The following is a 70,927-nucleotide window of genomic DNA, read 5'->3' on the forward strand; positions in this document are numbered from 1 at the left end:
GCCTTCCCAGAGCTCAGGCTCTTCATTTTGCACAAGTTAACAAGCTCCAAGACTGCTGCATTTTGTCCACGTCCTGCCCCAGAATTTGAATTTCACGTAAAATGGAATTATTTTAAAGTTAGTTCTTCAATAAATTTAAGAGAACATAAACTATGCGTAAGAAAAATGACTTTTTTTCTCTGGACATCTGCAGTTTAAATCCAGAATCCAGGCTGCTAAGCATGAATCAGACCCATCTGGATTACTTTCACCCTGACAAAGTCCTGGTGAAGCTCCCAGGCCCCTTTTCCCCCAGTCTAAGTATATCTTTCAAGATGCTAACAAGCTGTACTCCTCGCACGCCAGGAGCTTGCGTTTGAACTTCTAGAAAAAGAGATTTCGATCCAGTGAGAGGCCTTACACTCTGGGTAACCCATGGGTGTGGGGGCTTTCTTCACCTCCTTCAGTCTCCAGTTGGTTTGTTCCAGAGTCGTTTAGAAAACCACCGTCCGTCTTTGGTATCCAGAGGTGCTGGTTGTTTAAAAAGTGCACCTACGCTTCAGCAGGTAACACTGTAAATACGCGGTTGTGTTTCAGAAGAAAATAAAGCATTTTGGAAACCCCATTCCCAAACCGATGGCTTGACTATAGAACCAACAGGCAAAGCATCTCGTCGAAGAAAAGTTAGTTCCATCTTCTCCATCATCTGCCATTTTCTTCTCCGCTTCAGGTGGAAACTCCTGGAAGCAGGCGGGCGTTGTTAGGCAGCCTGGGGCGGACAGGATGGGTCCCGGGCCAGCTACCGCGTTCCCAGGGCACGCTCCTCTCAAACGGCAACTTGCACAGAAAATCCAGGACATTTTCTCACTGTAGGAGCTGGAGAGATTCAAAGGACAATACAAAGGACAAGAATATTAAACTTGAGAGAAAACTTAAAAAATCTTTTGGGGGATCATTTTGCTTCATAAATGAAGCAATGGAGGGGCCTCTTGTGGCACGGGGGTTAAGGACCCGGAGATGCCAGCGGCTCGGGTCCCTGCTGCGGCATGGGTTCCATCCCTGATCCCTGGCCTGGGAACATCCCCGTGCCCACGGCACTGGGTCCCGCAGCAGCCTCTGCCTGGAGATTCTGAGTCTCTGTATTTGCCCATAGGCCTCCAGGTCGGAGAGCTGCGCTCTGCCCTGTGGCCTCGCTTCTCTCAGGATCTAGAGACAGTCACTCTGCAGTTTGTTCAAATCGAAAGTTCATAACACGGTTTCAGCCCCACTGAACTTATGCTACGAAATTACCTGAATAACACAATCCAGCATTTGTGTAGTAGATCGGTGGTCAAATAGATTATGGTTGAGCCATGAAGTTTAAGGGGAACATTTGTCATAGAAAATATTCCCAATATGCCGATAATCGCAAAAGAGAGAATTAAGGAGATATGAAAAGCCATCTGGCTGAATATAAAGAAAATACATATAAAATTCAGGTACATTTTTGTGCCAGCTCACATATTTTAATCTGCTTTGTCGATAACTTTACATTAAAAAACAGATTGTAAAAAACATTTGATGTAGGAAGCTATAAAATTGCATGTGTAGCTAATGAGCCAAACTGGCAAGATGCAGTAGGCGCGTGGGTTGTGAGACAGTCCTGTCAAGTGGACTTCTCCTTCCAGCTGACCCGTAATCCAGTGTGTGTGTGTGTGTGTGTGTGAGCACATGCGTGCGCGTGTGTGTGCGTGTGTGTGCATGCGCACACATATGCATGAGTGGGAACTGGCACGCTGATGCTGAGCACGAAGGGCCAGTAACCGAGACGGGTGAGCCGCCACAGCCGTACCAGGAGTTACCATGAAGCTGCGATAATGAAGGCTGCTTGGCATCGGGGCACACACAGTCACCAAGTGAGCTGAGCAGGAACCCTGCCTCGCCCACGCCCTCGGCCTGACACCACCTGTTCTCTAGCTCTGACCCTCTCGTGGCCCCAGGGCCCTTGGGAAGAACTGCTCGGACACTGCAGCTGCCCGGCCACCTGTCTCTCCTGAAGCCTCTGAGGGACGTGATGACAAAGGCCACAGCATCCCCTGGACCCTCAGCATCCAGCACGGTTTCCGGCCCATCGCAGGTTCCAGTAAATCTGTGTGCAAGTGGACTAAATTCAGGGGCCCGCCGGTCAAAGGCCTTCCAGAGCATATAGGTAGTGGTTTATTACAAAACACACACACACACACACACACACACACACACACGGTCAAAACTGGCTTCGCAGCGCTGGGCTGGGAAAGCCGTGCGACATTCGGAGGACAAACCACAGCAGGGCACCTCGGGGCCGAGGGCTGTCCTGGTACCAAGAGTCTCACCGAGGAGGTGCAAGCCCCCAGGGACTCAGCCCCTTTGCTTCAAGGTGACGGCTAAGGGCTCAACCGAGGCTGGAACAGTAGCTGGAGACATGGTTACACAACAGGAGGAACATAGGCTTCGGTTTTGGTTGCTGGATGCGTTTATGGTGATATTTCGAGATTACGTAGTTATAGAAAGCAGCTGGCTAAACATACCCTGTATAAACCACAGCGAGCCGATGAGTTAAAATGAGGAATTCGTTTAATTCAATACAGGAAATGGTAGCTTGGCCTTCAACTTATACGTTCCAAATATTCACTCCTCCTCCACACACAAATGTGAAGCCTAATAAAATGCAGATTGCAGAAGTAAAATCTTTCATACCAGTTTTATTATAAAATACTCTTCCTAAGCCCTTCCTTTATCTGAATATTATTATTTCCTTGTAGAAGGTGGTGGAAGGTATATTGCACAGACTGAAGAAAGTTCCATTTCAGAAAATGAACTCTGATGAAAACAGACATTGCATCGTTGGGATTCCGGAGCCCTGCTGTGTTCTGTAAAAACGCAGAGTGGGTGCTTGCTGCAGCCTCAGCCGTGTACAAAGTGGAGGTGGAGGCAGGACTGACTGGGCGGGTCCCCCAGTGCCTGGGGGCGGGGGGAGGGGGGGGAAGACCCCGAGCCCCCACTCCCTTCCGCAAGGACACTGCACCCTGGGCTCCAGCTCAGCTCCATCCCTGGCGCCCAGCTCCCCGGCTTCGCCCCTTGCATCCTGTCTGCATGTGTGTGTGACGAGGGAAACCCTGAGGCTGTAGGGAGCCAGGCGCGGGGTTAGATCGCAGGTGGCAAAGATCCCTTAAGCTTCGAAGCAGCAGATCCCAGTGGAGCCGGAAGAAGCCCCGTGGCTCTTGTCTCCGCCCGAAAGGGAGGCCGCGCCGTGCGGAGGACCGGAGGACGCACCTCGCGGTCCAGGCGCAGCCCTGGTCGCGGGGGTCCCGGCCCCTTGCTGGGACCGACCCCAGCCGGGAGCCCCATCTCCCACTCGGAGCCTCCTGACGGTCGGCTTTTCGCTCTTGCGTTTCTCTCTCTGCGGGAAATGCCCTGAGAGGAGGGATGCTCCTGACGCCCAGGCTGCCCTCCGTCCCGCCTGACAAGGGTCCGCACGCCCCCGGCCTCGCTGCTCAGGCCAGCGGAGCCCCGTGGGCTCCAGGTTAGAGCCCCGGGATGGGACGACGACCGAGGACGCGGGGTCAGGGGCTCCCGGCTTGGCTACGCCAGGCAGGACGTTTTCCGAAGTGAGTTTTTCCAACACGGCGTCTCTGACACCTGTCCCTCGTCGTGATGCTTATCTCGAGCCCAGCGACAGGCCCCTCATGTCAGCCGCGGTGGGTCTCTGGTCACCGAGGAGGCGGGAGACGCTCCGCTTCTGGGCGGGAGCAGCTGCGGGGGCGGGACTCGGGAGCGGCCGGGGTCCCCGCAGGGTCCGCTGCTGCGGGCAGGAGGCCCTGGGCGCGCACAGACTCCTCGGGGGCACGGCCTTCTCACCGCCCCGCGAGGCGTCCTGGTAAAAACCTCAGCAACAGAACATCGCCTGGGAATCCCTCAGTCCCTGCCCCGCTCTTGAAAAGTACGCAGCGTCAGCTGAATTTCTGCACCGAGAGCGGGGGGAGGGAGTCTTGAGGTTCCGTGTTCTTCACGCACAAACCCAGGACGCCGTCGTCACCGCAGATGCTCCGGTGGTCCCTCCATCAGCCCCTTCTCCTGGCCCTCGGCCAGCGAAGCACCGGAAGAGGGGCCCAGGGGTGTTCAGGTTCCCGGTAGTGTTTCGAAACTGCAGGTTTCCCTTTTCATTTCACAGGACAACGGCTAAATGGGCTGACCAAAAAGTCACACAGTGTTAAACTGTCCCTGGGAAAGCGGTTTATCACTGCGCGTGTATTCCTAACCTCTGACTTCCTGAAGAAGTTTATACGAAGCGAAACAAGTGTGGGGGACAAAACAGCATTTGGGGAACAGGGTTCTCGTGAGGGTCTCTTTGTGCTGTGGCCCCGGGTCCCCGTGCTGTGCCCAAGGCCCGGTACCTCCTGTGGCAGAGACCTGGGTGGTTCCACCAGGAGGCCAGCTCGCCATCAGGAGGCCAGAGACGGGCACATGGCAGGGCCCCCAGGGAGGATGGGCGGGAGCCTCAGGCCAGTCTCCAGGCCCCGAGGCAGGCTCCTGGGAGAAGTGGCTTCCCTGCCTTTGCCCGACTCCCGAGGAGTCATCCAGGACGTTTCAGAGCCCGGAGTGACCGGTGTATTGACATACAGATGACAAAGCGGTGTTGAAGGCAGTAAAATGCGTCTCGGTGTTTGCAGCTGCTCACGTACAGCCCGCCTGAACCCCCACCTCCCTGCCCAGGACCCTGCAACCCCCTGAGCTCAGGCCGCGAGGCACAGGCCCGCTTGAGTCCCGACTCCACCCTGGGTCCCACACGCGACCCACCAGAGAACATAGGAAAATCGGTCACGGGCCACGCCGAGCACCTGCTTGTGGGGACCAGGGGAAGATCAGCAAACTCGGGGCTCTCGGTTTGGAGCCGGGACACCCGGGCGCGGGCGGCACCTGCCTGCTGCCTCTTCTTGGAGGTGAGGGCTCTGTGTTCAGGGCTGGCAGACAAGCTGCCCAAGCTCACAGCTGCCCCCCCCCCCCCCCGACCCCTGCCCCGGGTGCCCTGGGCTTCGTCCGCCACGTGAGGAGTGGGTTCCGTCAGAATCCAGGAGCCTCACTTTCCACTGGAGTTTTACCTTTTTATTATTTAATTTAATTTAATTTAATTTTTGCTTTTTAGGGCTGCACCCATGGCATATGGAGGTTCCCAGGCTTGAATCGGGGCTGTCGCCGCCAGCCTACACCACAGCCACAGCAACCAAGGCCATCTGTGACCTCCACCACAGCTCGAGCAATGCTGGATCCCCAACCCACTGAGCATAGCCAGGGATCGAACCTGCATCCTCATGGATGCTAGTAAGATTCGTTTCCGCTGAGCCACAACAGGAACTCCACATTTTGCCTTTTTAGAGTTAATAAAACTGTATCATTATAGGTCAAACGTTCCCTCCTCAGCCCGTTACAGCAAGTTCTGGTCTGACTCAGGTATTGCCTGCTTCATGTGCGGCCCCCACCCCCTCCCCAGAAACAAAGGAGACCTCACTCACGGGGGCGCCCGAGGGGGCTGAGCAGAGACCTGGCTCAGACACAGCCCACTGTGCCAAGGACACACGTCAAGCGCAGGTTTAGACGATTCGGGTCTCGCAGGCGGAATTTGGCAGAGTGAGTACGCTTGCCCCGCGGGAGCGACGCTTCTTTATAAAACACTGAACTGATTGAATGAGTGACCTGAATTCTGATGTTGCCCCCAGTATAAATTCAAGGAGACCCCTCTTCCTTGTGCTGCCAAATGCTGGGACTGCTCCTGGGTGGCTTTGGGCTCACCTGCAGCCCTGGAAGTGGTTGTGTTCACGCTGGAACAGTCAGGAATTGGACGTGAAAAACGGAGTCCAGCATCTCACCTTGATAAGAGCTGTTTCTGTCAGAAAAGCAGAGTATCCCAGCCTCAGGAAAATGTCACACAGTTCACAAGGGAAAGCAAAATCTTTACAATCCGAATTCTTTGTCTTTCAAACACTAATTGATGTATTGAAACATTCAGTCGTAGAGGTAAAGCCTCTGCTGGCTCTTCTGGTGAGCAAAGCCCTCGGGGGCTATTCTGTGCTGCCATCATCGCTGTTCATAAAAGAGCCACCCAGTCTAAACTAGACAAAGGAAGCCGCGGGGTGCAGATGGACTCGCACCTGGCAGGAACAAAAGAAGAATTCCGAGGTCAGGCGCCTCCATGCCCCCGAAGCGCTGCCCCACCGAGGCGGCCCTCGGCACATCCATCTCTGTGTCCCCCTGAATCCCTGACCTCGCTTCCTCCCCAAGGCCGCCTCCGTGTCTGGAGAGCAACTCTGCCTGCCACCTGCGCTGCCACCAAGGCTCCGTCACAGCAGGCGGCTCGGCGCCTTCTCTCTCTCACTTCCCCACCCCTGCCATGGGGGCATTGTGTCCCCAAAGGCACGTGGACGTCCCGGCCCTCTGTGCCTCCGAATGTGGCCTTTTAAGACCCGTTAGGATGAGGTCACTGCGGTGGGTCCTGCTGCAGCAGGACGAGGTCCTCGTCAGAGATGCCACCAGAGACATCAGGGAGGCGCCGCTGGGGATGGGATGTGGCGGGGAGGAGACGCGCATCCTGCCCCAAGGAGGGCCTGCCTCGCGGGCACCGGCAGCTGCTGGGCGAGGGGCATGGCCTTTCTCTGCGAGGAGAGGACGCGCTTCTGAGCGGAGCTGCCCGCGCTGCTCACAGGGCGGTGGCCCTGGGACCCTCGCGCCCTTTGTAACCCGGAGCTGCAGCCCTGTTTCCTCATCCATCCTTTGCCTCGTTCCGCACTTTCCTTGGTCTTTGCTCATGTTGTAATGTGCGTGTGTGTTTGGGGGCTTGCTTATTCCTACCCCTGTATAATCTCAGGGGACGGCGTTTGGACACCCCCTGGGCACCTGTGGGAGGGTCCATGGAGGTCGGTGGCAAGATTTCCACCCCACCCGTCATCACAGGCCCTTTTAAAGTCCTGGTCCCTGTGGCAAAGCCAGCGGTAGCACAAAGAGCACACTGCGTTAGGCTGGAAGACGGACAGAAACGGCTGTGCTGTGGGCGTCCAGGTGAGGGTGTCTCAGCCGTTCCCCCCGGGCCATCACTCCTCCAGTGCAAACACAGCCTGTCCCCACCTGCGTGTCAGGAGGCCAGGCGGGGAGAGCAGGTGTGTGCCCCTGCATTTGCCTCTACTCTCAGTTGTAAACCCAAGACAGGCAGTTTCATCCCCAGCCATCCACGGGTGTTCCCTGGGTGCCTTAACGGTGCTTTTCCCCCTCTGCGTTGGCCCTCGGCCCGCTGGTTTCTCATTAGCAGACGGGAGCTCAGTGATGCAGATGAGGAGTCAGAGTTTATACAGCCTGCACGTGCTGCTGCCTCCCGCTCTCTGTCTCTCTCCCAGTTTGGGTTTCTTCTACAGGGCAGAGCAGATGCAAGGCTTCCCAGAACTGTCTGCTCCCACAGCTGTAGCTCTGCCGCATGCTCGGTTCTTACTGACACCACGCTGGCTCCGCTAAGCAGCAGGGACCCCGGGACCTTGGGAGTTTAGTGCTGTGCTCACCCCGGAGAGTGGCCATTTCACCTTGGACACAAGGGACCCTCTATTAAGCAACGTAAAGAGATACTGGAACTGTGTTTTCTAACTTGGGTTTTATTTTAGGATTTGAAAAAAAAATAGCTGAAGCCTAGAGGAGGGGAGTATGTTACTTTACCTAAACTCTGTGGACTCTTGTCTTGGGCGTGTCTGTTTGCATAAATACACCCACATCTGCAGCTGTGTCAGGACACCAGCGCCTGGTCTCATCAGTGGGATAGAATCAGCAAGGGATGCTCTTTATTTCAAAATTCTGCTCACCTCTCCCTGGCAGCTCATCAAAAGGAAGCAGACACAAGCTTGGGAGCTGGGTTTCCGGCTCATTTGTTCTGTATTGTGTTCACTTTTCACATCTAAATCTGTTAGAGACCTAACTGTTTTCCCTTGTATCTTCTTTATAACGTTTTTCTTGAATTGCTATGAAAAGTCAAAGTACTGTGAACCCCATCTTAACAAATTTCTCCCAAATGCACATGAAAACTTTTGACTGGATATCTGTTGAATTAATTACTCATTAGATGCTTAAATATTGACTATGCTTAAAAATGACTACCAGTTTTGGGAAAGGCGAAATCATTGCATGAATAAAGCGAGACAATGTTGCTTTGTTGTGTTTTTATTAAGTCTGTTTCATATTGCTCATGGAAAAAAATTCTTTGCTGAGGCTTGAAAAACCAGACATGCCTGTGGTACATATAAAAGTCTAGTGTTTCCAGTAGGTCGCCCGCTATGGGCACAGAATCAAGACAATCATCCTATGGGGAGTGAGCGTTCCTGCTGCTGCTTCCGTCCCTCCATCTGCCGTCGTGGCTGGCCCTGGGGTCACATGGGGGGAGGCGAGGCCCACTTTGTGCGAGGCAGGCTGTTTCCGGCCACGTCCCTGAGCTCAGCAAGTGGAACGTGGCTCCGGGCACACGTCCCTGGGCCTCCGGGACCCAGCTGGCTCAGACCCGGGTGGGGGTGGGGGGGCGCTCCTCCTGCTGAGGGTGATCAGGTCCCCAGAGGGACCCCGAGCCCTCCCTTCCCGCACTGCCTGTCCTCGGAGGGCGGGCCCAGCCACTCCTTGCTGAGGGGTCTGCAGGGACGGCCGGGAGGCCCAGGGGTCTGCGGTAAATGCCCTCGGATCTGTCCTTAGCACACCGTTCCAACCACAGGTCATCAGAAAGAAGACGTCTGTCACTGTCAGAGGAGGCGCGTGGGTGACAAGGTGCCCAGCCGCCTCCATGGGCCCCGGGTTCCCCGCAGAGTGCAGGTGCTCCTCCGGGTTGGGCTCGGGGATGTGGGCAGCCCCCGCAGCTGGTGCACGAGCCTGAGAAACCTCACGGGGCGGAGGTGCCCCGGCTGTTCCGTGTCCTTGGCGCTGAACCTGACACACGGCGAACATGGGACCTTCTCAGCCCTTTAGAAAGGAGAGCTTTTTTGGAGCAGGTAGCAGCGACGTTGCCGTCAGAGGACAAATCAAGCCTCCTGACCACGTGCACAGGTAATCGGTCATCCAAGTTCTCTCGCTCTGCTGACCCTGGTTTCCAGGCCACAGTCCGCCTGGGGACAGCGGAAGAGCTCCGTTCAAACTGACGTGATCTTCCCCTGAAGACAGGGCCCCGCGTGGGCTCCCTGGCCGTCGGTCCCCCCAGCACACGAGGCGCAGCCCTGGGCCGGCCGGCACTCCGCAAACCTCTCTCATCCTGGCGCTGTCCGCCAGGCACCACCCCAGGCCCGGCCCCCTGCTGGAAAGGGCTTTTTATTTTTTTTCTTTAGGGCCGCACCCACAGCATAGGGAGGTTCCCAGGCTAGGGGTCGAATCCGAGCTGTAGCTGCCGGCCTACACAACAGCCACAGCAACATGGAATCTGAGCCGCATCTGCAACCTACACCACAGTTCATGGCAACACCAGATCCTTAACCCACTGAGTAAGGCCAGGGATCGAACCTGCGTCCTCATCGTTCCTGGTTGGATTCGTCTCCGCTGCGCCAGGATGGGAACTCCAGGAAGGCTCCTTTTCTTCTCTGGTCTCAGCTGGTTGTCTTCCCGAGCCTCTGACCATGGCCGACCCTCTGTGTGGACCCGAGCCGCAGCCCCACAGCCTGACCTGAAGGGTGAGTGCGTGGAGGCTGGCAGAGGCCGGGGCTGGGAGTGGAGGCGGGCCTTTCCCTCCCACGGTCTTGGCTGAAAGTAACCCCCTCTGAAGTTTGGTGGCTTAAAAGCCCCCCCAGCTCCCAATGCTCTATCTCCAGATTTGGGGGCTTGGGGACATCAGCTCACCCCTGCTCTGAACCACAGCAGCGCTTCTGCTGGGAGGTCGGAGGTCAGGTCAGGGCCTGTCCCCCGCAGGGCCTTCCCCAGGCGCCTCCCAGGGCGAGGGGCCTGGCCCCAGGGCAGCTCCCTCCGGGCTGGGCAGGAGCTGGTGGGGAGCTGGTGGCCCAGCAGTACTAAGGTGAGTGCGGGGCAGGCGGGGAGGGGCTCGGCGGGCCGGGCAGTCCCCCACCCGCCTCCACCTGCTCTCCTGTCTAAGGGACGCTGCTTCTGCTGACTTTCAGGTCTGCTCGCTCAGTGCCACGTCCACATTTAATGCAAATCGGCTTTGTCACCCAAACACGTCTTGCATCTGAAGTGATTCCAGTTCCATTGCACCAGAGTGATGCGGAAGAGGAAACTGCCGTTTGTGGTCACATTGAGAGTTCGGTAAAGAAAGTAAGACCCAAGTCCCTCAGGGGCAGAGGAGCAGGGGTGTGACGCGGGGACGCGTGTCTGGAGAGAAGGGAACAGTGTCTGCGCTGAACGTGGGGCCTCGAGGCTTCCCAGGGGCGGCCTTTTCCCCGAGTCCTGAGCTCTGCCATTTCCGACTGAAAGAGAAACGGGCCGAAACCACCGAGCTGCCCCTTCTTCCTCGCACGTGAGGGCAGAGTGGGACCCTCGGTTTCTGTGGCTCCAGGTGTAACGGAGTCTTGATCCAAATCAGGGAAGAAATGCAGGGACAGTGAGTGCGTGTGGCCGCCCCCTGGGCTGTGGGGACCAGACCTTAAGTTTAGGGGGTGACAGTTCCCATGGTCCCCAGCCTGCAGAACTCGGGGTTTTGACACGTGTTGGGTTCGGGCAGAGGAGAGGAGCGAGGCTGAGGACCAGGACGGCGGAGGGGCCGTTTGGACCCGGACCGGTGTCCCCGTGCAGAGGCCGTGTGTCCCCGTGCAGGGCCCGTGTGAGGCCCTCCTTGACACCCTGTGGGAAGAGAGGGCGCTGAGGATAAGGGCGCCTGGCTCGGCCAGCGGATGCCCCCACCACACGGAGCACGCGGCTGAAGAATCGCCCAGGAGCACAAACGCCTTGCAAAGCATCCACCGCCCGAGCAGATGGCGGAAGAGATGCCCCAAAGGAGAAGCCCCCTCGCCCAGCGGAAGGGGCACCTTCCTGAACACGCGGCCGTGGCCGCTGCGCGGGCCTGGAAAAGGCATCGCCGTGTCTGCCAGGATGGGGTCTCCGCACTCAGCTATTCCACCAGAGATGCTTAAAATTAGGGAAAACCAAAGTCTGTTTGAACTCAGTACAAAAATAGCATTTGTGCTGTTTGCAGAGCCCTCCAGCAGATTTAATTATGGGCTCTGCAGTCAGGTGAAGGCCCAACGCTCTTTTTTTTTTTTTTTCCTTTCCCCTTTTGGACTGCTACTTTCCATTCGAAATTTTCCTCTTTCAAGACGTTATATTTATGTCAAGGAGTCCTCAATAAATTATACTCATTTAATTTTATTACGGGCGTGGAGGCCTGAGAGGCATGGCTGCTGATGAAATACAGAGGCGCCGCATTTGAACTGCGCTTCCCAAGAGCAAACCTAGCATTTTTAGAAGCTTGGAGAGGTAATGAACAGAACAAGGGTTTAATTTCAAGCAAGTGGTTGCCCAGATGGAAAGCAGGGACGAGGAGGTGTTTTTCGTGTACTGATGAGAAAGCTAAAACGTTCTTGTTATAGAAAAAAATCAGCAAAGCCACACTTCTAGAAAACTCCTTCTTTTATCATAGAGAAAAATTTTCTCTTACAGGAAAACACATATTTAGATAGGAAGATGTCGACGCGTTTTTACTTTTCATCCTGGGCTGGAACCAGCGGAGCTGAGTGGTTGGTCCACGTCTCCACTGCTGCTTGGTCCACGGACACAGTGGTGTCTCGTGTTGACCTCACGTTACCCCCGTGCTGCGGTTTGCATGCAGCTCCTGCAGGTGGATCCTGACTCCGAGGTCTTGGTGTGGAATTGGAGACCTTCGAAGACGGCCATTGAGGGCCGATTCTTGTGCCAGGGATTTGGGGCCACCCAGGATCTCGGCAGCAATTCTGAGGGACGGCTGGAGCCCAGGGTGGACGACGAGATCCCCACAGACACGTTGTAGGTGTTTTATCCAGAAGGCGGGGCAGGAAACTGCACAACCAGGAGCAGAGTCACAGGGGCTACACGTCCTGAGTGAAAGAGCCGCCCTTCCATGGGCACGAGGAGGCACAGAAAAATTAAGTTCCTGACACTTCCCAGAGGCTGAGAAGGAAACTAGATTAGCAGGCGCGTTTGACCATGTAGAATAAAGGGGCCCAAGCTGAGCGGCTATTGGAGGAAGCGGGGGGAAGTGAACTCGTCTGCACACACACACAATCTTCCAGTGATATTTTTTCTACATCAAAATGTCCTGAAAATATCCAGTCTGTTAACAAGAAATAGTGACTATGACACCCCACCTGTGACCCCCCTCCTGTGACCCCCCCACCCGTGACCCCCCTCCTGTGACCCCCCCCACGCATGACCCCCCCTCCTGTGACCCCCACCGTGACCCCCCACCCGTGACCCCCCTCCTGTGATCCCCCCCACCCGTGACCCCCCTCCTGTGACCCCCCACCCGTGACCCCCCTCCTGTGACCCCCCACCCGTGACCCCCCTCCTGTGATCCCCCCCACCCGTGACCCCCCTCCTGTGACCCCCCTCCTGTGACCCCCCTCCTGTGACCCCCCCACCCGTGACCTCCCTCCTGTGACCCCCCACCCGTGACCCCCCTCCTGTGACCCCCACCTGTGACCCCCCCTCCTGTGACACCCCACCCGTGACCCCCCTCCTGTGACACCCTTCCTGTGACACCCCATCTGTGACCCCCCACCCATAACCCCCCTCCTGTGACCCTCCCACCGTGACCCCCTCCTGTGACGCCCCACCTGTGGCCCCCCCACCCGTGACCTCCCTCCTGTGACCACCCTCCTATGACACCCCACCTGTGACCCCCCTCCTGTGACCACCCTCCTGTGACACCCCATCTGTGACCCCCCCACCCATGACCCCCCTCCTGTGATCCCCCTCCTGTGACCCTCTGGCCCCTTGGCAGTGGGAGGCACTCACTGCTCCCTCTTGCCCACCGGCGGTTGCTTTGTCTTGGCATCTGCTTCGCTCTCAGGGCACCTCCACCTTGGCTTTCAGCGCTGGCTTCTCTCCTGTTTGGCTTCAAGCACTTGAACCAGACTCATGGAAAACAACCTCTCAACCGAAACTGGGCGCCAGCTCCACCTGGATCCCGACTGCGCGGCCCTCTGGCTCAGGTGCGGAAGGCGGCGGCCGCTTGGCAGAGGGGCGGAGGGAAGCCCCAGGGGAAGCCGGCCTCCCTCACACGATCCTGCGGGTCTCACCAAGTCCCCCTCACCCCCGGCACCCCTGCACCCTGAATGAGAATTAGCCCCTTGCATCAGTGTGGACGTGTGGAATAAAGGGATTCCCCCCACCCCAGAGCAGCGGGTGTTGAAAGAGGGGAGATTTGAAACCAGCTGCGTTTTCTGATGTTTGTCTCCCACCGGGCCTGCAGACATGCCTATTTCTGGAACCTTCCTTTTGGTTAGGCTGGCATGTCATTTCTCAACCTGACCTCTTTCTTTATTCAGGCTAAGGGTTCAGAATTATTGGCTGCTGGAGTTGCAGGTGGCTACATGTGCTCAGGAGCATACATAGAATGTTCTGGAAATCCCTCCCGGTGGGCTCGCCCGTGCCCCTAGAACCCTCGACACGTCCTCCTCTCCCTCCTCCGCTGCGACACTTTCTGCTGTTACTACTTTCCTTGAAGACTGTGGTTCTGGTGTTTTTCTTTTCACGGAAACTTAGGAAGACAAGAAAGAGTACCTTGGGGTTTTGCGGCTGTTCCTGAAGTTTCTGGGATGGAGGGAGCTTCAGGCACAGGCCCTGGGACTTCCCTGCAGGGTGACAGGTAGGACTCTGGTGGGCAGCTGAACAGAAGACCCCTTGGCTTGCTCCCTTTTCAAGCAAGACTTTTTATGGCTGAATAATATTCCATCTTATATGTAAATACTGCATTTTCTTTATCTGTTTAGCCTTAGATGGACACTTGGGTTGTTTTCATATCTTGGCTACTGTAAATATTACTGCTGTGCATATGAGGGTGTAGATATCATTTTTTAGTTAGTGTTTTAAATGTCTTTGATATAGTCCCAGAAGTGAAAAGGCTGGATCATACGGTAGTCTTGCTAGTTTTAATTTTTTTGAGGAACCTCCATACTGGTTTCCACAGAGGCTGCAACAAGTTACATCCCCAGCGACAATGCGCGAGGGTTCCCTTCTCTCCGTATCCATGGCAGCCTCTGTCATCTCTGTCGTGATAGGCTGAAAACTGAGTCTTTGGGGAGTGGAACGTAGTGGGCTTCCTAATAAACACCTGAAGATTAAACTGATCGTGACAGAAATCTCTTGCTGCTACTGACGGTGACTGAATAATAAATTTCTCCTCCTGTGTTCCCCCATCGCCCAGTCCAAGAGCCCTACCGGAGTAAGCAGAGCTCAGGGCCGCCCTGGGACCTCTGCCCGAGAGTTTTCCACAGATGAAGTTAGGTTTAAAAAGCATGTCTTTGGAAAATTACACAACATGCACACACCACGATTAATCACCTAAGCTCAAGTGACATTTAATGAACATTCCAGCTTCAAACCACAGAACGGTTATTCTTTTCTGTTATATATAAAATATCCAGGCATTACGGTCATATTCTGGGCTACAAAGCAAATCTCAAAACATAAGAAAATGCTTCAAATTGTACAGAGTCCATTGTCTCACCATAATGGCATTGAGTAGATATCAGTCACAGAAAGATATCTGAAAAATCCCCAAGTATTTGGAAATAATCCAACATACTTTTAAATAATTCATGAGCTGAAGAACTATGAGAGCAGCTAGAACATATTTTCCAGTAAATGGAAATAAAACACAGAATTTCAAAAGCTGTGAGACAATGCTGAAGTGATATTTAGAGGGAAATGTATAATTTTAAATGGTTATAATAAAACCATTGCTTTCCTAAGAAATGGGAAAAATGTAGATCAAAGTAAACTCAAATTAAGTAGAATGAAAGAAAAAAGAATATGGAAAATCAATTCAATAAAAAATAGATAAAAATAGAAAAAAAAATTCAGCAGAACAAAAGACTAGATCTTTGAAAAGGTCAATAAAATCTGTGAAAGTCTAGCCCGGCTGAATAAGAAAAAGACGAGAAGATACTACTTAATAATATGAGGATTGAGGAGTTCCCGTTGTGGCTCAGTGGTTAACGAATCTGACTAGGAACCATGAGGTTGGGGGTTCGATCCCTGGCCTTGCTCAGCGGGTTAAGGATCTGGTGTTGCCGTGAGCTGTGGTGTACGTCGCAGACATGGCTCGGATCCCGCGTTGCTGTGGCTCTGGTGTAGGCCGGCGGCTATGGCTCTGATTTGACCCCTAACCTGGGAACCTCCATATGCCGTGGGAGCGGCCCTAGAAAAGGCAAAAAGACAAAAAAAAAAAAAAATGAGGATTGAAAGATGAGACATTTCTAAGCTCTTACAGATATTAAAAAACAATAAAGACAATTAAGTACTATTTTACACCAACAAATTTGGCAAAATACTTGAGATAAACACATTCCTTGAAAGCCAGTAATTCCCAAAACTGACCTAAGAAGACATAGAAAATGTGCAAGTTCCTTTATACACTTCTTTCAAATTCTGAAAATGTGCCACCGAAAGGGCCACATCCCAGTGCGAGTAATAAGGTAATAAAAGGGGGTCAGACAGATTTTGCAAAGGAAGTAAAACCATCTTTATTTATAAATGGCAAGATCACGCAAATAAAATATTCTGAAGACTCTACAAAAGAGCTACAAGAACTGATAAATGTGTTTAGCCAGGTCACAACACACATGTAGACACACGAAGACCTGTGTACGTATGTCTATCCACTACTGTGAAAACCATGAATTTGAAATGAAAGAGACGTTTATAACAGCACATAAATATGACACAGTTAGGGCCAAACTTAAGAAACTGTGACCCAGGAGTTCCTGTCGTGGCGCAGTGGTTAACGAATCCGACTAGGAACCATGAGGTTGCGGGTTCGGTCCCTGCCCTTGCTCAGTGGGTTAACGATCCGGCGTTGCCGTGAGCTGTGGTGTAGGTTGCAGACGCGGCTCGGATCCCGCGTTGCTGTGGCTCTGGCGTAGGCCGGTGGCTACAGCTCCGATTTGACCCCTAGCCTGGGAACCTCCATATGCCGCGGGAGCGGCCCAAGAAATAGCAACAATAACAACAACAACAACAACAAAAAGACCAAAAAAAAAAAAAAAAGAAACTGTGACCCAGATCCAGACCCTGGCAAGTACACAGGACTGCTGAGAGAAATGAAAGAAGAACCAAATCCACGCTGTTCTTGGATCAAAAGCCCGGACATTGTTGGAGGGTGAACTTTGTCCGCTTCAGCCCAGAGGCTCCAAGCCTAGTCAAAGGTCCGAGAAGACTTTTCTTTAGAAAACAGCAGGTTGATTTCAGAATTTAGATGTAAATACAAAGAATTTTAAGAGTAAAACCACCAGGAAAAAAACCACATCTGTATATCTCCATCTGATTTTGAAACTTTCTCTAAAGGCGGTGTGATCTAGAGAGCAGGGGATTATGAAAAAATGCTCAGCAACCAGATAACCCATGAGAGTCCGAGGAGAAGTGGACACCAATGGCCGGTTGGCGTTTAGCACGTTCCGCGATGTCGCTTGGGACAGACGACAGCCCTTTCAACAAACGTGCTGGGGTAGCTGCTTAATGACATGATGGGACACAGCTCGGCATCCACTTCACACCAGGAATAGAAATAAATTAAAGACGGATTGTCGACCGAAGCATAAAAACCAAAAACTCGGAACTTCTAGGAGGAATCTCAGGAGAACGTATTTGAGATTTTGTGGTTTTTTCTTATATAGCAAACAAAAAGTATGCACAGTAGAAGAAATTTTTCAAAAATTGGATTTTATAAATTAAAAAAAAAAAAGAAAGAAAAAGCGGAGTTCCCATCATGCCGCAGTGGTTAACGAATCCGACTAGGAACCATGAGGTTGTGGGTTCGATCCCTGGCCTCTCTCGATGGGTTCAGGATCCGGTGCTGCCATGAGCTGTGGTGTAGATTGCAGATGTGGCTCAGATCCTGCATTGTTGTGGCTGTGGTATAGGCGGCAGCTGTAGCTCTGATCCAGCCCCTAACCTGGGAGCTTCCATGTGCCCCAGGCGCAGCTCTAAAAAGACAAAACAAACCAACAAAAAAAACAGGCAATGCACATGTTGGGAGAAAAATGTATGACAAAGAACGTGTATCCAGAATATTAAGAGAACACTTATGAGTCAAAAATGGGATGAACAAACCAGTTTTAAAAGCGGCAAAAGATTTGAATAAAAACTTTGGAATAAATTGTTAATAAGCACATGAAAAGAGGCTTAGCATGTACAACCAGCAAAAAAAAAAAAAAAAAAAAAAAAAAAAAAGCCACCCTCGCCGACCTATTGGAACCTCTTAGTCTTAAATTTAAAAGACAAACATCCTTTCAGAATATTGTCAGTGAATCTAGGTATAGACAACGTCAGAAGAGAAAGACAGCAAGCGGGGTAGGAACTCGAGCTGCCCGCTGCCCCCAGCCGCGGGCTGGGCTCGAACACTTCGTTCTCGGGTTCCTCTGTGAAGACGGTCAGCCCCCTTCACAGGTTCAAGATGCAGGTTCAAGCTCAGCTCGTACGACCCCCAGTCCTCGCTTGAGCCCACGTGGTGTCACGGGGTCAGGCGCCCAGGACCCACGCGGCCCTTCCTGGGCTCGGGCAGCAGCTCGCCTGGCACGCGAGAGGGATGGTTGCGAGAGTTAGACGGGCGAAGGGAAGGCAGAGAGCCCTCGGCGGCCCTGGGTTCGTTTGTCTTGCTCTGGAGGAATGCCTTGGAGCCAACATACCTTCGAGCCATGGAAAAGCAATTACCTTCAAAGGAAGTGTGTTTGCTCTCCATCCTTGACGCATGTATTTTGAACTCTGCGTATTTGAGGAAAAATCCACCATCAATTTTAGCCCGAGCTTCTAAACCAGGAGCGAGTCTCGGGAACTGGCGACGTAGCCAGAAAGCCGTCAGGCCTGTTCACGGGGTGGAGTCAAAACCCGCTGCAGCTTCGGATATGTTGACAGAAAGAGCACGTCCCTCTGCTCTGCCCTGGCTGAAGCCCTTCACACAGCGAGTCCCAGAGGCCTCATGGCAGGGGGTGTGCCTCGTTTTCAGGCTGAGGGCTCGCCGGGCAGTCTTTGGGGTCGGATGGAGCCTGAGGTCGTGCTCTTCCCTTCCTCAGAAAGAGTATTTCCGTTTGTAAACGAAAGGCTGACACTGCACAGAAACCTGATGAGGTGGAGCCAAGCGAAGAAGCAGTTACTAAAAACAGCTTCCAGTTCCCTACCTAGAACATCTCCTGCTAAAACGAGAGCAATCGTGCCAAGCGACTGGCAGGTGAACAGGGGAGGGGGCCGTGTCCACCTGAGGCCCCCGGAAAGAGAGCAAGGGCAGCAGAGATGGCTGTGACAGGTCCTTAATCTGTGGCAGGGACAGAAGCAAACCAAGGACTTGCCTGGGTCCGTACTTCTCACTACTTCACGCTGCGCTTTGGAAGCCGCCTTCCCTGCCCGCCGCTGCCACCCTCGCCTGCACCTGCTGCTCCCCTGCCGTCGTGGTGATCAGCTAGTCACACCCTGCCCGCCTCCTCCTTTCCTGCCACACTTGGGGTTAACGAGGTGTGTCTTTGGGATCTCATTGTATGCCTCTACTGTTTTTTTTTTTTTTTTTTTTTTTTTGCTGTCACTCTTCATATTGTGTCTTAGTATTACTACAGGTTTATAAATACCAATCCCGCATTTAACAAAATTGTCTCTGAATTAATGTATTACCACTTGAATATAATGTCAAATCCTTCCAATGGAACTCCCCTCATCTTTTGTGCTACTGTACACCACACATACATACATGCCAGGACAGTTGATGTAGCCTGTGTTAGTTTCAGAGGTTCAGCAAGGCGATGCGGTGTGATAACATATACTCTTCGCCAGATTCTTTTTCATCACAGGTTATTCCAAGGTGTTTAGTCCCCTGTGATGTACTATGCTGTGTATTTTAACTCAGCATATGTGGTGGGTTCTGCAATGCATTTAAAGAATCAGTTAACTTTTAAAGATATTTTGTTAACAAAGTATTCTATACTTATCCACACGTTTATAATTTCTAACATTCCTATAACCCAAATTTTCATTTCCTTTTAGTCTAAAAAATTTCTTTAGCCATTGTACCATGGCGGCAACATGTTATTTCAGTTTTTGATCCTGTGAAAATATCTTCACTCTGCCTTCACTTTGAGGGACATTTTAACTGGACCTAGAAATCTAGCTTGGTCTTTTCCCTTAGACGCCCTTAACGATGCCGTTCCAGGCTTTCCTCTTCTCGTGGTTTCCATTCTCGCTTGTGAAACGGACCCTCATTCTTATCATTACTCCTCTTTAAGAAATGCGTTTTTTAAAACCTACCTAAAAAAAACACCAAACTTCTTTTTAGAGTAAAATTCTCATTTTAGAAGAGTTTTAGATTCACAAAAATGGCCACAACAATAGGAGTTTCCATGTGCCCCCACCCTCGTAACGCCCTGCACGGCCGTGATCCCCGTGTCTCGTCGGATGACTCAGTCTTGACATACTGTTATTCACTAAGTCCATCCCCAGGTGGGATTTCTTTGGCTTTCCCTGGTGTCCTTGTTTTGCTCCTGGACCCCTTGGTGGTCACATGCCACCATGTCCTCGTGCCCCTTAGCTCCCGTGCTGGGACATTTCTACCTCCCTGTTCTGGCGGCCTTGGCCTGCGGGGCGCACTGGTCAGGAGCCTTGCAGGACACGTCTCAGCTGGGGTTTCTTGGGGCTTTTCCTCGCGACTAGACCAGGGTCGGCGGTGTCGGGGAGAGGACCCGAAGCAGGGTGACGCTTCCATCACCACGGGACTGCGCACGCCTCCCCTCTGCTGACGCTGGCCTTGGTCGCCTGGCCGAGGCGGCGCCTGTCAGGGGTCTCCTCTGCGCGCTCGCCTGCTGTGCTCTCTGGAAGGACCCTGCCGTGCGGAGCCCACCACGAAGGCTCGACGGCTCGGGCACCGGCTCCCAGAGGGCAGAGTGCCTGCATCGATTCTGTGGAGTTCTGTGCCTGCGGGAGGCGCCTTTCCCCCAGTTTACACTTACTTTATCACAGATGCTTATTTTGTACTTTGTGATCCAATAGCTTTGTTTTGTTCCTCTAATTTTTCCCGTTTGGGACACTGAATCTCTTTCAGATGCGCCACATGCCTTGAAGAGACCCCGTCTTTGGGCGGTTTCCGACTCGCTTCCTCGCTGTCTGTCCTTGAAGGTGCAGCGATGTCACCTGGGCACCTGCTGCCTTGGTCTTGGAAACGGCTGTTGCTCCACGGGGCCCTGGAATCTCAGCACCCGAGCTTTCCCCACTCGCCCAGCCCCGAGCTGGAGAAACGGCTCACGGTGCCGTCTTGGAAGCCCTGGAGCTGACCTTGAGGTTGTGCTTCTCTCGAGGGTGCTGTACTGCTGCCCGCACAGCCCTGGGTGCCGCCAGGGGTCTCTGAGTCCCCGGCTCCCCGTCTCACGTGCCCTCCTCCACGGGTCTTAGAGGGAGTTTTAAAAAGAGAAAAAACAGAGTGCGCATAGAGGGAGGAAGACCATAAACCAGAATGCCTGCCCGTCTGGTTGGAACGGCTTGGACCAGAGACCGCAGGGCCCCTGCAGCCTGGAAGCTCGTTGCGGGGGGGGGCGCTGGAGCGTGTGGGGTCCCGCTTTTCCTTCGGCTCCGGGGAGAACCGTGCGCTCTCAGCCCAGCATCCTCCCTCTGTGCTTCCCTTTGGGGGTCAGCGCGCAGATCAATGAGAGGGAAGGCGGGGTCGAGGCTCGGGGTCGCCTCTCGTGGGGACAGACTTGGGCAGAGCAGCTCAGAGGCCCGCCTGGGCCCAGCCCTCGGCCCGCGGCCACCAAGCCATCCTGCGGGGAAGATGGGGCCCAAAGAGAAGAGCAGCGTCCCAGAGGGTCGGTCCTACCCAGAGAACCTTCCCCTAATTTTTAAGGAGAGGGTGCAGGGGGAGCTTCTGTACGTGTAAAAGAAAACCATAAAAACTCTGGAGTCCCAGGAAAGGTAAGACAGCAGGCCGTGGTCGTGGACAGCCCGTTCTGTTCTTCTCTTCCCATTTCGGAGCAAAGAGGAGAAAAGGCGGGGATGGGCGAACACCTGCGCCCCAAAGTGCCGTCCGCGGCCGGGAGACCCCCCCCCAGTACCATCGTAAGTTGTATTTGCACCTGCGTTGCCCCAAAGGCGTGCAGGCAGGGAGTGTGTGCAAAGGGACCGTCCCCGAGCCCCCAGTGAGAAGTTCAACACAAGGAGCAGTGGCTCAGATCCCCCCTATTTATTTATTTATTTGGGTCTTTTTGTCTTTTTAGGGCCACACCTGCAGATGTGGAGGTTCCCAGGCCGGGGGTCGAATCAGAGCTACAGCGGCCGGCCTACACCACAGCCATAGCAATGCCGGATCCGAGCCACGTCTGCGACCTACCCCACAGCTCACGCCAGATCCTTAACCCACTGAGAGAGGCCAGGGATCGAACCCGCATCCTCATGGCTCCTAGTCAGGCTCGTTAACCACTGAGCCACAACAGGAACACCTAGATTCCCCCACTTTAAAGCCACTTTATAAAAAGTGGAGGTGTCTGGTCGGTTGTGGAATTACTCAACCCACAGGGGAATCAACGCGCCGCTGACCCATGGGCTCCCCCGAGAAAATCTCAGTATGCGGCCTTTCCCGCTCCGTCTGTTCCCGCTCCAACCGAAAGCTGAAAGATTTGCTCCCACGTCCCCTTCAGCCCGCGGCCTCGGTGCTCGGCAGGGCCGGCTCTTCTCAGCCCGCGGCTCTCACGTCTTTCCCCGGCCGGGGAGCCCTCCGCGCAGACGACGGCGCCGCAGCGACCCACACCCCAGAGCTGAGAACACCTGACCGCACAGGGAGCCCGATGGCCGCAGCGCCTCCAAGCCCCGGCGCCGGCTCGGGACCCAGATGCTGTCGGCAGCCCCCGCCGACCTCAGCGCCGCCCACGGGCCCTCACGTGAGGGGGTCCCGGCTCCCTTTCTCTGCCGTTTGACAGAGCAGTTCTTTCAGACCCAGCCCGGCACCCGCAGGTCTCCGCCGAGGACAGACCCACGGACCAAGCTCCCCGCCTTCTGCCGTCCAGGCCACGTGCTCACCGACTGTGGACCTGCTGTCTGTCTTCCCCGCGTGCGGCTCATCTCACCGCGTGTTCTCTGGACCTCACCTCCTCACCCTTCCTCCCGCTCTGCCCCTCCGTCTCCCCTCTCTCTCTGCTTCTTTGGGTTAATTTGTTGTATATTCGAGAAGGGTGGATTTACAATGGTGTGCTGGTCTCTGCTGTACTGCAAAGTGACTCCGTCACGCACACACTGTTCTTTTTCACACTCTTCCGCTGTGGTTCATCTCCGGAGACTGACTCGAGCTCCCTGGCTCTACAGCAGGGCCTTGTGGTTTCTCCATCCTGTAGAGACACTCGTTTGCCTCCACTGACCCCGGGCTCCCCGTCCTTCCCTCCCCTCCCCTCCCCCTCGACAACCACAAGTCCCTTCTCCACGTCTGGGAGTCTGTCTCTCTGTCGTAGATAAGGTCGTTTGTGTCATACTTTAGATTCCACACATAAGTGATATCACATGGTCCTTGGCTTTCTCCTCCTGACTTACTTCCCTCAGGACCAGAGTCTCGAGGCCCAGGCACGATGCTGCCAGCGGCACTATTTCATTCTGCCCTGCGGCTGTCTCTCAGCTGCTTTAGACGCTCTGCCATGCGAAGCCACATCTACACGTAAACGCCCTCCCCCGCCCCGGGCCCATGCTCGTTAGCGCTTTCCGTCCAGTGACCCCCCCCCATCGAGCTTTTACCTGGGTTTCGACCTTCTCATTTTTCCTCACTTCTTTGCTGTGCTGTTGTTTTTCACTGTAGCAAAACACACAACATACAATTTACACCTTGACTAAGAAGACAGTTCAGAGGCATTAAGTCCCACCACCGCCAGTCCCACCGCCCATCACCGGAGCAGCTGATCTTGCAAAACTGAAACTCTGTCCCCCTGAAAGGGTAACTCCCGGCCCCTCCTCCCAGGCTCTGGCCCCGACCTTCTGTTTTCTGTCTCTGTTATGCTTCCTCCTCCAGGAGCCCACACAAGTGCAGTCACACATCGGTGGTCCTTGGGCGGCCGGCTCCCGTCCCTGAGCGTGGTGGCCTCAGGAGTCATCGTGTGGCTGGGCCAGGACTTGCTGCCTCTCTAAGGCTGAGCTGTGTCCCCTGGGTGCCCAGCACGCTGTATCCGCTCGCCCACTGCGGACGCCTGGGCTGCTCCCCATTTTCGTTACGTGTGAATAGCTGCTGCTGCGAACACGGGGCACCCACGTCGCCTCAAGACGCTGCCTTCAGCTCTCCAGCGCCTGCTCACAAGTGGAATTGCCCGGTCGTGGGGTAATTCCCTTCAATGTTTTGAGAAATTGCCGCGGTGGTTTCCAAGCAGCCGTCCCATTCCACAGCCACCAACACAGCAGACCCCCCCTCGCGGCCTCGCGGCCACTGTGAGCTCGTTTACCGGCGATGTAATCGAAGCTGTTTTGACAGGATGCCGTTCATCACTGAATCCAGTAGATCCTCTTCCATCCCCACTGGGCATAATTTCCCAGGAGTTTTCCCTCATGAATAAATATTTCCAGAGTACCTGTTATGGGCCCGCCACGCTTCTACTTGCTGGGGAGAGAGTAGTGAGTGAGACGGACCCAAAGCCCTCGCTCTCATTGAGGCGTGTGGATTCAAAATCAAACAGCAAGATACCAGACGCGTATGTTTCTTCCAGCGCTGGGAGGGAAGAGCAGGCAGAGACGCGGTGTGGGAATGGCCGAAGCTGAGATACTGGCAGTTTCAGCAACTGAGGCCGGGACGTCACTGAAGGGATGGGGCCGCGTCAGGACAAAGGACCTCTGCACCAGGTCACACACTCGGACGCCGACCCCATGGGACGCAGCCGATCCTGGAGAAAGCTGTTTAGGGCGTTCCCCCAGGGGCCTAGCATTTCAGGACCCGGCACTTCACTTCTGCCGCTCAGGTTCAATCCTGGCCCCGGGTGTCCACATGCCGTGGGCACAGCCAACAATAAAACGTTGTTTGAAACAAACAAGTTGTCAAGAAAGTCACGGTTCAATTATCAGCAGGAAAATAAAGAGGAGAAGAATCTGATTTGCGAAGAGGGGAGATTGTGCATGAATTACACCCGTTAGTTTTGCCCAGGGCAGAAAATTAAAGGGAAGGAGCCTGGCGGGCATGTGGGCACGTAGGGACATGGACCAGGACCCAGAAGAGACACAGGGCTCCAGGTGGGCTCCGTGGGGGACGGGTGGGCCACGCTCGGCTGAACTGCCCTTTGCCCCCCACAATCGAGGTGAATTTCTTTGAAAGTTTTATTGACGCCTTCAAATCACTAGTTTTTGGTTATTTTATTTATATTTCACACATTGAAAGACAACCTATATTAAGAGACTACAGTTACATACTTGAGAATTCTCTGCTGAATTGAAAGGTCATTTAATTGTTTCGAGCTGCGTGGCCGCAGTGACTCAAATAAATGCCATTGAGAAGCAGCAACAGTCATGACACGGTCTTTGTGATTCGTGTGGCTTGTGGGGTTTTGAACCTTTTTCACACTGAGTTAAACACGGAGGGAGTGCCAATTGCAGAATCGCATTCAAGGCACTGATTTCAAGTTTCATTTCATGTCAACAAACATGGGGAGACTTGTTCAAAGAAAAAGATTTCCGAGGATTTCTGATCATTACACATTTCTTACAAAGAGCTTTTTCAAAGACTTGATGGTAACTTAATGAAATACACATGGTGTAACATTTCTTTGCAAATCCAGTGATTGAGGGGAAAAACAGTTTTGTGCAAAATGTATTTGCCAGACCCTTTCAAAAATAGGTTAAGATGTATTTCATTGAAAATGAAAGCCCGCTGCCCTCATCCGTCCCTATCAACGGACAGCACCGCTGCAAAGAGGGAGCCAAGCCCAGATCCGACGCCAAGACCAGATGTGGGTTCTCACCCTGGGACGTTTTTATGGTGTTCCAGAAAGCGAACACCACCCGCCGGTGGCCGTCAAACGGAAGCTTTGCAGCTGACCGGCCCAGGCCTTTGGACTGTGCTCTGGGCATTTTCCAGGAAGGGTTTGCTTCCGGGGTCCAGGCCTGAGGGCCTGCTGGGCGTCCTCTCCAACCAACACGCTTCCCTCCCAGCCTCAGTCTTTCCCTCCCTCTCCCTCCCCCCATGTATTGCCTGTTCCAAATTAAAACTCTGCTTTACCGCATCAACTCCTTACATAAACTTACACAAGCCGCCTGTAAAACGGGAGGACGCCACGTCCTTTCCTGGTTGTGACCGCGGAGCCGTGACACACCCAGTTCAGAAGGCAGCTGCACGAGGTCCCCTGGTCAGAGGCAGGACCCCCAGGGTCTTTGGCGGCACGTCAACACGGCCGTACGTTGGAATCGCTCCCTGTGTCACCACATTTCTCTAATTTAGGGGGCTATTCATATTTTTTCAGTTGCTAAAGAAATCCAACTTGGAGTAGAACAATGAAAAATAGGGTTTATTAGACGAGGACAAAGGGGGATGACGACATTTCCGAAAAATCTCAAGGCGTCCTTCCGGGCACCTGCGGCCTTACAGTCGGCGTCTCCATATTTTGTCTTTGCGTTTCTCTCTCCGTCAGCTTCATGCTCTTGTTTATTTCACAGCTTCCTTCGCACAGTTGGTCACGCAGATGCTCGGAGATCTTGAAGAGCCGGGGACATTGAAAGACTTTGCCGCCGCTGGGGACGCAGACAGGAAACCTGAGGGCCGCCTGGCCTGGCTGTGTCGCCCTGTCTTCCCGGACCAGCCGGCCCGGGGCCGCAGGCCGTGGGGGCTGCGGGGGAAGCACCCCTCCTGCGGGACCCAGATGGTCGGGGAGGAGCTGAGCATCCCGTTACCGAGGAAGAAAGGACAGCAGGTGACTCGAGTTCCCATAGAAGCAAGAGTAATACAAAGCTGCAGTCAATACCTTTGCGGCTGTGACTGTGTGTGTGGGTCTGTGTGTGTGGGTCTGTGTGTGTGTGTGAGTCTGTGTGTGTGAGTCTGTGTGTTTGCGAGTCTGTGTGTGTGAGTCTGTGTGTGTGTGAGTCAGTGTATGTGTGAGTCGGTGTGTGCGTGAGTCTGCGTGTGTGAGTCTGTGTGTGTGTGTGAGTCTGCATGTGTGAGTCTGTGTGTGTGTGAGTCTGTGTGTGTGTCTGTGTGTGTGTCTGTGTGTGTGTGTCTGTGTGTGTGTGTCTGTGAGTCTGTGTGTGTGGGGGCCTGTGTGTGTGTGTGTGAGTCTGTGTGTGTGGGCCTGTGTGTGTGTGAGTCTGTGTGTGTGTGAGTCTGTGTGTGTGAGTCTGTGTGTGAGAGTCTGTGTGTGTGTCTGTGTGTGTGTGTCTGTGTGTGAGAGTCTGTGTGTGTGTGAGTCTGTGTGAGTCTGTGTGTGTGTGTGTGAGAGTGTGTCTGTGTGTGTGAGTCTGTGAGTCTGAGTCTGTGAGTCTGTGTGTGTGTGTGAGTCTGTGTGTGTGTGAATCTGTGTGTGTGTGAGAATCCACGTGCCCATCCCTCTCCAAGGCTTTCCAGGCGTACTAAGTGCTTTTCAAATCACTGAAGTGACTTTTAAAATTAGGGTAAATAAATCCTTGTCGAAATCACGAGGTGGGCTCTACTCACAGCTGAAAACGAGCAAAGAGCAAAGGCGACCCTACCCTGGTTATTCACATGTTTTTGCAACAGAGAGGTAACTCTGGGGCCTCCGGTCCTCAGCCGTAAGCGTTGACTCTCTCCTTGGAGGCTGACGCGCTGCAGGCAGATTCGAGCTGCGGGCTCAAAGGTAAAAACGTCGCCTCCTCCCTCTTCCCCCAGCTCCCTCCTCTCACCCACTTCTGAGACCCAGCAGGGCCCTGGGGGCTCCTGGGCACACAAGACTTTCTGTGCCCCCATTGCTGGTGTCTAGGGACTAAGCCTCAGCCTCCGTGAGCTTCCCCGAACCCCCAAAGGCCAGTTGCTCATCAGGGGAAGGGAGGGGCTGCAGAGACCAGGGAGGAGCCGTCAGGGGACCACAGAGCCGCCGAGGGGCAGGTCCGGGCTCCTCCTCAAGGAATGTAGGTGACAATATCCTTGAGCCTTTCTGCAGAAGTAAAACCCCCACAGATGGAAGAACTCCGGGATGAAGGAGGAGGCGCGCCAGGACCAGTCCTGGGGCCACGAACGCCAGCTTTGAAAGACAAGGCCAGCCTGCCTCCACCCCGATCCTTATCTGCGGCGCTATCTCCCACCCCCCGACCTGCAAAACCACCTCCGAATCCCTTCCGAGGGGGCGCAGTCTTTCAGGCACGAGCCTGCGGTGCCCCCATCTCCCTGGCAAAGCAACAAAGCTCTTTCCTCCTTCACCCCAAATTCTGTCTCTGAATTTCTATTGGGCAACGGCGGACAGAGGCTGCGTTTCGGGAACCCTTACTGACGGGTACCCACCAGGTGCTGAGCAAGACTCCCGGGACTGGCGCTCAGCAAGTGACGTGACACCCAGAGCTCACCCCTAAGAAGCAAGGCGGATGCCGTGCATTCTGAGATGGGAGGGAGGGGCGGAGCACGGTCCCTGGAAGAGTGACACGGCCACAGAGGGCACAACAGAAGCGGGGTGGACTTCCGGGGCCTCGGGCCTCACTCTAGGCACCTGGTACCTCACTGGCTAAAGGACACACCCACGGGGGCCAGGACTGGTCCTGGGCTGACTGTAAATGGCCAGTTCCTGGAAATTGCCCCTTCCCGGAGGAGGTTGCCAGAATAACTCTCCCGGCTACAAAGGGACTCATCCTTCCCCGCCCCCACTGTCCCTTCTGACACCACCCCCCCGCCCCCGCCCCGGCTCTGCCTGGGGGGTGTGTCTCTTTAAATAAACCTGCCGTCTCCTCACCTGCGTGAGTCAAGGGCCCTCCTGCTGCCTGTGCCAGGAACTCGCTCCAGACTGGGGTGCAACCAGCCTGTCCTGCCCGTGTTCCTGCAAAGCGTCTACACCCCGGGATTATTCCTTCCCTGTATCCCTGCAGGCGCTGTTAATCCCCCACTGTTGTTCTCCCCGTGGCTGCTCACAAAGCGTTTTTAGACGGCAGCCTGAGACGGTTTAATTATTATCTTCCATGCTCAGAGTATTTTCAAAATTCAATTTCCTTTTGGTAGAATAGAGTTTTGTTCAGTAACGCTTGCATCAGGCACCGGGGGTGGCGGGGGGGCGATGCCGGGGGTGGGGGGACCCTAGCCCACCTTCTCCACTTTACGTTGTTTCTTCAGCAGCTTCGCTTGCACAGCTGCTCTGACCTAGGCTTACTTGCTGCTCTGAAAGTCCACCTCGTCCAGCAGAAAGGGGTTTCCCCGAGCCCAGGGTCTGGCTCTCTGTCCACCCCTCTCCCCGGCACCCAGCAGGCTCTCAGGGGTACCTTTGCTGAACTGGGCGTAAACAGGACCCAATGTCAGTCTTTGAAGAAGTCTTGCGTCCTTGGGAAGCAGAAGTCTGAATGGTCGCAGGAGCTGCAGAGGCTCTGCCAGCAGAAGGTTCTCCACTCAAAGTGGAGCCAGAGAAGCAGAGACAACGTCAGCTCTTTTCCACCCAGACCAGGCAGGAGAAAGGCCGTAGCCTTGGGGGGCCTCGCACTGAAAGTAGGGTTTCCTGGTAGTCACCCATCACGGAGAAGTCAATTGGAAAACCAGCCTTGGTGGCTTCCATTTCGAACTTAGAAGAAAACAGGAAATTGGCCAAATGGGCTATTTTTAAGCTCCACGTGAATGGACAAGAAGCGATCACTGCTGGGTGCCCTGCCCTGAGGAGGTTCCGGCGTGGGCCGGCCAGCCAGAGGGGACGGAGCGAAGCTCAGCTTGGAGAGGCCTGCCTGGGCCCCGGGGCCAGGGGGCGAGGCCAGCCCGACAACCAGGGACGTCACTGCGGCCAGTCGTCTGCTGGCCGTGGAGTCTGGGCCCCGGGAGAGGGCAGGTGAGCAAAGGGATGAGGCCCTGGGAGAGGGCAGGTGAGCAAAGTGAGAAACGGCAGCTGAGCAAACGCCTAGAGTAAATGGAGAGGCTCCTGCAGCCCCGGGGCCTCGCGCCAGCTGCCGGCACAGGGAGGAGCTGGCGGCTTTTTCCCGTGGGGGTCGTGACCGCCTTCGGGGCTCCCCATGTCCTGCTTCTGAGGAGGCGTCCGCTGCGGAAGTACCTCTGGGGTCAGTCCGTCTCCGCAGGACGACTCCTCCCCTTGGGCCTGGTGTTGGCGGCAGGTGGAAGGGGGGACACGGGAAAGTGCCAACGAGCCGGTGACTGTGAAGAGCTCAGGAGTCCCCGGCCAGGGAAGCCACCACCGCCTCGACAGGACAGCACCAAATCACCCCGGAACTCATGACGCCCCCGGGGAAGCGCCGCTACTTCACGGAGGGTCTCAGATGGCAACGGGTCGGAGACGGAAACAACCTAAAGACACTTTCGAAGCACCATTCTCAGCATGCATACAGGTGGGCCTGCGTGGGGGCCTGCGTGGTTGCCTGAAAGTGTACCTGTGTGTGGGCTTGCATGTTTGCCTGCGTGCCTGACACACGTGTGCATGTGGCCCTTTACACAGTATGCACACACATGTGCATTACACACATACACACACCAAAACAATTCTACCAAAAGCTACATGCCTATACCTGTGTGCTCGTGTGGACACACACGAACACACAAACAAGCCCGTGTAACTTGTTCTAGTGGGTTTGAGATGGAAGTACCTGTCTGCGTGCGACATTCCCTGGCTGTCTGCAGCTGGCAGGTCTCAGGCCTGCGATGCGAGGCTTGGCTGCGGGAAGGGCCTGGCCAACTGGCAGGTTTGGTGACGGCAAAACTGCAGAACGCAGCCACCCGTGGCCCGTCCAGAGCTGCTGGCGGCCGCCGGGCAGGGCGGTGAGAGTGGAGGAGGGAAGCAGCCCCGACGGAGACAGTGATTTTCATCCATGAGCTCACGAAGTCACACGGGGACAATGAGGTCGGGGGCGCCCTCGTGGTGGCGCCGCCTGGAGAATTGAGATCCCGGGTGAATCTTAACAGGACCCAGGCCTCGCCAATGGCGGTGCGGGGCTCCTAGGCCTGAGTGCCAGCCTGTCCAGGGCCCCGGGCCCTCGCTGCTGAATGCAGGTGCCTCCTGGGGACGGGCGGGCTCCCCCTGGTCCCAGAGGGGCCATCGAGTCTGTGTGCTTGTCCACCGAGCTGTGCGTTTGAGATCTGTGTCGACTCCGCCGCAAGGAGGGATATCGCAATCTCCCTGTAAAAGATGATCGGATTTGTCCTCCCCGTTGGACGCGGGCGTTAGGCAAACCATTTCCTTCCGGACCAGGTTCCTGGGCTTCGGCGCAGCGCTGGAGCAGAAGCGACCGTGGCGTGCTGGAGAGATGACCGAGGCCTGGAGAGATGCGTGAGCCCTCTGCATCCTCCCAGAGCCGGGGGACGCGGAAACCTTGTCGCCGACAGGGGCGGGGGGTGGGGGGGGCACCCCCTCTGGTCCTGCCCTGAAAAGGTGAGGACGGCGCACAGCAGAAAAGGGTTCCCAAAGAAAGCTGCAAAGAGGGGCCCCTCTTGGGATCCGGTGGCGGCATCCATCTCGCTCGCGCCTTTGGACTGGCCGCGAGGTCGCCGCACACACACACCGAGGAGAGAAACTGGGAGGCAGCACCCCTGCTGCCTTTTCGCGAGGACAGGAGCCACCTCCTCGAGGCTGCTCACAACTCTGACCCTCAGATCTGCGATCGGGGCGGCTTGCCTGCCAGTTTCCTGAGTCACTGGCACGTGGGCTTCTGCTGCCGCCTGGGTCCAGAGTGGGGACGCAGAGCCCAACACCGAGCTCCTGGATCATGGCCTTGCTCCGTGGACGCCGACACGTCTGAGAACGCGGGATACACAGCACGGGCAGCCGACGACAATTACAGCCGCGTAATCCCCGTTTAAAGCGGGAGCTTGTTCTATTAATGTAAAATTCGCCACTTTGCTAAATTTACCACATTCAGATTCCCAGATTTAATTTTCAAAGCATTAGGCATTACTGTCCATATTTTAAAGATGAGAATATCAAAACTCCTGGTTTAAGTGCTGTAACAAAGGCCGTGCAGCAGCCTGGACCAGGTCTGCACCTTCCAACACAAAGTTCAGGCATGTGTTTACATAACACGACTGTTTTTCGCATCGGCCTATGGAGTATTGTGATTTAAAACAAAACTATGATACTCGAAAATTAATGTTATGGAGTTCCTGCCGTGGCTCAGTGGTTACCGAACTCGACTAGTATCCTTGAGGATGCGGGTTCGATCCCTGGCCTCGCTCAGTGGGTTAAGGATCCGGCGTTGCCGGGAGCTGTGGTGTAGCCTGCAGACGTGGCTCGATTAGACCCCTAGTCTCGGAACCTCCATATGCTGCAGGTGCAGCCCAGAAAAACAAAGAAAAAAAATGTAAAAAGAACATATAACTGTGTGTGTATCACTGAATCACTTTACTGTACACTTGAAAGTAGCACAACACAGAAAAATGAAACCGATTCTCCATACTTTCTTCCCCAAAACAGGCAGAAGGATCCCTTTCTGACGCAGTCTGTGTCATCGGCGTCATGCTTATACCCAAACCAGCTTGAGACTTTCAAGAAAGGAAAACTACAGACCAATATCTCTCAGCCGCCACTGATAGGAGCATGTGAAGCAGCCCCGGGAGACGGCTGGCAGCCCCGTGGATAAAGCTAGAGCATCTGAGCAAGAAGCTGACTGGGTTTCATCCATGGTCGTGGCGCGGCCACTCACCAAGGACACCTCAGAACTTGTGTGGCTTTAGGTCAACTTGCTGCAGAGGTGCTGTGGCTCCCGGGCCGGCTGTCCCCCCGCTACTCTGTCCCAGCGTCCACCTGCTCTTGTGCTCGTTTCATAAAATTGATTTTCTTTCTTTTTCTTTCTTTCTTTCTTTCTTTCTTTCTTTCTTTCTTTCTTTCTTTCTTTCTTTCTTTCTTTCTTTCTTTCTTTCTTTCTTTCCTTCCTTCCTTCCTTCCTTCCTTCCTTCTTTCTTTCTTTCTTTCTTTCTTGTCTTTTATCTTTTTAGGGCTGCACCTGCGGCATATGGAGGTTCCCAGGCCAGGGGCGTAATTGGAACTGCAACTGCAGGCCTACGCCACAGCCACAGCAACACGGGATCCGAGCTGTGTCCGTGACCTATGACCTACCTTGTGGGAACACTGGCTCCTTAACCCTCTGAGTGAGGCCAGGGATCAAATCTGAACCCTCACAGATACTAGTCGGGTTCTTAACCCACTAAGTCACAGCAGGAACCCCCTTTGTAAAAAAAATTCTACCCAGCTCTTCAAAATATGTTTTTTATTTGTTTTTTTTTTAAGCCTTTATGAAATGACGATGACTTTTTTCTTTCTCGGCCACACTCGAGGCATATGGGAATTCCCACTGCAGCTGGAGCTGCCACCTACACCACAGTTTCAGCAACGCCAGATCCTTAACCCATTGCGCCTGGCACAGACAAGGAGGATCATTAACCCACCGGCCACCGTGGGGGCTCCTTCGTGTATTCGTGTTCCGATCAGTTTCCACTGCAGAGTTCCCTGTGTAATACATAGGGTCTTTGTCTACCGAGGTTGTAGGTAGAGGTGTGTAGACGTTAATCCCAAACTCCTAATTAACCTCCCTCGCCTTGGTCACCAGAGTTTGCCGACGACCTCTGAGTCTGTTTCTGTTTTGTACATGAGTTCACTTGTATCATTTTTTAGGTTCCCTCTGCAGCCGATATCCTGTGGTGTCACTTCTTCCTTAAAGGAGTGGTAGAGTTCATGGCAAATCATTTCTCTGCTGGAAAGTTATTAATTATAACTGTCATTAATAAAAAGTTAATAAATTCGGCTTCACGTATTAATTATTAACATTATTATTAAGAATAATAAAGTTCCGTTTCTTTAATGGATTTGGGCGTGTTCGGATCACCTTCCCTTGGAAGCGTTTTGGTTTGTGTCTAAGTGCTGGCTCGTGCCAGCCACGTCGCAGCGCGCTGGGCACAGTGTGGCTCACAGTGTATTCCTCCGCCGCCTTTGCGCGGCGTGAGACGGGGCGCTGACCACGCCGTCACTTCTGACGGCGCTGATTGGTGTTCTTGCTCTTTTCATCTTGGTCGGCCTGGCCCCGAAGGAAGGGCAGCAGCTCACAATGGAGGTGCCCCAGGGGCATCGCAGGCTCGGAATGTCCCGCGTTAAATGCGTCCTCATCCTCCAGGGCTTTGCACCAGCCAGGGCTCCATACCAGCTGCCCGGACCCCCCAAGGGGGACCCAGGTGGGGGGCCGCTTGAGCTGCCGTCGACTCCTCGCCGTCTCTGCCCAGCCTGCAGCTTCCCGAGTCTCACTGATGCGTGGGAAGGTCTTCGCGGTTTAGCCCCGTGCCCCAGCGCCCCCACCGCTTGGGTTTCAGCACGAAGCCACCGGGCTGCCCCGCGCCTTCTCACGAGTCCCTGCGGCCGGGTTGCCCTCCCGAGGACCCAGTGCCCCGACGGTCGGCGCTACGGTCCTTTATTCCTCTTGCCAGTTTCGCGTGATCTTCGGGATAGGGGCACAACCCATGGGCAGGGCAGGAAAGGCCCTTCACGACCCGGTTCCTCCCCCCCGGACTCTGACCCCCCGCCCCCACTTCTCCTTGCCACACGCGCTCGTCCCGTCGCGTCTGCACGTGGTTCTTTAACATCTGATGCCTGGCGAGTATTTGTTTTTGTCCTTTTTACGGCTGCACCTGTCATATATGGAAGTTTCCGGACCAGGGATGAATCTGAGCCACATCTAAGTCTACACCGCAGCTGCAACGCTGGATCCTTACCCCACTGCGCCATAGCAAGAGGCTTTTCAAACGCGTTTTGATCACGCTGTCTCCGCTCTCTGTACCACATCTCTTGCATTTTTCCCTAAGTCTTGCTAAATGTTTACCACTTCTACTTCCCACAACACCTGCTCTTTACAGACTCAAGGGTGAAGGTGTGGACTGCAGTCTAAGTGGATCCTTAAAACTGGATATTTTACCTTACGAGACATCTCTGCTCTTAGAAGTAAATGTTTGCTAATTTTCTCTTCTACTTGGAATACATCTTCTAACCACATGCGGGATTCTTTGTCTCTTAACCTTCTCCAATATTCTCGTCCCCCAATCTTTGGAGCTCTATTTTTTGCTTATGCAGAACATTTTAGCTGCCATTTCATCTTATGCAAGCTCCAGAAAAGACTTAGAAAACCTCATAGCCTTAACTAAATGCAGCAATCCTGAAAGTATCCTGAAAAATATCAATGCTTTCCTGAAATATATTTGTATTTCCAGACTTAAGAAAATTTGTTTTATTATATTATCTCCCAGGATAGTGTGATTTCCTGAATTATTTAAGGAGGGTTGCAGATAGAACTAACTCAGCACCTAGCTTCTCTTCCGAAGATTCTGGAGGATACGTATTGTAAAACAGGTGAATAAATTGGCAAAGCCACTTCGAAAACGAGAACCTTGGTGTGAGAATAGAACGTGGTCACATATTGAACAGACATTCTGCAACGTGGACACAAGCACGTTAAATGGCATTGGCAGCATCGCAACCACAAAATTCTAAGAGGAGCGAGAAAGCCAGAGGGGCCCAGAGCGAGAAACGCAGCTCAGTGGGAAAACATCCCGTTGGAGATAACGGCCTCATTTTTGGTTCTTAGAGTAAATTCCAGTCTCATTCTTGGACCAGACTTTAGGGGGTGGGTTTGATCCCTCTCCTTGGAACAAGAGCTATTTGCAGAGCCATCTAAAAAAACAGTGTATTCTAAGGTTCATCAGGTTTCAACGAACTTTTGCAAATACTCCATATGGAAAGCACAAAGCCACTTTTCTAGGGTTGGAGGTTGGGAGTATTTCTGAATAAGTCTACATGGAAATGTTTTCTTTTTTCCCAGTACTTGTATTAAACTAAGCAGAAAAGGACTTTTCCTCTTAAGTTGGGGGTGTATGTGTTTGCAGAGGAGAAACAGAACAGCTCATTAGGAGGGTTTTGGGGATTTCCCGTCATCGTGCAGTGGAGACAAATCCGACTGAGAACCATGAGGTTGTGAGTTCGATTCCTGGCCTGGCTCAGTGGGTTCAGGATCCGGCGTTGCCGTGAGCTGTGGTGGAGGTCGCAGACGCAGCTCAGATCTGGCGTTGCTGTGGCTCTGGTGCAGGCTGGCAGCTGCAGCTCCAATTCGACCCCTAGCCTGGGAACCTCCATATGCCCCAAGTGCTGCCCTAAAAAGCAAAATAAAAATTAAAAAAAGAAGTTTTTGAAAATATGCAGGAGGTTTTGATGTATTAAGACCTTTCTGTGTTTCATTTTGCTTCCTCAAAAATGCAGAAGCTGAGATAGGAAATGTATCCCCATATCCACTCCTTTCCAAGCAAAATAGGGACACCAAGCTTCTCCATCACTCTTAAAAGCAAGATGCAGTTTAAATATCTGCATCTTGTCTGAAACGCTTGGCAGCACGCAAGTTACATGGGCTTGCGAATTATAATAACTCCTTTCACTTTGACACTAATAGCCTCTTGTTTATTCAAATCAAGGAATAGCGCCTCCAGAATTTTAAAATAATTTTCCAAAGAGAAATAATATTAATTCGTCATAGCTAAACATATTTAGGGAGACAGCACAGTTCAGCAAATATGCCATCCAAGCCGACCATGAACCAAGCCCCAAGGAATCTTTAACACAAGCATAACGTAACTGAACAGAGAAAGCTTTTCTGTGTATTTTGTGTCACTGAAGTGGTTTCTCCACTGTGCTGCCAGCATGTGGCATAGATGCAGGGTCTGGAGGCCACTTGGCTGTGGCAGACAGAAAACTCCATGGGTATGAACCGGTTTGAGGGGCCTGGGTCCCAGAGGCACGTGCACTGCTCTCTCCACGGTCCCTCTGCAAATGCGTCTTTGTGGATGTGTCCGCCAGGAGCAGCGAGGGAGGGGTCACCGTGACCTCAGAGAAGAGGCAGGCTCGTTGGCCACACGTGATGGAACCATCGCCCTGACCGTGTGGCCATGGTGACGACAAATTGAGTGGGCCAGCGCCCGCTGTTTGGGTACACACGGACACCCACCGTCACGGCCGCCTCTGATTCTGTGGTCACCACGCCGCCAGCCTCGCCGACTCTGGGGCTGGTGACACAGACCAGGCAACTCGAAGCACATTCCTTCCCGCTCAGCATCATCCAGACTGTCAACCCTAAGACGGGCGGTTGAAAGCACTGCCTGTCCCCACGGCTGGTTGATTTTATCCGGTGAGATACTTAATGTTAGGGTATATGATATATTCCTCCATAAAAAAATTTTATTGGAGTGTAGCTGACCTACAGTGTCGTGTTAGTTTCAAGCGTACAGCAGAGTGAATCTCACCCCCCCACACACACACTAGGATGTATTCGTGTGCACATTCCTTATTGATGTTTTCATATGCTGGTAATGCTCGATAGTGGAAGTAACTCAAATATCAAGGAAGAACGTGTCCAGAGAAAGCGCTCCTTAGCTGTGAAAACACTCCCAGCGGTGGATCCAGGAAGGCGTCGCTGAACTGACTGAAGAGCAAGCGGTTCTCCGTAGGTGGTCAGAGGGCCACGCAGGCCCCCCGGGCACAGGGGCCCGGGCTGTGATCACGGCAGCAGGAGGAAAGCTCCTCGAAGAGGCTCAGGCTCTTCGAGGTCAAGGTGGGAGAGTTCAGCCAAGCCCTTGGCAATGGCGGAGCTGGGGGGGGGGGCAGGCTGGGGTCTGGGAAAGCACCAAAGGAAACAAGAACTTGCTTATCCTCAAAATTATCCCTGGCCCGACCCCAGCTTTCTGGGGGAAAAAAAAAGGAAAAAAAAAGAAAAAAGAAAAGGCAGAGAAGCAAGGACTGAAAAACAGCATGTGCTCAGTGTTGCTGCTTTTCATGGAGCCCGGGCTCGAGGGCCCCTCCTCCTTCGGGCTCAGTCGTGTATAACGAAGGTCGAGCGGCCCCTCCGGTGCAACGCACAGGCGTCAGGTGTGGAAGGACGGAGGCTGCCCTCAGTGGGGTCCCTCCCCTTAAAGCAGGGCTGTGGGTCTAGCTCAGCCCGACGTCGGGACAAACAGGATCCCTCCCTCAGTTTATCAGCAGACACAGAAGAGAGCTCACAGCTCATGGAAATAAACAAACAAGCCAAATTAAAACGAGATGAGCTCACATTCCAGCGCCTTCCACTTACAATGCTCCCTGTGCCATCAAAGTCATGTGAGACATACAACGTCATATGAGGTTCAAACAAAGGAAGATAATTTTCCCTGTGGTTTGTGCTGGGTCTAGTAATGGAGCCAGCAAACAGGACTTCCAAACAGCCACTGTAAGTCTCTTCAAAGACTTGTGGGAGAAGAGGCACAGACAGAAATGGGACCGAACAGGAATTCTCCATCAGGACAGGACAATGTCTGAATGACTGAATTACGTGTGTGCACTGGACAGGCTGATCCACAGAACGGAACATGCTGAAGAAAGATGAATAAATTTGAAACGAGACCTAGTTGGGAACCACCTAAACAGAAAAAAATCCAGATTGCGAAAAGCCCCCCGACGTGGAGGCGTCAGGCGGTCTCCTATCTCTGTGGTCAGAACACCGGGAGAGGACGGAAGGGCAGGAGCAGATGGTTACTCGGGGAAAGAGAGGGCACAGGTGCCCCACATTTGGTGAGAAACAACGCACACACACAAGACACTGGACAGACCCCAGTGGGGTATAAACCAAGAACCTGCCCCCACGCACATCGCAACTGTGCCAGACAGACAAAAGGAAGCCCTAAAAACAGCCAGAGAAGAACTGCTTCCACCTCAGGGACCAGTGTGAAGCCAGAATGAGAACTCAGCCGACACGCGGGAAGAAGGCAGGATAGGTCAGCTGACTTAGAACCCCCTGCAGCCAAGTCATCCTCAAAAGGAAGGGGAGAGAAAGTCTGTTTAAAGAGTCTCTCAGCAAAGGAATTACTCCTCAGCAGGGAGGGGGCGTAAGTCATTTTCAAATAAGAGGAGGGGGCGGAGGTTGCTGCCAGCAAATCGCACTATGAGAAACGGCAGAGGTATTTCTTCAGGCTGGAGAGGAATTATCGCAGCTGGAAACGCGGGCCTTTAGGAAGAATTCCAGGACGGGTAGGTGTGTGCATACGTACGAAAGTGTTTTTCCTCTTTTTCAGTTTTTAAAAAGTAAATCGACTCTAAGATAAAAACCGCAACAGAGCACAGCGGGCTTATTTCCTACGCTATTAAAATACATGGACACTCTTGTGTTTTCCAGATTAAAAGAGGCAGGACTCATCGCTGTGAGGCTGCGCCCATGAAGTAGCTTTGATTGTAAGGCTCTTTCATGTTTGCACACTTTAAATCTCCATGAATCGTTTTTCGGTGTCTTCTTCTGAAAGAGTAACATAACTACTACAGTGAAAGTGGGTGTGTGGAGATTGGCATCAGGATACCTGGAATGATTCATTCAAAATGAGAAAACAGGAGTTCTCATCACGACTCGGCAGCAATGAGTCTGACCAGGACCCATGAGGACGCAGGTTCGATCCCCGGCCTCGCTCCGTGGGTTGAGGCTCCAGCCCTGCGCAGCTGTGCTGTGGGCCGCCGGCGCGGCTCGGGTCCCGTGGATGGACACTGGGATGTCTCCACGTGCTGACCCTGCTGAAACTACTGCTTCCCGTCCCTGCGGTGCCCTTCTGGGCAGAGGGACAAGCCTTCCCAAGTCCCGGGGATTATTTTCCAAACTGGACTTTGACCCACTACTGGACCAGGAGAGCGATATGATTGAAGGTGAACATGCTTTCTGTGAAAACAACAAATAGCTTTATCAGAAGAAGGCTTCCCTGGCGGCTCAGCAGGTTAAAGGTCCAACATTGCCACGGCTGTAGCACTGGTTGCTGCTGTGTCACGGGTTCGATCCCTGGCCCCGGAACGTCTACAAGCTGTGGGGACAGCCAAAAATTAAAAAAAAAGAATCATGAGAAGAGAAGGAATGGACAGAGAGGAGGGTGGGAGGGGGGAGAAGAAAAAGGAAAACATCGGGCTGCGTCACACAGAAAGAGGCAAAGGGTTTCGAGAGCTTCGGGCGGGTTCGTCACGCTGGACGCCTCTCTCACGGTGCCTCAAAGAAAGGGGGTTGAAAGGTGCGACTTGGGAGCACCTGCTTTGGGGCCTCGGGGGCCACCCAGAGAGGCGGCAGGTCTTCGGTTTTGTCAGGCAGGATGGGTTGTGACACCGGGCAGCTGGGCCAAGCTCACCAGGAGGTGGGGAGACCTGGCCTTGGATCCGCAACCTCGACTCCAGGGTCCCAACCGTAAGGAAAGCACCATAGCAGTGCCTGCCCTTCGGTGGCTCCCAGGAGTCTGCGGCGTGCGTTCATGGCTTCCTTTTCTCTTCTCTTCTCTCTTTTCTTCTCTTTTCTTTTCGTCCCTTCCCTTCCCTTTTCTTTCCTTTTTCTATGGACCTGTAGTCGATTCACAATGTGGTGATGATTTCGCTGCACAACGAAGCGATTCAGTTTTACACAAGGCACGTCCATCTGGTTCACTCCTCTTCCCGTACAGGGTATCGCGGAATGTGGGGCAGAGGCCCGTGCCGCACAGCTGGTCCCCACGGGCCAGTCGTTCTCTCCCCACGGTGTGCCTGAGGTTTTTCGTCGGCGTTAGCACGCTCACCCCGCTGGAGTCCCTAAAGTCTCCTATAACATGTCTTGATCATAAAGCGCTTTTAAAAGACTCTTCTCAGTCAGATTCATAGTGGAACAGTGGGCTGTGAGCTGCTGGAGAGGAAGCGACTCTGGGGACGCCGCCCGAGCCCAGTGCATAGCAGGAGTTCAAGTCCAGGGCTTGTCACTTGGTAAACGTTCGCTGTATTACCATGAGGCCCTGCCCTGGCCGCGAGGACAGGCTTGTCCTTGGTCCAAGCGCTAAGTGTAGAGAATGCCGGTGCTGAGTGCTGAACACCTGCTGGGGGCGCCCGCCTCGCCGCGTCAGCACCCTGGGGCTTCCCGTTACCGCATGGACAGTCTGGTGGATTATCATACAGATTCTCCACCAGATGCCTGGCTGCTTCGGACTCACCACGACAACTCGATCTGGACGTGGAAGAGTGGCCACGTTCAGAATCCCACTTATAGACACGCTTCTCAAAAGCCTCTGGCCGTGGGGAGCAGGAGGTCACCCGGCCGGCGCCAGCCTTTGGCGAGATGGAGTCGCATGTGCCTTCTTGGAGTCCTTCCTGAAGGACAGAACTTTGCAGAAACACACCCTCCCGGGGCTTGTGTTTCTGCAAAGACCAGTCTGGTCTCTGCTCCCAGCCAAGAGCCTGGGCCCCGATTCCCTTGCATTTGAAAGGATCCCTCGAAGGGACTTGAAACGTTCAGAATCCTCCGATTCCTTCTAAAACCCCCCTGGCCCAAGCTGCCTGTTTGAAACTGGGCTTTCTTTGTGTCACACTCATGTTTATTATGCATTCTCCTGGGTCCTCGGAAAGCCACCACCGGCCTGAACCAAGAGAAACCCCCCAAGAAAGGGTGGAAGACCTGCTGAGAGCAGAGCCCCCGGGGGGCGCGGGCTGGTGGCGAGCCATTCCCCGGGGCTCGCTTTCATCCGGAGGGCGGTTTTTCCTCAGCATAATCCAAAATGACACGTCCAAGTCCCCTTCCCAACTCCCGAGCTTTTCCAGGGGAAAAAATGTGGCTCTGCCCTACTTTTTAGCAAATTAATGTTTCTGTGCTTTCGCTCTGCTAGTACATTTGAAAACATATGGACATTTTGGGCCAAAAAAAAATAAATAAATAAAGCCATTTCTGATTCATTTGGCTAAAGCACGAATTTTTCCGAATACACGAAAACCCCTTTTCTGCAAAGCTTTCTTCCACCTGAGCTTCCATTAGACCCTGGAGCAAACCCTTCCCCTGGATGCCCAGAGATGCACCAGGTTCATCACTGACTCCAGCCTCTGATCTGGTCACCTGGTGGTGAGACTTCCGCCGGCCTCATGGCCTGGATGGAATCACTGACTTTTCCCAGAGGAGTCCTGCTCTCTCCTCCGGGGGGGACAGGGAGGCGCTCCCCCCAAAAAGCGACGGCAGAGGATGCTTGGGGTCTGGTGCTCCGAAAGCTGTTGGAGAGACATCGAGAGAGCACAGGGGTGTGTGGGAAGAAGAGGTGAGGCCAGACGCCAGCCGCGGCAGCCCTGGCCCAGCCTGGATGGTCTTCCCGGAGGACGTGAAGCAGGGGATTCCCGGGAGATGAGCCGCAGGGTGCAGGGTGGCAGCCGCTGGGTGGCGGGGATGTCGCCGTCTGCGTCTGCTGAAGCCGGCAGGCCCCCGCGGGATCAGGGAGAGCGTGAGCTCCCGGAGGAGGCTTGAGTCAAGTTTCTAAAGCTTACCCAGTGAGGCAAAGCACGTCAATCTTAAAAGACACCTATGAGGTGGACCCACGACAAGGTTCCGACTCAGACTGAAGGTGCTGAGAGAGGCCGGTCCGAAAGAGAAGGACAAACACCGTAGGATGTCGCTTCTACGTGGAATCAAAAATATGGCACAAACGAACCGATCTACAGAACAGAAGCAAACCAGACACGGAGAGCAGTCTCGTGGGTGCCCAGGGGACGGGGAGGGCGTGGGATGGACGGGGAGTTGGGGGTCAGCAGATGCCAACTCTTCCGTTGAGCATGGATGAGCACTGAGGTCCTACTGCACAGCGCAGGGAGCTCTCCCCAGTCTCCCGGGGGAGGCCACGGTGGAAGAGATGGTAAAAAAAGAGTCCGTGTGTGTGTGTGTGACTGGCTCACTGTGCTCTACAACAGGCATTGGCACAACACGACGTCGGCTATACTTTAATAAAAACTTAAATTAAAAAACGAGTCAGGAGTTCCCGTCGTGGCACAGTGGTTAACGAATCCGACCAGGAACCATGAGGTTGCGGGTTCGATCCCTGCCCTTGCTCAGTGGGTTAACGATCCGGCGTTGCCGTGAGCTGTGGTGTAGGCTGCAGATGCGGCTCAGATCCCACGTTGCTGTGGCTCTGGCGTAGGCTGGTGGCTACAGCTCCGATTCGACCCCTAGCCTGGGAACCTCCATATGCTGCGGGAGTGGCCCAAGAAATGGCAAAAAGACCAAAAAAAAAAACGAGTCCGTCCCTTCAGGCCCCCACACCCACCTCGTCTCGGCCCTTCATGTCTGTGTCTGGGAAATGCTCACCCACGTCCCCAAACCCCCACCCTGCTCATAGAGCCGGTTACTCCGAGTCCTTCGCGCTGGACCTCTGCCTGAGACGCCGAGCGGGGCAGATGGACTCAAGCGGCTGCAGACTCGGAGCACAACTCACCCTGGGCTCAAAGCAGATGGAGGAAAACCCTCCCAAGACAAGAGGCTCCTGAAAATCAGAGCCCAGCTGTAAGCCCGTCGGGCTTTGCAGGGACTTCCTCCGCAGGTGGAAGCAGGATGGCTGGACTATGAGGACGTGCGGCTCTCAGCCAAGCTCCAGGTGCCCCGTGTCCCCAGGACACGTTTGTGTGGGGACCTGTAACATGGAGTAACAGACAGTACAGGTGCTGTGTCTGTGCTTCGCACGCATGGCTGAAGGGTTACACACACACGCACATTTTTCATATCCTTTTCCGCATGGTTTATCCTCAGATGCCGACTGCTGCTCTCTGTCCTTTGCAGCAGGACCTTGCGACTGACCCCCTCCCCCGTGTCTAACAGCTGACATCTGCTAACTCCAACCCCCCCCGGACAACCACAAGTCTGATATCCTGGTCTGTGAGTCTGTTTCTGTGTCAAAGATAAATCCATTCGTGTCATATGTTAGATTCCACATGTAAGTGATATCATATGGCGTTTGTTTTTCTCTTTCCGACTTGCTTAGAATGAGAATCTCTCATTGCATCCTGGTTGCTGCAAATGGCATTATTTTGTCCTCTTTTTATGGCTGAGTGGTATTGCATTGCATAAATGTTCCACCGCTTCTCAACCCCTTCATCCGTGATGGACTTTTAGGCTGTTTCCATGTCTTGGCTGTTGGGAATAGGGCTGCTCTGAATATAGGGATGCCCATTTTTTCGAATTATAGTTTTCTCTGGATATATGCCCAGGAGTGGGATTGCTCGATCATATGGTAACTCTATCCCTAGTTTTCCGAGGAACCTACATACTCTTTTCCACAGCGGCTGCACCTATTTACACTCCCAGGCCCAGGACTTTCACGCTGAGTCCATCTCTGCGGCCACCGCCACGCGGGGTCGGTGGGGGGCTGGCCCCCAGTTCAGCGGCTCCAGGGAACACACACCGTCGCTTCTTGGTGGAGGGGCCAGCCAGACCCGGGAGGAGAGCTGGTGCCTCAGACGCTGGGTGCCGATGGCCCTGCATCCTCCCTTGGGAGCTGGGAGAGGGCGGTCACCCCCGGGAGGAAAGCATCCTGGACGGGGCTGCGGAAGGGGTGCCCGCAGCTCGGCAGGGTGAGGGGGCACCCCTGAGGGGACCTGGCTGGGTAAGTGGGCCCCAGGCAGAGGGGAGGACACCAGGTGTCCACGTGTGGGGACAGCATGATGCTCGCTGTCAGGACCCCTGTGGAGGGTGGACAGTGGCCCGAGGAGGGTCTGGTGAGTCTGGGAGGAAGGTTAAGGGGCATGAGGGGCACTGTGCAGCCCGGGTGGCCTGGAGCCGAGCGCGGGAGAACAGGGTGGGGGTGGGGCTGAGGCGGGGCCTGTGGGGAGCTTGGCCCCAGGGCCCCCGAGGACGGGCTGGCTCCTGCCGCAAGGAGGCAGGGAAGGCAAGCCCAAGCGGCTGCTCCATCAGCATCTTTGCCTCCAAACCCCAGGCCGGCTGAGGGAGGGCTTGTCCGAATCGCTGTGCCGTGCACTTGAAACCAGTGTCACAGAGTATATGTCCATTACCCCTCAGTAAAAAGGGGCCAGTCCTCGCCTTGCTCTGGGCTTCTGAACCCCACCCTTGAGAGAGGGCGTCTGGGCCTCTTGGAGAAAAGGTGGGTTGGAGGTGACGGGGGAGAGGGGGCAGTGAGTCTGGGGCAGGTCCCGGGCCAGAAAGGGGGGTGTGGGACCGAGGGATGGGGGGCTGGGGGGCCACCTTAGGCCACGACGCTGCCTCCACCCGATTGAAAACAAAGTCCCAAAAACATGTGTCAAACGCTCGTAAGATTCGCAAGTGCAACCAGCGACTCACTGGAGTGAGAGCAGTTAACGTGGGTTGCACACGCAGCACGATGACCGCCTGGCTACCGTGTGAGACCTTCCTGAGATGAAGGGGAGCTGGTCTGTGGTGACCTCAGGTCAGTTTGGAGCGGCCGTTCAAGTTCGCTTAGGATGTTTGAGACGCGACCCAGGTCGAGGTCACCTCGCTGGTCTTGCAAAATGAGCGAGAGTGAGCTTCACCCGCGTGGGTGACTGGCTCTGTCGGCTCGGGGGGTTCACAAGGCTGGTCTCCCTTCGTGTTTTATGTTAACCCGTGGAATTAGGGCGATAAAGACCCTGAAAGTCAGGCCGCGAAGGCGCCGAGACCCCGGGTGGTGCCCCCTGCCCCCTGTCAGTTCCCAAAGCCTCCTGCCTGGAGGGAGGGTGCAGCCGGGGGCCCCTGCCCGTGACTCAGGCTGAGCTCCTGACCCAGGTGGGCCGCGGAGGAAGGGGTGGCTGGGGCAGAGGGCAGAGGGCAGGGAGGAGGGGCTGCCTAGACTCTGGGACTCAGGGGTTTGCCTGGACACGCTGGGCACAGCCTGGGCGGATGTCCGCAGCCGGAGGAGGCCGCTGGAGCGATTCCAGGGAACAATCTTCCAGATCAGCCGGCGCTGGGCTAGTTCTGTCCCCAGCAGCGGCGTGGGCGCGGGCGAACCCCAGGCCTTGGTGGAGCCGGAGCCCGGGCGGGGCCGGGGGTCCACGCAGCAGGAGGGCCACACAGCTCTGTATCAGCACCCCCGCCCCGGACACATCCTCCAGCGAGGTCACCAAGACCCCAAGCACCGCTCTGTCTCCAGAGGGGAGCTTGGTAACGCAATTTTATTACAAAAATATTTAAAGCGAAGTAATCACTTCTCGAGGGCTTCTTCAGTGTTTACAGTAAAATGGGGGTAATATCTGCACAGTGTGCGTTCGGAACGCGTCCGGACGTCGCACTGACGTCCTTCCATTGGCGGCAAAGCGGTGTATCCGCTGAAGCTGGGCTGTGACACGTTAAAGGTACAGCCTGTAAGCCCCAAACCACGCGAGACGACACAACAGAGAAGCCCAAAGACAAAGGACACGAGGACCAGATGGGACACAGAAAAAATAGACATTAAGATGGGAGATTTAAGTCCAATCCTGTAGAAAGTCATCATACGCGAAGTCACACGATGTAAACACAGCAAGGAAAGTGCTGTTTGACCGATGAGATAAATGCAAAACCCGAGATCGCCTGCCTGCTCCCTTCGAGGAACCCGCTTTAAACAGAGTGACGCAAGGATGAAACCCCATGTGCCAGCTGACACGGCAAAGAGGCCGCAGCAGCCGAGGTCCTGCCGCGAGGAGAGCTCCGAGGCCAGCGCACTCAGGGACGGAGGGCGGCCGCGGGACGCTGAAGCTGTCAACCCCACAGGACAAGAAGGTCCCAGATTCTGAGGTGTCTGGTAGCAGACCTTCCAAAGGCAGCAAGCCGAGCTTGGACGGAAAGGGGAGACGGGCCGCTCCCGCCCCGTCTCTGCTCCGCAGAACAAGCAGGTGGGCGATCAGCCACCCAGAGCGGCCTGCCAGCCGGACCACAGACCCGAAAACATGCCCGTGACGAGGGCACAGCGGACGCGCTCTGTGCTCAAAGGAACATTTACCACGACTGACCGTGTTCTGAGCAGGAAGCCACGTCTCTATACATTTCAGAAGATTCAAATCCTGCCAGTGTGTTCTCTGAAGGAACAAAACCAAAAAAACAAAACAAAACAAAACAAAACAAAACAAATCCCTGTATCTACTGAGTTTGTAGTAGCAGAAAATTAATGGCAGAAAGACATCTGGAAAAATTCCCAAATATTTGAAAATGAATAAATTCATTTATTTATTGATTGATTGCTTTTTAGGGTCACACCACGGCAGATGGAAGTTTCCAGGCTAAGGGTTGAATCAGAGCTACAGCTGTCAGCCTACAGCACAGCCACTGCAATACAGGATCCGAGCTGCATCTGCGGCCTACACCACAGCTCATGGCAACACAGGATCCCCAACCCACTGAGCGAGGCCAGGGGTCAAACCTGCGTCCTCATGGATACCAGGCGGATTCGTTTCTGCTGTGCTGCGACGGGAACTCCTAAAGCCATTTCTACATAGCGTGTCTGTCAAGGAATAAACCAGGCAGGACACAGGAAGTGTTTTTCAGCGAATGACAGCAAACGTCCCCGCGTCTGCCAGACGCAGGGAGAGATTAGGATGAATTCGGAGCACCACGCGATTGCACTGGAATAAAAGAAAAACCTAGAATCGGTGACCTCGGCTTCCACCTTTAGACTCTGAAAGCAGAAAAGCAAATGAAACACAATCAGCTGAAGAAGGTGGATATCAGAGGCCAGAGTGGAAACCAGTGAGATGGAAACCTGGAAAGTGCAGAAGAATGAATGAAAGAAAGAGCTAGTTCTTTGAGAAGTTCAGTAAAACTAATAAACCTCCAGCCGGGCCGACCGGGAAAGAAGAAGGAGAACGAGGCAGTTTCCCGGTATCAGGAATGACAGAGCTAAAAGCACCACAGATTCTACAGATATTAAACTATCACGACCAACCAACTTTATGCCAATAAATCAAAGAAGTTAAAGAAAAACAACCTTCTCGCAGGAGCCATACCACCCAAGCTTGCTCAGTGAGAAATAAATGACCCATCACAGAAACTAAACCTGAAACCCCTTCCTACGAAGCAAGTTTCAGGCCCAGACGGCCCCTGATGAACTCTGCCCAACGGTTAGGAGACAGTGATGACGTCACACCGATTCTTCCAGAAGCGCGAGAGGAGGCGATACCCCCAATTCCTTCTTTGAGGCGAGGATCGCTTTGATACTAAAACCATTACAATAAGAGAATTTCCAGACCAACACTCTCCATCGGCATAAATGCAAAATATCTGACTGTAATTTTAACAATATAAAAAGAACCATGTAACCATGACAAGGTGAGTTTTCCCAGGAACACCGGTGGTTTTAACATTAATCAATGCAATTCACCTTAGCAGGAAAACTTCTCTGTATGAGGCTATCTCAATGGATGCCGGGAAAGCATCTGAAAAGATCTAACATTCACCCTGATGAACCCTCTCAACAAACTAGGAACATACGAAAACGTCTCGACTTGACAAAGGGCGTCTACGTGAGATGTGACAAAACGCCTAGGCTGAGACATTGCACACTTTCCCTGAGGTGCCGGAAGATGGCAAAAGCATCTCATCATCTCATTTTTATTCAGCACTGTCCGAAAAGCTCTGGCTCCTGCATGAAGGTGAGAAAAGGAATAAAGAGCAGCCAGAACAAAAAGGAAAAAGCAAATCATCTTTAACTGCAAAGAAGATGACTATTTACGTAGCAACTGCTAGGGGATCCACAGAAATGCCACTCTGCTGAACGAGCATGAAAAGATGGAGGGATAGAGGATAAATACACAAAAATCAGTTAGTTATAAGCTAGCTGCCAGCAACGAACCATCAGACACTGAAATTGAACACGGCATACCATTTAGAAGGACTTCACCCCTGACGATAAACCACTTGGGAGTAGCTCTGGAAACAGAGGAACAGGACGCGTACACCTGAGACTGTCGAATCTGCCGAAAAGAGTAGAGAACTAACGAATGAGAAATTGAATCATGTTCACAGCGCTAAAGACGCGATACTGCTACCTTCTTCCCCAATTAATCTGCAGATTTAAGGCAATTTCGATCAAAATCCCCAGAGGCTCTTTTTTTAGACCTTGAAACCTGTACTTTAGATTTTGTTCGGAGCTGCAAACTATCTAAATTGGCCAAAGCAACCTTAGGAAGGACAACACACCTGGAAAGTTCACCTGCTTCATTTCAAAGCTGACTCTAAAGATACAGCAAACGAACCTGCGACATCAACACAGGATTTCACCCACAGAATCATAGTCCAGAAACAGCCCCACATACCTATGGTTGATTGATTTTAAAGAAAGATGCGAAGATAATTCAGTGGAGGAGAAAGAGGAGCTTTTCAACAAATGGCGCTGCAACAGTTGGCTGTCCCATAGGAAAACTAATTTCCCCCAGGAGCTCGTACCATGTTCGAAACTTTAAAATAGGCCACAAGGTAAAATACAAAACTACAAATTCTAGGAAAGATCTGTGGAGAACATCTTTGTGGCCTTGGGTTGGGCAAAGGCATTTAAAGTTCGGCAGCAAAAGCCATAAGAGAACTGGTTTAGTCGAGCACCACAAAATGAAGAGTGGACGCTTCTCACAAGCCGCTGCCACCGAGAGCGTGAAAAGCCACAAATGGGGAGGAAACTCCCACAAATCACATGTCTGAGAACAAGCTCATACTTGAAGGACTCCCAAAAAACTCAGGAGTAAGAAAACAAATATCCAATTAAAAGATAGGCAAAGGGTTTGAACAGATGCGTCACCCAAGGGCCACGTGGATGGAGAACAAACACAGGAAAGAAGCCACTGCCATTCGCTCTTAAGGACACGCAGCCCCGGGGGAGGGGCAGCCGTCACCTTTGAGACAGCAGACACAAAGGGGACACGGAAGAGACGGCCGGGGCCTCTAAGGCCTAGTACGGGCACCGCCTGTTACGCAGCAGCAAACCCAGAGCCCGCGCCGCCGGGTAAATCCAAGGCCCTGAACTGAGGCCCTTCGGCGGCGGCCTCTGGCCTCTGGGGGAGGCTTTCTTTTCATTTTAAGGGAGGAAAACATCCATTCTTCATGCTTTCAAAATAACTTCTCAGCCGCAGGCCTCACAGCCTCACTGGAACAACCAAGACTCAGGGAGATGCCTGGTTCCCGGCCTTTAAAAGCCTTGGAACTGCTGGCTTCTGGGAGGGAACAAAGTAGACGTTGACAGACATTGTAAATCAACTATAATTTAAAAAAAAAAAAAAAAAAAACCTAGAAAAAGAGAGAGACAGACACAAAGGATGCTACTGGGTGACAGGGCAGCAGCCAGGCGCAGCACTGGGGGCGTGGCGGGCGCTGCAGGCGGCTCTGCAGCCAGCCGGCCCTCGATGCGAATTCACCGTGCTGGCGAATCATGATCCTAAGCCGGCAAGGTCTACATGTTGGCCTGTTATTTCGCCAACGAGGAGCTGAGGGTCGGAGAGCTACGGCGATTTTTCCAAGATTCCAGAGCGAATCTGCAGCGAAAGCTGCGCTCGGCGACGTGGGTCAGACGCCTGTCCGCGCGCCCTGCGATCTATATTTAGCCCGCGGGGAAAGGGGTCTGGGAAATGCATTAGCCCATTTGGAGGCGAATTTGATCCATCCTCGCTGGTCTAGGCAGAGGGCGCTGGAATGAGCAGTGGGGCTGCCGGCAGGGCGGGAGAAACAGACCAGAAAACCCACGACCTTAACTTAACTCCTTCCTCTCTCTTTCGTTTTGCTTCCAGGCCCTTTCTGGAAAATTTTCTTCCTCCCTATAAACTGGAATCCCTACTCTGTGCATGTATTGAAATATTTTCATCCGTCTCCTAAAATAAGGCTTGGTTCCCATATGTGCACTGGAAAAGTGTTATCATGTGTCCTCCACGAAATACTCTGTGGCCAGAGTCGACCCCCTGTCAGGCGTGGTCCCGGGTTGGTTTTCCTAACAAATACTTCACATTTTTTTTCCACCATGAAATGCAGTATAAATTATTTCCCCTCGGGCAAGGAATTTGCACTTCTAACAGTGCAGCTTTTCAAAGAAATTTGTTTATGGACAAATTCTTTTCAAATGTTGTGTACTACTCTTTCTGATAACAGTAACTTGAAACTTGTTGAAAAGTATTTCAAAAGTTTCATGAACTCAGAGAAACACTTGGGGAAAATGGAGAGTTTTGAAAAAAAAAAAGCTCAGTCCAATTAAGAGAAATGAAATATTGATACGGGAGAGTACTTGGGGGACCTCCAGGAGGTTAGAACTGAGACAAGCCAGATACAAAAGACCATACGTTATACAATTACACTTGCATGAAGTGTCCAGAAAGACAAATCTACGGAGATATGAGGGTTGGTGGCTGCCTGAGGCTGGGGGTGGGGGTGGGGGGAGGGACAGAGGACGAGTGGGTATATCCGCTTCTTTGAACAAAAATGTTCCAAAGTTATGTTATGGTTATGGCTACACAAACCGACACTGCACTAAAAACATTTGTGTGGTACACACATCTCAAGAGTGCTATTAAGATATTCAGTTTCAAGAAAGAGATCAGGCCCTATAATTTCAGTAGCTTTGGAGCTACTGGAATTTCACAGATGAAATCGAAGTAAGGTCTGTTTAATACGTTTTTATGGAGAGGTGTGTTTTATATGAGTTTATTTTCTGATTTTTCCCTATTTTTTATCAAATCTTCAAAAGACATTAATTCTTGTTCTTAAACTTACTGCGTGACCTCAGGGGAGTTCTAATAAAACCTTTCAAAGCCTCGAATTCTTCACATGCAAAAGAATTTTTCGCCTGCGCCCCATCACACACATATGACAGTGTACACAGACCACACTACGGATACATATGTCTTTCTGGGAAAGACTTTTCAGAGAGACAGAAAGGAGAAAAATTCTGCTTGTACATACAATAGCACAATGCGTGTCTGAGGCATGTAAGCACGTGCATATGCTGTGAGGACTCAGCAACAAAGGAAAGCACCAGAAGGGTAGTTGCAGCTTCTTAAGAATCTCCGGGCATTGAAGATGCTCTGGGGGGGGGGGGGTCAGAGGAGCCAGAATTCCACACTGGTCCCCCTCTGCAGAGATGGGCTCTTGGAAGCGCCAAAATACTACTAGAAGAAAGAGATAAAGGGGACCCAGTCGGTGCCATGAAATCACCTGAATTAAAGGTCTTTGGGAGGCGTCGTGTGGATTTTCTACTCCACGAGAGTCCACAAGTTTGCTGAGTAAGCAGAGCTAAGTTCATTTGATTGACTGCAATAAGAGCCTTGGTTTACTGCGTCAGAGGGGAGAGAAAGGGTGAGGGTGAGTGACTGGGGTCTGGCTCGTCGGGGATGTGATGGGTTCGAACTGGTGACACAAAAGGAGGCAAGCGAATCTTCATATTTGCTCTCGGACAAATGAAGTTTTCGCTCAGATTAGCACTATATTGTCCTGACAGAGACTGTTTGCTCCATTCTCAATGGTTTCCCTTGGTTTCAATTGCCAATAAATTGGCTTGCAGAAATTCCTGGAGACAGTCTTTAAAGATGCGTCTGAAATGTCACTTCATGGCTGAGCACAGTTACCTGGGGAACCAACTGGTTTGTTATAAGGCACGGGTCCAAAAAGAGTCTGGATGGCCCCCAAAGCAAGTGAGGAAAAACCTGAGCTGTTTGTGTGAATCAGCTAAACTGTGAGAATATTAAAAGGAGAAAGTGGCCCCATAGCAGCAGTGACGAGGGATGAAAAAGACACCAGGTGGACAGGAAGGAACATTTAGGCTTAATAATTGCGAGGTAACAAGTGTCTGTTAACAGGACAGAACCTTGCGCGTGATAAACGTAAGGAAGACGCCTACGAAAATGGCCACGAAAACCTTCGAGATTGAAGCACGACCATCTCCAGATCCAGGCCTCTGGGCAAGGGTTAGAGGGTCTGTTTGGGAAACACCCACGTCTCTCAATGCTGATCTGCATCTGGAGGTTTGGTTCAGATGAGGGGTAAGTTGTCTTCCGCCAGACTGCCCAGAATCTTGCCGACAACCTTTGCAGTCACGTGTCCCGATGGTCCAGGGGATTTGAGGTGAGGACGTGGGGGAGACCTAACTCGGGGCCTGTCCTCTGGAGTTGAGTGCTCTGCTCGCAGCCGCAAAGCCACGGGAGGGTTCCTTCCAACCTGGCTCAGGCCTGTTCTTTTCTCTCACACGCGGGAAGACGGACTCTCCAGGCTCCGGGTCCAGTGGAGGCTTGCTTGGCGCACAGGGAAGGCAGCTTGTACCCTTCGGCGACGAGACCGGGTATAGAGCAGGAGCCTGCCGGAGTAACTGACTTCATCTGCCTGGACTAAGGGAAAGGTACATCCTGGGGGGACTGATGCCCTGCGTAACAGTGATACTTGTGACAGTTTCAGACAGGAGGGGGGCCGCTGGAGGGTGTGGACAGGTGGTCCCGAGTGTGGGCCGTCTCCACAGAGGAGGCCCAGCAGTGCCAGATGCTGTGGCTGGTTTGTGCTCTATTCCAACGCTGGGTGTCTGGTCCAGGGAGGGCGATAAGGTGTCCAGGGAGGTGGCGGGTTTTATTCCGAGCCTCTGTGACAATTCCGACAGCAGCGGGGAGATTGGTTAGTTTGCTGCCTCAGGAGCTGACATGACTGCCTGCGTTTATGTGTCTTGCTTTCCTACTGCCCAGGCCACCGATCCAGTCAGTTCTGAGAAAACCCGAACGATGACCAGGATGCAGGCGAAACTCACCATACAGTGTAATTACACAGAATCCAGGAAGAGCCTGAGGCGCAGGCCCCTGCTTGTCCCCAGCTTTACTGGGGATGGGCTCTTGACCGACAGACATTATCCAGCTTCGTAGACAACTGCTTGAGTTAAAGTTCCCCTCCCATGTTGACTGAGTCGAATCCACCTTTGTGATAGATTTCATGGGGGGAAAAAAAAATTGCCCAGGTTTTATTCGAGGACCTCCGGCACCACCAAGTGGCTGATCCGACAGCCGTCGAATCAAGCTGTCCGATGATTTGCCACCATGTTTGGCCCAACAGCTCCTCGACTTTGGAGCCGCAGTTTTGAGTTGTCACCATTTGTGATACCGGTAGAGTTGTTTGCTGTGGTCTCCATTCTGCCTCGGGATCCCCTTAAAACCTGGGTGATTGTTTTTTCTTCTTTACGTACAAAAATTTTGCTTTGGTGTTTCCCTGGCATTTGCCAAACACGTAGAGTCACATAGCCGCCCCTTGGTACCCTGGAAAGTCCCATCCTTGACTGGCCCGTTTGAACTGAACCCCTTTCCAAAGCTGAGAACCTTCTGATCTCTCTCCCATCCCTAGCTTCTTACCTCTTTCACGATGTTATTTACTGGGGAAATGCAACGTGCAGCTTTGGGGGTTTGCTTCATTCACTCGCCAGGATGGAGCTGGGGTTCCGCCCGGCTCCTTGTGAGCTGCTGGCTCCTCCTTCACGGCTGAGTCATATTCCAGCAAGTGCCTAGAAGCCTGCTGTTCACCCATCCTCCAGACAACGTGGCCGTTTCCAGTCTGAGGTGTCACAAAGTTGATATAAGCGTTTGAAAACAGATTTTTGTGGAAACATAAATTTTCCATTCACTTAGGTAAGAATCTGAGCGACGGATTTCTGGGCCATGTGATAAATGTATGTTTATCATTATAAGAAACAGCCAACTGTCATTTAAGGCGGCTCTACTGTCTTTGCGCAGCTGCCAGCAAAGAAGGAGCGGTCTTGTGGTTCCATATGCGTATTGGCCTTGGGTATTGTATTAAGAAAGTAATTTTAGTCATACTTGTTATGGGGGGGCATTCTGGACACAAGTCCTTCATTAGATGTGTAATTTAGGAGCCGCTTTCCCCAGTCCATGCCTGTCTTTTCATTATATTTGCAGTCTTTCGCAAATCAAAAGCTTTTAATTTTGATCGAGTCACATTCAGCACATTTCTTACGTGAGTTGCGCTCTTGGCATTCCATCTGTAAACGCATCGCCAAAACTAAAGTCACGCAGAAGTTAGAAGTTTTGTAGGTTTTCACTTTACGTCGAGATCCATAATCCAGTCTGAATTAGTGTTGGCATGTGGGGCAATGCTTGGATCAATGTTTTTGCACACAAATACCCAAGGGTTCCAACGTCATTAGTTGAAAGGACTGTCTTGCTCAACTACATGCCTTTGTGTCTCTGTCAAAGCCACTTGCCAATGAATGGGTGAGTCTGCTTCCGGACTCTCTCTGGCTCCATGGGCGCATTTGTCCACCACGAAGCCAACCCCAAACTGTATTGATTACCGCACTATGTAACCACCTGACGTCCTCCGAAGGGGTCACGGGAGTCCTACAAATTTGATCCTTTACGTGTTTGTTTTTTTCCAGAATTATTGTCATTATTTGTAGTTCCTTTGCTTTCTCTGTGATTTTTAGATTCAGCTTGTTATTTGCAGAACAAACTTGTTGGAATTTGACTGAAACGGCACTGATCAAATTGGGTGGAATTGGAGGAATCAATATCTCTAATATACTTATTTTCATTCCATGAAGCAGCATATTTCTCCAAGTATTGAGGTCCTTTTATTTCTTTCATCAGTGTTTTAGTATACACTTAATCTGTCATGGTTATACCTAAGTATTCCATTGGTTTCAGTACTGTCATAAATGGAATTTTTAAATTCAAATTCTAAATGGCCATCATGTACGTAGAAATATGTTTAATTTTTCCATAAGCTGGTTGATTTATGGGCACAGCTATGTTCATAAATAGTACTGATTTTAGATGTTTCTTATTTTCCAATGCAAGCATTTACCCCTCTGAATTTCCCTTTAACTACTGCGTTAACTACATTCTGAAAATTTTGATATGTTGTATTTTTATTTAGCCCAAAATATTTTAAATTTAGTGAGACTTCTCTTTTGACCCACAAGTTTGGTCTTTGGTTTTCCATATATTCAGGTATTTTCTAAATATACTTTTTTTTTGTCTTTTGTTTCCTAGTTAATTGTGTGTGATCTGAGAATATACTTTGTACATTTTCTATTATTTTACCATTTTTAGCATTAGCTTTATGTCCCAGAATATCACCTATCTCGGTGAATATTTCAGCTTGGGAAAAATGTGTGTTGCTGCCGTTATGTGGGGTTATCTCTAAATGTCAGTAATATCAAGCGGCTGAATAGTATTTATAGAGAAACCACAGGTGAAAAGATGAATAAATTACTGTTTGGTAAAGTTTTCCCAAAGAGGGCGTAAACAAACAAACTAGAGAGAGAGGAAACACAGTTATGAACTTTCTTCTTTCAAAAGACACCATAATGATTATATCAAACTGAGAGAAACTATTTGCAAAACATGTATCTGACAGAAGGCTTTTGTTCTGAATGTATAAATAGCTTACCGTGCAACGGTTACAAAAACTGATCTGATACAAACATGGACAAAGATTTTAAGGGTCACTTCAACGACAGCAATAAAGGGGCACCACTGGCAAAGAAACAAAGGAAGAGATTCCCAAGGGCACTGGTCACCAGCGAAAAGCAGACTGAAGCCACCGATATCCGTCATCCCGAGGGCCTGACGCTGAAAGGTGTGACCACACCGAGTGTCGGCGGGGACGCCAGACACGCGAACTTTTATACTCTTGGGGGGCGGCGGGGGGGAGAATAACCGTCTTGGAAAACATTTAGGCAAATTCATTAAGCATTAAAACTGCATCTATCATATGACTCAGTCATTTCACTCCTAGGATTAGTACATTTGAAACACATCTTTTTTCCCTGATACATGTGCTCCGAGCAGGCATTATTTTGTGATAGTCAAAACAGGGACAACTCTCAATGTCCATCAACAGGGAATGGACCCGGAAACCGCGCTGCGCTCATGAGACCCAAGCCCAGCCTGGACCGCAGCGCCGGCGGGCGGAGTCCTGGATGCTGGAATCAACTTGTCAGGTGGAGGAAAGGCAGTGAGGTCAGGCGAGGATATGCTGCACGGCTCCATTTGCGTCAGATCACAGGAAGCTCTTCTGCAGCGATGGTTGCCTGGAACAGGGAGGCGGGGCTGGACCCGGGACACGAGGATCTTTGAGCTGGTTGCACCTGTGGGGTCTTGGCCGCAGGGATTCCTCACGGGTCTGTACATATAACAACACTCGTGAAAAAGCACTTTAAATATCGGCCGTTTACTTACAAAATGATACCCCAGGAAAGCTGTACAGACACAAGGTGAAATAAAGATACTCTGAGTCAAACAAAAGCTGATAAATGTCAAGAAACGACTTTAGGAAGAAAAAAATAAAGGAAGTTCTTCAAGCTGGATTAAAAAAACCCCACGTAATCCTGGAGGTACGCACAGGGTATGCAGGAAGAGACAGAGTGCCGGAGGTGTGAGCGTGAGGAAGTGGTACCTGTCAAAACTAGTGTCGTGATGTAGCGTGAGTTTTATAAGGTGTAAGTAAAATCTCACAGCACAAGTGCGGAAAACCGAGTTAATGGTGGGACGCTTCTTGCATTTTCAAGGAAATATTAAAAGTACACATTTAAATATCAATTACTCAAGAATGCATATTGTAATCTCCAGGGGAATTAATAAGGTTAATAATCAAAGGATATTAACCAAAAAGAAAGAGAAAAATGATTGATGAGAAGAATTGCTTTAACTCAAATAAAACGAAAAAGATGGAACAAGGAAACAAAAACAAATAAGACAGATAAAATCCCATGGTAAGGCAGTAGGCTTAAGCACAGTTGTATCAGAAGCAGTATTAAATATGAAAAATGGAATAATTCAATTCAAATGTCAATATTGCGTCTTCAAAAACCACACGTAGCCAACAGCATGTAGTTGGCAAGAGGCTCACTTTACATGAAAGGATTCAGAGAGGCTGAAAATAAATGGCTGCAAAAAGGGGGCCATAAAACCCCCTCCACGAGGCAGCTGGTGGGGCTGCATTGGCACGAGAGCATCACTAAGTGTTGCTACAGATAAAGGGGCATTTCACAGAGCAAACAGGAAGATACAAAACTCCAGGTTTCACGTGCACCAGCAAGATGGTTAGACGCGGATAAGAAAAGACCTGACCTCATGCCATCGGTAACGGGAGAGTGAAGCAGAGCCTGGCTGGCGACTTCAACGCGCCTGTCCGGGCTGAGAGAATGAAAAGATCACCAAAAAAAAAAAAAAAAAAAAAAAAAAAAAAAAAAAAAAAAAAAAAGTATGAAAACGGACTGAAAAGACACAACTGAATTTTCTTAGTCAACATGTCCAGAGCAGTAGACCCAGCACTGCGACAGAAACTCTTTTCAGATGATTGGGGTACCTACGTCGAAACTGACTGGGCCGTAAAGTGCGTCTCGACAAGTTAAAAATAAATAAAAGGGTAAATAAAATCACACAAAGTATGTTTTCCTGCACAGAGCAATCTCATTATAACCCAACAACAGACAGGAACTAAATTAACTGCCTATCACACTTATGTACTATTTATGAGTAAAAGTACAGTGGACATTAGAAAATATTTCAAATTGAAAGACAATAAAAAAAACCCTGGCGTGTTAAAACCCATGGGATGCAGGTAAAGAGTGCTCAGAGGAGATGTTATAGCTTCGAGGGCATATATTTGATAAGAAGAAAAGTTTGTGATAAAAGATCTAAACTTCCAGCCTTAGAGGATAGAAAAGGAAGAGCAAATTAAAGCCAGAGATAGAAAGAAGAAAATCGCAGACGAAGATGAAAAATTAAGAATATTTGCAAGAGCAGCTAAGAGTTCAATTGTTCAAAGTCAAAATCTCTCTAATTAAAGAGCAGCCGAACGGGTCGCTCACCTGCTCCCAGGTTCCAGGTATTGGTTAAGCTCCGCGCAGAGCACGAGGTGCCCGGTCAGCTGGGGGCTCAAATGAACGTGTCAGCGGTTCGAGAAAAGCACAAGGGGTGACAATTTCAGGGACAAACTCATCTGGGGAGGCCAACATTAAACCCGGGAGCCTCGGTCCTCTGATGTTCCCGAGGGGCCGTGGGCTGGCCGGGGGGACCAGCCCCTCGGTGCTGAGGGCAGGTGGCCCCCTGGGCTCCCAGCCGTGCGCAGGTGTGACGGACGCCTCCACTCAGGAACCCAAGGCTCCTTCTCACGTTCCTCTGACCTTCCTGCCACCACAAGCCCCGCCGAGGGCGGGGAAGGTCAGCGGCACTGGTCAGATAAGGACAGGTGAGGGGAATGGGGGTCAGGGCTCAGGGCTTAGGATGCGTTTCCTGCCTTGTCCTTCCCATCACAGGGACCCTCAGAGCAATAAGCACTTAGGGCTCAGAGAGGTCAGAAAGCTGCAGATCGGACGGGTGAGAGGGTGGGGGTCAGAGGTCAGAGCGTTTACGGGCGACGGTGGAGGACATAGGCCGGGGTAGCTGGTGGGGCTGCGAGGCGGCGGGGGCGGGCAGCTCATAAAAATCCCAGGACAGAAACCTGTGGCTCATTTGTCACAACTGACCTCCCAAGACATTCCCATTAATAGTTTTGGGTTTTCTTTTTTCTTTTTTTCTTTCTTTTTAGGGCCACACCTGTGACATATGGAGGTTCCTAGGCTAGGGGTTGAATCGGAGCTGCCACTGCCAGCCTACACCACAGCCACAGCAACACCAGATCCTTAACCCACTGAGTGAGGACAGGGACCAAACCCACATCCGCATGGATACCACTCAAGTTCTTAACCCACTGAGCCACAGTGGGAACTCCTGTTTTTTTCTATTTCTATTTTATTTTGTTTTTTATTTTAATCTTTATTTTACACGGGAGTACAGTTGATTAACGATGTGTTAGTTTCAAGTGTGCAGCAGTGACTCACTCACACACAAAGATCCATTCTTTCTGGGAATATATTCTTTCTAAAACTTACTCATTAGGTCAAACGCTCGGGTTTAGTCATCACACAGTCTCACCAACTGCATCCTTTCTTTACAACCGTGGCCCAAACATGTTCCATTTTCCGAGGGAGACTTGACTAAAGAATGCAGACTCCGGGGTGACAGGTTTGCAGGCCCAAGTTGTCACAATAGGGGCTTTTCACCGGGGAGCTGGGGCAGGCAGGGCCCACGGCCTGGACCTAGCATCTCCAGGGCTTTTCCGGTGTGTTTCCAGGACAGCGGGGGTGACCAGGGCCCGCAGAGGAATCTCCGTCTTGCTTTGTGACACAGTCAGCCTCTCTGCTCATTCCAGATGCAGGACCTCCGTTTGGGCCGCCGCGCCAGGCGGCAACAGCAATAAACATCCGAGCTCCGGCGTGATTGTGAAAAGCAAAGCCTAGATTTTCAAATGTTTTTCAACTTAAAGTCATGGGAATGGAAGTTTTAGCACCAAAACAAAGTTATATAAGAGGAATAATAAGTTAAAGCTGTCCCGTGGCAGATGTGGCAGGAAACCAGCACACACAGGCTCACGCGGCTGTTTCCCGCGTGGCCACGTCAGCAAGGCCACTGCAGGGCTTACGGAGCGCGTCTACCGTGCAGAAGCCCGGCCCTCACAGGCCCCTGCTTGGGCGCTGTGACAGGCTTGGAAAGGCAGAGAGAACTGACTGCTGTGGTTCACGTTTCAGAGCTGGCTCAGCAAACAAAAGAACCACCCTGAGAACATTTGTGCGGAGGCTGCAGTGATGAGGGAGACGGGTGATTCTCAGGGTCGCAGCAGTTCTCAGGGCTGGGGGGGTCGTAGCCCGACGGCCGTTCACGCCCGAGGGGGCAAGGGGATGTCTGCCTCCTCCTGTGTCTAGCGTCCGGACGCTCCGTAGTCGTGACACACCTTGGCTTCACGTTTCCTCCAATTCCAAAGGAGCAGCGAGGGAGGCTTTCCCATCCTCGCCCGACACTCCCGGCCGCTGGACCCTGGGCCGTTTGCAACCCCCCCCCGCACCCCCCCCGGGGGTACGCTTTTCTAAAGAGAAACTGTAACTGTGCCTCTGCCTCTGGGGAGCATCCTGAGTATCTCTAGACACAACACTTGAAGACCGTTTGAGTCCAGTGCTTCCTGCTCGAACGGTCTTGATGGCTTTGGCTTCCTCACAGGTCACAAAATCAGGCGTGATCAGGTGTGTTTTCTAGGCCCTTTGGATCCGCAGCTCCGTGTGCAGTACGCCTGGACTCAGGGACTCGAGAGTGTTGGGGTAGGAAGTCAGTGCGGCAGCTGGAAGTGAAGTGATCACGGCTGGGGTGGAGAAGCGCCCTCGGGTCTGGGTGGAGAAGCGCCCTCGGGTCTGGGTGGAGAAGCGCCCTCGGGTCTGGGTGGAGAAGCGCCCTCGGGTCTGGGTGGAGAAGTGCCCTGGGGTCTGGGTGGAGAAGCGCCCTCGGGTCTCTGGGTGGAGAAGCGCCCTCGGGTCTGGGTGGAGAAGCGTCCTGGGGTCTGGGTGGAGAAGCGCCCTCGGGTCTCTGGGTGGAGAAGCGCCCTGGGGTCTGGGGTGGAGAAGCGCCCTCGGGTCTGGGTGGAGAAGCGCCCTCGGGTCTGGGTGGAGAAGCGCCCTCGGGTCTCTGGGTGGAGAAGCGCCCTCGGGTCTGGGTGGAGAAGTGCCCTGGGGTCTCTGGGTGGAGAAGCGCCCTGGGGTCTGGGGTGGAGAAGCGCCCTCGGGTCTGGGTGGAGAAGCGTCCTGGGGTCTCTGGGTGGAGAAGCGCCCTGGGGTCTGGGGTGGAGAAGCGCCCTCGGGTCTGGGGTGGAGAAGCGCCCTCGGGTCTGGGTGGAGAAGCGCCCTCGGGTCTGGGGTGGAGAAGCGCCCTCGGGTCTCTGGGTGGAGAAGCGCCCTGGGTCTGGGGTGGAGAAGCGCCCTCGGGTCTCTGGGTGGAGAAGCGCCCTCGGGTCTGGGTGGAGAAGCGCCCTGGGGTCTGGGTGGAGAAGCGCCCTCGGGTCTCTGGGTGGAGAAGCGCCCTGGGGTCTGGGTGGAGAAGCGCCCTCGGGTCTCTGGGTGGAGAAGCGCCCTGGGGTCTGGGTGGAGAAGCGCCCTCGGGTCTCTGGGTGGAGAAGCGCCCTCGGGTCTCTGGGTGGAGAAGCGCCCTCGGGTCTGGGTGGAGAAGCGTCCTGGGGTCTGGGTGGAGAAGCGCCCTGGGGTCTGGGTGGAGAAGCGCCCTCGGGTCTGGGTGGAGAAGCGTCCTGGGGTCTGGGTGGAGAAGCGCCCTCGGGTCTCTGGGTGGAGAAGCGCCCTCGGGTCTGGGTGGAGAAGCGCCCTCGGGTCTCTGGGTGGAGAAGCGCCCTCGGGTCTGGGTGGAGAAGCGTCCTGGGGTCTGGGTGGAGAAGCGCCCTGGGGTCTGGGTGGAGAAGCGCCCTCGGGTCTGGGTGGAGAAGCGCCCTCGGGTCTGGGTGGAGAAGCGCCCTCGGGTCTGGGTGGAGAAGTGCCCTGGGGTCTCTGGGTGGAGAAGCGCCCTGGGGTCTGGGGTGGAGAAGCGCCCTCGGGTCTGGGGTGGAGAAGCGCCCTCGGGTCTGGGTGGAGAAGCGCCCTCGGGTCTGGGGTGGAGAAGCGCCCTCGGGTCTCTGGGTGGAGAAGCGCCCTGGGTCTGGGGTGGAGAAGCGCCCTCGGGTCTCTGGGTGGAGAAGCGCCCTCGGGTCTGGGTGGAGAAGCGCCCTGGGGTCTGGGTGGAGAAGCGCCCTCGGGTCTCTGGGTGGAGAAGCGCCCTGGGGTCTGGGTGGAGAAGCGCCCTCGGGTCTCTGGGTGGAGAAGCGCCCTGGGGTCTGGGTGGAGAAGCGCCCTCGGGTCTCTGGGTGGAGAAGCGCCCTCGGGTCTCTGGGTGGAGAAGCGCCCTCGGGTCTGGGTGGAGAAGCGTCCTGGGGTCTGGGTGGAGAAGCGCCCTGGGGTCTGGGTGGAGAAGCGCCCTCGGGTCTGGGTGGAGAAGCGTCCTGGGGTCTGGGTGGAGAAGCGCCCTCGGGTCTCTGGGTGGAGAAGCGCCCTCGGGTCTGGGTGGAGAAGCGCCCTCGGGTCTCTGGGTGGAGAAGCGCCCTCGGGTCTCTGGGTGGAGAAGCGCCCTCGGGTCTGGGTGGAGAAGCGCCCTGGGGTCTGGGTGGAGAAGCGCCCTGGGGTCTGGGTGGAGAAGCGCCCTCGGGTCTGGGTGGAGAAGCGTCCTGGGGTCTGGGTGGAGAAGCGCCCTCGGGTCTCTGGGTGGAGAAGCGCCCTCGGGTCTGGGTGGAGAAGCGCCCTCGGGTCTGGGTGGAGAAACGCCCTCGGGTCTGGTGGAGAAGTGCCCTGGGGTCTCTGGGTGGAGAAGCGCCCTCGGGTCTGGGTGGAGAAGCGCCCTCGGGTCTGGGTGGAGAAGCGTCCTGGGGTCTCTGGGTGGAGAAGCGCCCTCGGGTCTGGGTGGAGAAGCGCCCTCGGGTCTCTGGGTGGAGAAGCGCCCTCGGGTCTCTGGGTGGAGAAGCGCCCTCGGGTCTGGGTGGAGAAGCGCCCTCGGGTCTCTGGGTGGAGAAGCGCCCTCGGGTCTGGGTGGAGAAGCGCCCTCGGGTCTCTGGGTGGAGAAGCGCCCTCGGGTCTGGGTGGAGAAGCGCCCTCGGGTCTCTGGGTGGAGAAGCGCCCTCGGGTCTCTGGGTGGAGAAGCGCCCTTGGGTCTGGGTGGAGAAGCACCCTCGGGTCTCTGGGTGGAGAAGCGCCCTGGGGTCTGGGTGGAGAAGCGCCCTGGGGTCTCTGGGTAGAGAAGCGCCCTGGGGTCTGGGTGGAGAAGCGCCCTGGGGTCTGGGGTGGAGAAGCGCCCTCGGGTCTGGGTGGAGAAGCGCCCTCGGGTCTCTGGGTGGAGAAGCGCCCTCGGGTCTGGGTGGAGAAGCGCCCTCGGGTCTGGGTCGGAGAAGCGCCCTCGGGTCTCTGGGTGGAGAAGCGCCCTCGGGTCTGGGGTGGAGAAGCGCCCTCGGGTCTGGGGTGGAGAAGCGCCCTCGGGTCTCTGGGTGGAGAAGCGCCCTGGGGTCTGGGGTGGAGAAGCGCCCTCGGGTCTGGGTGGAGAAGTGCCCTCGGGTCTGGGGTGGAGAAGCGCCCTCGGGTCTGGGTGGAGAAGCGCCCTCGGGTCTGGGTGGAGAAGCGCCCTCGGGTCTGGGTGGAGAAGCGCCCTCGGGTCTGGGTGGAGAAGCGCCCTCGGGTCTGGGTGGAGAAGTGCCCTGGGGTCTGGGTGGAGAAGCGCCCTCGGGTCTCTGGGTGGAGAAGCGCCCTCGGGTCTGGGTGGAGAAGCGTCCTGGGGTCTGGGTGGAGAAGCGCCCTCGGGTCTCTGGGTGGAGAGCCCGGGGAGCGGACTCTGCGGACCCTGGGCATCCAGGCCGAAGGAATGGCACATTCGAGGCTTTGGGGCAAGCACGTGTTGAATGTTAAAGCGTGAGAACAGAGGACCGGATGAGCGTTCAGAAAAGAACAAGACGTGGGGCAGAGTGATAACCCAGCTAGAGAAAGAGGAAGAAAGAGACACGGCGTGTTCAAACAACGGTCCGGAGAGGGTGGTGCCCTTAAGGTCAATCCACAGTCAGGAGAGCCACGGCTTCCAGTGGGTCACCAGAAGGACCATGGTCCTTGGGGGTTGGGGGAGGCAGCCCCACCCCCGCTGATGCAGGAGGAAGGGACCGAGGACAGAATCCCACCCGCCTTCTCCCACACCCGATTTAAAAGAACCGGTGGAGCGGAAAGGAGAAGTGGACTCGTCCACACTGAGAGCTGGGGGTTTCAATGCCCTTCTCAGCAACTCAGAGCACGAACAGGAGGAGAGCCAGGGTCTGCGAGGTCAGAACAGCACGATCCACAATGTGCCCAAGGGGCAGAGCCAACACTCCACCCAACAACAGAATATCTATTCTTACAAATACCCGCGCAGTGTTCACTAAAATAGACCGTATCCTGGGCCACAAAACAGACCTCCGCCACTTGCAAATAATTGAAGTCAAATATAGTGTCTTCTCTGACATAATGGGAGCAAACTGGGAACAATAACTGCGAGCCAACGGGAGAATCTCTCTAAACACGAGGGGATGAGACATCCTAAGCAGCCTGTGTGTCAAAGAGGAAGCGTCAAAAGAAAAATTTAACGATAAACAGACCAGATGAAAATACAAATATGACACTTCAGAATATAGGAGATTCAGCTAAAGCCATTCTGAAAGGACATTCCTAACAGAAACTGTTTGCGTTGGAGAGAAAGTTCTCCAATCAATAGTCTAAAGTCCTACCTCCATAAGCTAGAAAAACAAGAGCAAAATAAATAAAAAACAAATGGATAAAAAGAAATAATAAGGAATAGAAATTAATGAAACTGAAAACAGAAATTCAATAGGAAAAAAAACAATAAAATCTAAGCTGTTTTCTTTTTCTTTCTTTTTTTTTTTTTTTTGTCTTTTGTCTTTTTGTTGTTGTTGTTGCTATCTCTTGGGCCGCTTCCGCGGCATATGGAGGTTCCCAGGCTAGGGGTCTAATCGGAGTTGTAGCCGCTGGCCTATGCCAGAGCCACAGCAACGCGGGATCCGAGCCGCGTCTGCAACCTACACCACAGCTCACGGCAACGCCGGATCGTTAACCCACTGAGCAAGGGCAGGAACCGAACCCGCGACCTCATGGTTCCTAGTCGGATTCGTTAACCACTGCGCCACGACGGGAACTCCTAAGCTGTTTTCTTAAACTCAATAACATTTATAAACTTTAGCGAGACTGACACACAGAAAGAAGACACCAGTCATGAAGCCTGCGAAGGATGAAAAAAAAAAAAAAAAGAGCCTCCGTCCAGACCCGACAGCCGTTAAAAGGGAGGGAAGGGATTTCAACCACCAACTTCGGCTCATACATTTGGCAGCCTGGAAGAAATGAGCCAATTCCTTGAAAACCGCAGAGGACAAAGCTCTCAGCAAAGAAGAAATATATCATTTGAATAGTCTTCTACTCATGAAAGACTTTGAACTTGTAACTACAACGCTCTTCAAAAAGAAACCTCCAGGCTCAGATGATTTCATGGGAAGATTCTACCAAACTTTAGAGAAGAACTAACGCCAATTCTGCACCACGTCTTGCAGAAAATAAAAGACGTATTTTATGAGGTCGGAGTCCTCCTGACACGGCCACGAGACCCAGTGCCCATGAGAAACCACCTGCCCAGGCTTCCCCGAGGGAGGGCGCGGCTCCTCGCCGCTCTCTCGACGCACAGGCCCTGCTTCTGTGCCTTTTGTTCTTTGTCTTTTACCCCGAGAGACGCGATTATTTTACTACCGATTTTGACCCTTAGTTTTCTTCATGTACCACAGAAAGACCGTTGTTGTTTCTCCTCGTCCCCTTTCCATGTCTTGTCTTCGTTCTGGGATGTTCTCCATCCTTTCGGAGCGTATCCTTTGGCTCGTCAGACTTGGCTTTGTGGAGCTCTTGCTCTGGAAGCCGACTTTGAGAAGCTCCCTTCCCGGCTGGTCGTGCCTTCCCTCTGGCACTTAGAGAAGATGAGTCGTCTGCTGCCCAGGGCTCCCCGCTTCGATGGGGTCGCTTCCGAAGCCTGTCAGGACTTGGTTCCTCCTTCCTCTGCAACTGTGCTGCGGAGTTCTCTTTGTGTTTGCTGTTCTGAGCTCTAAGCAAACACAGCGAAGTGGAGATTGCTTTTTTAAATGTTCATACTTGGCATACATTCAGGTATTAACTCTTCCCAAAGGTCGCCTCCGTGCCCGCTCCTTTCTTTCCTCCGGGACTCGGCTCAGACACACAGCCGAGTTCCCTGATCTCTTTCCCAGCTCTTACCCCCTTCCACGGCTGCGGTGTCGCTCCATCCCTAGTCGCGCCTCCGTCCCTGTGAGTTCCTCAGAGCCGTCCTCCCCTGTACTAGGCTCTCTTCATTCACTGCAATGAATCACTGAGTGTTTAAGTATAGCGATTTTATGTTTCTGTCTGAAAGTTCTGTATTTTAACTATGGTTATATTTTTATAATCTTTTCACTTTGGGCTCAGTGTTGCTTTGGTTTCTGTGACTCTGCTTTGCGGTGGTATTGTTTTCAGTGTTTTTGGCAATTTTTAATTGTGGTTCAACATACGGGCACCCTAATTATTGGCATTTGCTCCTATTACTCTTGGGAGCACCCTTGGTTTAGGTCCAAATCTTTCTATGGGCAAAGGACCTGAATAGACATTTCTCCAAGGAAGATATTCAGATGGCCAACAAGCACATGAAAAAATGCTCAACATCCCTGATTATTAGAGAAATGCAAATCAAAACTACCATGAGATACCACCTCACACCAGTCAGAATGGCCTTCATTAATAAGTCCACAAATAACAAATGCTAGAGAGGGTGTGGAGAAAAGGGAACCCCCCTGCACTGTTGGTGGGAATGTAAACTGGTACAACCACTATGGAGAACAGTGTGGAGGAACCTTAGAAATCTATACATAGAACTTCCATATGATCCAGCAATCCCACTCTTGGGCATCTATCCGGACAAAACTTTCCTTAAAAAAGACACACGTATCCGCATGCTCATTGCAGCACTATTCACAACAGCCAAGACATGGAATCAACCCAAAAGTCCACTGTTAGATGATTGGATTAGGAAGATGTGGTATATATACACAATGGAATACTACTCAGCCATAAAAAAGAACAAAACAATGCCATTTGTAGCAACATGGACGGAACTATAGCCTCTCATCCTGAGTGAAGAAAGTCAGAAAGAGAAAGACAAATACCATATGCTATCACTTATATCTGGAGTCTAATATATGGCACAAAGGAACCTTTCCACAGAAAAGAAAATCATGGACTTGCAGAATAGACTTGTGGTTGCCAAGTGGGAAGGGGTGGGAGTGGGAGGGATTGGGAGCTTGGGGTAAATAGATGCAGAATTTTGCATCTGGGATGGATTGGCAATGGGATCCTGCTGTGTAGCACTGGGAACTCTGTCTAGTCACTTATGATGGAACATGTAATGTGAGCAAAAAAGAATGTATACTTGTAAGTGTAACTGGGTCACCATGCTGTTCAGTAGAAAAAATACATATATAAATAAATGATAAAAAAAATCTTTCTGTAGCACCCCGTGGTTATCTTTTCAAGCCAGCTGATGATGCCGTGTGGACCCAGGGCTGTCCCAGCTTCAAACGTGTGGGTATCTGCCAGCCAGCGATAAGATTCTTCGGAAGCACCTGCACACACATCTTCCCAGCACTGACGCTTCATTGCAAAGGACTGAGTCCCGTGACTCCGAAAGCAGGCTTAACAACAACAGCAGCCTTTCTCTCTAGAAGAACCTGGAGGAGGGAAGACTAGCGGCGTGAACTTGTCCACCCCTGCAGTTTCAGGGGTGCTGGTGACCCCTTCAGGCTCCGGAGGGGACAGCGCAGTGTCTGCTCTAAGTGAAATCAGTCATGCATCAGAGACAGGTTCTTATCTGTTTTATTACTGAGAAATGGTGACAGAGCGGCCTTTGTCAAAACACAGCACACTTGTTGGGGATACAAAGAGATTTCTGGAATCCCTGGCAAGTCTCTGGGGTGCTGCACAGCACGCACAAGTCTTTGGGCCCAGCGTAGCGCTGACGGCCCTTGCATGCCTCCGGTCTAAGGAGTGACACGTGTCCCTGTGTCCACTCACAGCTCGAAAACACTTACTGCACAGCTAAGGAGCCGTTAAAAGCTGTCGTGAACCAGATGGTTTTATTTATATAACTTTACATGAAAACAAACGCAGAATAGAATTTTTTGTCATTTGGATATTTGTTCCTGACACTTTCCAGCTTTCCCTGAGGATAATTTCCGGATTCATGAGTCAGAGCTGATGATGGTTTGTGTCTGGGTCTGGACTAAACCAGGGGAGCCTGCATCCCTAACGGGGGGCGGGGGGACCCGCTTCGTGCGTCTCCTTTTCATCGAGAAGCTCCCCAGCCCTCCCGACCTTCTCCTCTGGGGACCAGTCCAGGTGCAGGTGCTGGTCTGGGCCCCGCCCCCCGCTCAGCAGGGGCACCTGAAGGAGGCCTGTGGTGCCAGGTGTAGGTGCGGCCCAGGACTCGCTGGGGTCTAGACGCAGCCATGCACACGTGGGAAAGTGGGGCTAAGACTCTGCAGTCCCTCTGGGAGGAGCTGGTGCCTTCCAGAGCAGACGTGAACCAAAGGAGGAAAACCAGGGGTGACGATGGAGTCCTGGGGTCTAGGCGGCGACAGGGGTGGGGGCGGCTCCCAAGGAGAAGGTGTCCCTTGTCCCGCCCTCGTGGGACCCACGTGGCCTCTGCGTTCCGAGATCAAAGACAGAGACATTGCGTCCATGGCATCCTGCAAACTCGGAGCGGGGCCCCGATCAGCCCTCCACCTAGCCCCTCGGCCCTGCACCCAGAAATGCAGTCACCCCAAAGCAGAAGGGGGCACCACGTCTCTTCTAGGAGAGAGGATCCCAGCCGCCCACCCATGGTGTGGACCCTCTGCCCCCGGCGCGGCCTGGGCGGGGAGGCGGGGCCTGGCGGCTTGGAGCGGGGACCAGCAGGCCGGCCGTGGAGAGGCAGGAGGATGTGTTTTAGACTTTGCCAGCCATGCCCGTTTGGTGGCAACTGCTCAGCTCTGCTGCTGCAGCGGGAAGGTGGCCGCTGACAAGCAAACGGATGGCCCTGGCTGTGTGCCCAGAGGCTGACCCGCAAGTCACCTGGCAGGGTGGCTGCGGTGCCCAGGCTGTGGTGGGCTGACCCCAGGGGCCTCGTGTACCGTCCCAGCACGGTCCCCGCTGGGTGATTGTGGCAGCTCCCTGCCTGCAAAGCCTGCTTCGTTGTGGTCTGGAGAAGGCGCGGTGCTGGGGCTCCAGGCGGGTCCCGCAGGCCTGAGGTTCTGAGCAGGGACTGAGCTCTGAAGCTGCTCCTGATGTGTGTCATTGAGCAAATGACAGCAACAGGAGACACCGCTCCCGTCACGGCCCCGACCCCACGGCAAGCAAGCTGACCAAGAGCAGTTTGGCGGGTTCTTGTGGGGCCGAGGCGCTGGGCGGGGGGCACGGGAGCGGGGTGGCTGAGGTCCCCCAGAGGAGCTGAGGGAGGGTGGACTCAGCAAAGGCTGGGACAGCCCTGAGCACCGATGGGCGGAAGGAAGGGCCTTCGATCACAGCAGACCCAGCCGAGCCCCAGGGAACGGGGAGGAAGGCCCAGGACGCAAAGGACACAGCGGGGGCATCTCCGCTGGCCTCGGTGTCCCGCCCCATCCACCCAGGCGGCCAGAGGAAGGAGGGACACCCGCGTGCCCAAGGGGGGCCCTGGGGAGACTTTGGGTCCTTTAAAGAGACAGTTTCAATGACCAGGTTACCGCTCAGGGAAAGAAGAGACTTTTCAAAGTGTCTTTTCTCTCCCTTCAGCGGAGGCTTCCGATGAGGACGGGATTGGCTTGGGGCCTAATTCAGGGCTGGGTCTCCTCTGCTGATGCCAGCGCCGTCAGCCTCTGATCCCACCTGGCCACCTGTGCTTCTACAAGCTTAGGGTGCAAGTGACACAGCTTTCAGATGGTCCCTGAGAGGGACTGACGCGGAAGTGGGGGAGGGAACTTCCATTCCAACTGGGCACGCGGGCAGCCTGGGGTATAGACACAACCGAGTCGCCACAAGATCCACCGCATCATAGGATCCCACGCTCCCGACATAATCTGGGTTAATCTGTATCGTTTCCTTCCTTCTTTACTCCATGTGCATTTTTTTTTTTTTTTGTCTTTTTGCCTTTTCTAGGGCCGCTCCCACAGCATATGCCGGTTCCCAGGATAGGGGTCTAATTGGAGCTGTAGCCGCCGGCCTGCGCCATAGCCACAGCCACAGCCACGCGGGATCTGCGCTGCGTCTGCAACTACCCCACAGGTCATGGCAGTGCCAGATCCTTAACCCACTGAGCAAGGCCAGGGCTCGAACCGCAACCTAATGGTTCCTGGTCGGATTCGTTAACCACTGAGCCACGTTGGGAACTCCCCAAGTGCATTTTTCATTCAGTAAATATTCACTGAACAATTTCTGTGTTTGGTAATTGCTTTAGATATTAAAACCAAAAATTAATCAGGCAAGTCTTGCCCTCAAGAAATGTCCGGCCTGGTAAAGGGAGACCTGCTGTTGCCTGAGGTCCGTCTGGGTGACAAGGGCCACCGCTAGCGTCTCTGTCTTCCCACAGCAAACCCTGCTTAGGGTGCAAAGCCAAGAAAACCTCACGCTGACCTAAGCACCTTTGCTTCTAGGTTCATCTGTTTCTCACTGAAAGAATCTTTATTCTCTCTGGCTCCCAGTACATTCTTCCCAGATGCCTTTCTACAAACTAAGAGTAGGCGGCCTCCGAAATCCCGGAGGCCACGTGTCGGCGTATGTCATTACAGCTACGTCACTGACACCTGCCCCTTCCTTCAGCACCGAGAGATGTTCTCCTAGAAGATGCAGGATACATGTACCTATAGTGAAAGGGCAAAGGGCACCCACTGGGGGTCAGACTGTCCGGTTTTAATCCTGGCCCTGCCACTAACTACCGTAGGATCCTACCTCTTGGTTAAACTCGCTGTGACTCAGTTTCCTGTGCGACGACGGCAACGACACTGAGCCTGATGGTTGTTCAGGGTCCAGGCATCAAGGACCAGTGTAGTGACGGGTCCTGTTCTCTCCATCGGGACCTCCCAGGAGCTGCGTGCCTGGACCTCGCAGCAGCTCTCGCACATCCCCCCCCCCCAGGCTTTTCTCCTTTCGCGCATTTGAAACCACTTCCCAGCATGTGCCGACGGATCCAGTACTCCGTAGTTATGGCCGCTGATAGAAATAAATGTCAAAAATGCAAACACACACCCACGAAACCTCCATCAAGCCCAAGAGGTTTTGAGAGATGCCTTCTGCTAGTTTGCAAATGATAAAAACTTTATACTTACATACATTCTCCGGAAGCCAGAGAACAACTTCCCAGATCATTTCACAGGACACTAAAATCCTAATGCAACCCAATCAGGGCACGAGAAATGAAAATTATGTGTAACTTCCATTGGTGAATATAGACACAAAACCACTAAACAAAATATCGGAAAGCAA

The sequence above is a fragment of the Sus scrofa genome, chromosome 1, assembly GCF_054392235.1.
Source record: "Sus scrofa isolate SSC_HxYL_T2T_F1_AM1 chromosome 1, Sscrofa_HxYL_maternal_Yorkshire_Landrace_v2.0, whole genome shotgun sequence".
Taxonomy (NCBI): domain Eukaryota; kingdom Metazoa; phylum Chordata; class Mammalia; order Artiodactyla; family Suidae; genus Sus; species Sus scrofa.